This window comes from Anastrepha ludens, chromosome 2, assembly GCF_028408465.1.
Source record: "Anastrepha ludens isolate Willacy chromosome 2, idAnaLude1.1, whole genome shotgun sequence".
Lineage (NCBI taxonomy): Eukaryota > Metazoa > Arthropoda > Insecta > Diptera > Tephritidae > Anastrepha > Anastrepha ludens.
In genome coordinates, this window is record NC_071498.1 from 119,161,859 (window position 1) to 119,222,806 (window position 60,948).

General features: G+C 37.0%; 1 protein-coding gene across 1 annotated transcript; it reads left to right on the forward strand.

Moving 5' to 3' along the window:
• Positions 1-8,833: 8,833 nt before the first annotated feature.
• On the forward strand, positions 8,834-59,670 carry LOC128855213 (vesicular acetylcholine transporter). Its single transcript, XM_054089931.1, has 2 exons — positions 8,834-9,466; positions 56,539-59,670. The coding sequence occupies exon 2, from the start codon at positions 57,220-57,222 to the stop codon at positions 59,017-59,019; it is 1,800 nt and encodes a 599-aa protein (XP_053945906.1). The 5' UTR covers positions 8,834-9,466; positions 56,539-57,219; the 3' UTR covers positions 59,020-59,670.
• The last annotated feature ends 1,278 nt before the right edge of the window (positions 59,671-60,948 follow it).

Sequence of the window (60,948 nt, forward strand, 5' to 3'; positions counted from 1 at the left end):
CACTTGCTATACCACTCGTCACGCTCATACCTCTACGACACGTGAAATGCGCCACCTGCTCAAGCACCACGACGTACATCCCTACTTACAAACTTATAAAAATATTTTCACTATTGTAAGTAGTCTTGTAAAATGCTCGTGAATGGAATGAAAGTCCTTTGGATATCGATCCAATTTTTGGTTGCGATAAGCAAATGGACATTCTCGCCTTGCGCATGTGAATACGTGTATACTATCTACATGTATACATATGCACATACATACATACATGCCATATATGATTTGAGACAAATATGCATATACTTACTCGTTTTATATACTTGTAGAATCATCCGAGCATGTGAAACCTTCCCATAGTCTATTGCCCCTTACACACTCACCAAAATATGTGTTTGTATGCGTAAGGTCAAATGTGCTGTTATGCATTTCACAATGTTTATCACTAAAACTTGACTTGTATGAACTACCTCGCAAATAGTAATTGCTTTTAATATTAGAGGTAATAGAAAAACTCATATTTCTTGGGAAAATACGAATTGCTTTAGGTTTGAAAGTTGGGAAAAACATAACAAGTCGAATGATATACAATAATACAGGAATTCAAAACAGACATTTTTTTTAATATGAAGCTAGTTTCCGATGGTTAGGGTTTGTTTGACTACTGTCAAACTAAATACATACATAATTTTTTTCAGGATTTTTCTGGCGCACACAATAGGAGGAGGAGCTGGGCCAAACACCTAGCAGAAGTGTGACATTTCACCATGAAGAGACTTTCGCCTCAACAACATTTACAAATCGTACAATGGTATTACGAAAATCGACGCTCTGTTAAAGGTGTTCATCGCGCGCTCAGGCCAACTTATGGTGTTCAACGATGAGGCACATTTTTGTCTTAATGACTACATCAAAATTACCGTATTTGGGCTGAAGAGCAACCCGAAACTATTCAAGAGCAACCTTTATATCCATCGACAGCAACCGTTTGGAGGAGGAATCTTATGGGTTGGAGGAATCATCGACCAATATTTTTCCAAAGACGTGGCTGGTGCCAATGTAACAGTGAATAGCGAACGGCGAACGTTATCGCACCATGATAAACGACTTTTCGATGCCAGAAATTGAAGCCCGTGCTCTCCAAAACATTTGGTTCCAACAAGTCGGCGCTATTTGCCATGCAGCCGATGAAACAATGGATTTACTGCGTCGTTGTTTCGTCTCTCGCCTTGGGTCTGCGGATTGGCCAACAAATTGTATGGTATCACACCTTTGTAGGGGTGAGTAGAATCTTAATACTATGTGGATAAACCAGTTTCGATTGAGGCATTGGAAGCCAACAGTACTAAAGTTATTCATGAGATACTGACCGAAGTCCTGCAGCGAGTCGCGAGCCATTCGAAACTGGTGTTTACGAATGGCCGAATTACGGCGCCGTTGAAACCAACATTTGAAAGAGATTATTTTTAAAAAATAAATGTTACGAATGGTTTTACACAAAAATAACGAATTTTCGTTCTTTTATTTCAATTTCAAATCCAGTATACCTAAATTGATCACCCTAGAGGTATCGGACGTAGATCATAATATTACTGAAAGCTATTCCGACGATATGATTCAAAATTATAAAATCTCTTGGATTTTGAAGGCCATACAAATTTAGACTGCTCTCTATGTAACTTAAACGAATTAAAAAATAAAGCACACTTCTTAGGAAGTTGCTCTATTTTAGACCAATATGAAGTTAATAATAGATTGAATTGAATTGATTCAGATGGATGGAATAGTCTAGTTGGTTTTGTCACTAGTGCTTCAATATACAGACAGCTAAGTGTTAACGAATATAATTAAGTTTGCGCAATTTATTTGACACAATTTGGTTGTCAATGCAATTTAAGTATACTTTTCTGGCAGGCGACTGATTGGATTGTTCTCGTGTATTCTCTAATAAATACAATCGTTTTTAAGATATTTATGTATACAAGGTGAAGTCCAAAATAAATAAGACTGATCTGAGATAGAAAAGACAGGAGCTTTGTTCTAATAACTTCAAATTTATTTATTTAAAATAGTCTCCTCTGGTCTCGATTCACTGTTTTGCGCGATCTAAAGAGTGTTTCAGGTCATTGGCTGGAATGTCCTTGAGGATATCAATACAAGCCTTTTGGATGGCCTCTACGGGCGCAAAACGTTTTCCTTTTATGGTCCAATGCAATTTTCCGAATAGGTTTCGAATTGATTTTTGACTTCTCCAAACGCGAATTTTTGGGTGGGGGCTCGTCTAGGGGCTTGTCTAGGGGCTCGTTTCGGCACTTTGACGCGGTTCTTCTCGGCTCTTTAATGAGGTCTTTTGAATGTTTAATTCTGAGCAATTTTTGGTCCTCAGTTAACTTGTGCGGAATGAAACGTGCACAGACCTTCCGTAAGCCCAAATGATCAGTTCAAATGCGATAAATCGTTGTTTTGAGGTTATTCAACTCCGATTCCACGAATTTCAAGGATGATATCGGTTCATTTTGTGTGAATCACTCATAAACTCTGGCACGAGATAGACAATCATCGCCATCAACTTTTTTCGTCAATTCAAACGTTTCGGTAAACGTTTTATCGATTTTAAAACAAAATTTGATATTAGCTCTTTATTCGAAACTCATTTTTGTAGCGATGACACAAACATCCTGACACCTTAGACGCAATAACTTCGCTTCCACTGAACCGAATGTCACCAAGCTTTCACTGGAAGCCAGCTAGGGCTGTAACTTCCAACGCACTAACTCATTAAAGAGATGGCGCCATCAAACACATTTTAATGACGCCCGTCTTGTTTATTTTGTACTTCACCTTCTATTTCCATAATAAAAAAAATCTTTCTATCTAAGCCTACCAACCTCAATGAAAAATCTGAGTTTTTGTTTAAAAAATACCCAACTAATGTTTTGTTTCCGTTGTGGCATTACTGCCGAAATAATGCACATTTTAACAGCGCTCTCCCGACGTTGTATCTTGAGAATAAAAGAATACAATTAAAAATTGTATTCTAAGAAAAATCTACACATTTTAAAATTACCAAAAATTTAACAAAACTTTACTCCGTAATTAAAATATTAACAAAAATCGTACGACTCCTCATATTTTAAAGGACAAAATTATTCACACAATGTATGAATTTTGAACTTTAACTGATTTCTTTTTCTAATAAAGCAGTCTATGATTTCGAATAAGTCCCGTTATGAATATGATACATCGAAATTCAACGTATGCGGTAATTTCAAGTCTTGCTTTCGCGTTATTGATAAATCATGGTTCGGGAACAAGCAGACACAACTGAAGCTGAATCAAAAGTAATTTTGCATATATATAATGAGGGCAAGTCATGTGCAGAAATCTGTCAAATGGTGAATCGACGTCGTTTACTATTTATAGCACAATAAAGCGTTTTCAAGAGGAAACAACTCTTAAAAGCCGACCCCATACTGGAAGACCACGCAAATTGACCGCCATTGATGAGCGCCATATAATAAGGAAAATAAAAATCAATCGAAAAATTTCATCAATACAAATGGAAGTAGAAGCTCGAGAAGAGATTAGTAAAGAAATCCCTCCACAGACAGTGAGCAGGGCCTTGAAACGTGCCGAGTATACCTCGCGAATTGCGCGATGTCAATAAAAACAAGAGGTTGGAGTGCGCAAAGGAATATAAAAATAAGCTACTTGATTTCTGGAGCGATTTTATTTTTAACGAAGGAAGTAAATTCAACATTTTGCAATCGTATGGAAGATTTCGAGTCTGGAGAAAACCCAACGCTGAATTCGAAAGAAGCAATGCATCAAAAACAGGGTAGTGGGGCTGTGATGGTGTGGGGATGTATGTCAACGAGATGCGTGGGTAATCTTGTATTTATTGATGGATTTACTGATAAATCACTTTACATTAATATTTTAAAAGAAAACTTGTATGAAAGTGCGCAAAAGTTGTGTGTTGGAAATAATTTTTGGATCATTCATCGCGTGCCACACATTCTCCTAACACCACCACAGTCTCCAGACTTGAATTACATTTAGCATTTATGGGATGAACTGGGTAGGCGAATCGCTAAAATTAAGATAACAAGCAAAGCCTAACTAAAGGTGGTACTCCAACAAGAATGGCGAAATTTGGGCCAAAATGTGACTAAAAAATTAGTTTACCCTTTGCCAATTAGACTTAATGAAGTCTCAAAGCAAAAAGGAATGCCTAGTAAAGATTAAAATTTATTTTGACTTAATATTTTATTTGTGTGAGTAATTTTGTCCCTTAAAAATATGAGAAATACAAAGTTCTGTTAATTTTACATTAGTTTTAAATATACAATAAATTGGATTTTTCTTAGAATAATATTTTTAATTACATTAATATTCTCTCAATATACAGCTTCGTGAATCCAAAATTGATTGTTATGCGAATAATTTTGTCTGTGTGTGTACATACGAGTATATTGTATAGGCGTACATAAAAGCTGAAAGCCTCGGTGCTTTGACGTAAAATAATAATTAATTATTGCTTTTCCATTGCAAATCTATGTATGTATGTAAGACCATAAATATATGTGTGTACATATATATATATATAATTGGCGCATACACCCTTTTTGGATATTTGGCCGAGCTCCTCCTCCTATTTGAGGTGGGCGTCTTGATGTTGTTCCACAAATAGAGGGACCTACAGTTTCAAGCGGCAGATATTTTTTATGAGGAGCTTTTTCATGGCAGAAATACACTAGGAGGTTTGCCATTGCCTGTCGAGGGGCGACCGCTATTAGAAAAATTAATTTTTTGGTGTTTCACCGAAATTCGAACCTACGTTCGCCCTGTGAATTCCGAATGGTAGTCACGCACCAACCCATTCGGCTACGGCGGCCGCGCTGTGTGTACATACTAAATATTAAATGGGACACGAACGCGCTTTAGTAAACAATTGAGAGTTGATACCTAATTGTTAAGATAAATGCCCAACAATTGAGCGAGCGTTTATCGCAAGGTCCAGAAGGAAATCTAATCATGACAAATGTTGTCACAAACGCTACTAAAGTGACAAATTACACCGGAATTGACATATTATGGAACATTTGTAATGTAATTTGTGCAAAGCTGCAAACACATGCGAGCCATGGTCAACCAAGGCGGTCGAACTCGTTGGTCCTAGAGCAAGTGAAAGCAAAGCCAATACAAAAAAAAAATACAAAAAACAAATGCACATTAACACAAGTTAGATGAAAGAGAGAGAGTTAGAAATAGAAACTGCAATATGGTGTTGTTACTAATGTTTCGGAGAGCATTTGTTGTTTGTGTGGGTGTACGCCTGTTTAACTGCTATGTTATTTCAAACGTCTTAACACGTAACGAAAAGCAAGCAAAAACAAATAAATCTGTTGTTTCACATGATTTGTATGCAGTGCAGTAACCAAGTACGCTCTTTACTTGCGTGCTGTTACGATTTTGTACGCAATTTTGTAGAAATGCATCCAAATGGGAATATAAAGTCGTTTTTGTGTTGTTCGCACTTAAATAAAGAAATTGATTTAATTACATATAAAAATGCGAAAATTGCACAATTGTCAAATAATTGTTGAAACGCTATTGACAATATTAAATTGGAATGTGAAGAAGAGAATCTCAAGAATAATATTGAAATTGTGTAAATAATCATTGAAATGCATTAGTACTTCCTTTGTGATTTGCGCTTCATTGATTCACGAAAGGAGTTTAAATCGCATAAACAGGTATTGCCACCCACATATCGAATTTTGCTTCCATGTACATATGCACGAGGGGCGGCTGCTATGAGCACGGAAAAGCATTTAATGAGGGAAAATATGTGTTCATATTTTTTTTATTTTTTATACTTTTATCATCATATACATATGCACACTTATGTGTAATGTCTCTATGTACTGTCTGGATTTTTTTTTCAAAACGCTTTTCTATTATCGCTTTCATTTCACTTCTTCCTCTTCCTTAGCATGGCAGTCCTGGGTCGACTCCTGCTTCCGCAACATTGTTTTTTATGTTCCATGCTGAAAGTCTGTAATCATTGGCCTTTAACTTTTGCGTGGGTCTGCATCGTTGGACTTGCTTTATTTGATTCCTTACTCTCCACTGGGATTTTCCATGTGACGATGGCATACACAGTCTCAAGTAAAGGTTAACGGCACCACCAAAGTCAAGGAAGAGCAAGGACATTGATAGTGAAAGGTGAGAAGCATCATTTCGAAGGGTCAGCTATCAAGCTGCACATCACTACTCTTTCGAGGTGCCTATTTAATCTCACTATGGTCCGAAAATGTTCCATTTCCGTAATTTAGAAAAGCCATGTATGAACTATAGGCTGACTGACCGATTCCTGTAAGTTCCGTAGCTTTGAAGTCAACCCGAGCGCACCGAGTAACCAACCAAGCAATCCTAGTGCGCTTGATGTCAACAGAAAGCTTACCAGAATGGCAATGGCATCCTTAACGGAAACAAAAGCAAACGCCGCAATTCCGCAGGAATGTAGCGAAATATTTAGCATTAGCACCGGAGCACTGAGTAATCTGCACCATGCAATTAAAAAATTCATCAAAGCGCCAATGCGAAGGTGGGTTGGACATGCTCTAAGAATTGAAGAAACGCGGGCTCAAATGCTAATAATGCAGCACAAAGCTATGATAACGAGAAGTAAAGATCGCCCGCGTAGGCGATTAATGGACTGCACAGAAGAAGACCTACGAACGCTCGAGGTCACCAACTGGAAATATGTACCAGAAGCCAGAGAGGCCTAGAGAAATATCGGAAAGAAGGTTAAAACCCACATCGGGTTGTAACGCTAAATGATGATGACGAAATGAATTATAGCACAAAGAAAGTTGCAGAGTCTTTAGGAACCGATGACAATTTTTCAAAACTTCTCTCGGCCTATATCTGCTTTTAATAAGGATGTTAATCAGAGCGCGGTGCTTCCATTTCCAGACTTCCCGATATGAAACTCTGTTCGGATGATGTTCTTGCTTGTTCCAGGAATAACTGTCTTATACACAAATAAATAAATGAATAATTGACGCGTACACTTCTATTAAGTGCTTGGCCGAGCTCCTCCTCCTATTGTTGTTCCACAAATGGAGGAGCCTACAGTTTTAAGTCGACTTCGAACGGCAGATGGTTTTTTATGAGGAGTTTTTTCATAGCAGAAATACACTTAGAGGTTTGCCATTACCTGCCGAAGGGCGACCGATATTAGGAAAAAAAAACTGTTGATGTGATGTTCATGCATGTATTATATACAAAAACATATAATTGGCGCTAACACTCTTTATTGGGTGTTTAGTCGAGCTTCTTCTTCTACTTGTGGTATTCGTTTTCATAGGTATTGTTCCACAAATGGAGGGTGTTACAGTTTTATGCAGTTTTATAGACCTACAGTTTTTCATGACAGAAATACTCTCGGAGATTTGCCATTACCTGCTTATGAGGCACGGATATTAGAACAAACTTTTTCTACCATTTGGTAACTGGTTTCGAACCTGGGTCCTACCGAATGATAGTTCGGCTACGGTGGAATAATTGCTAATAAACCAGATAAAAAAGGAGGTGTTTTTTTATATTAAAAACGGGCCACGCAATTAGTGATTTCAATAATGAGATGATGAGCTTATCAGACGCCCCTCGCCTGTACGTATGCTTCATAATAAATATGTACATGACAAGTGCGGTGGCGTAAGGCATACAATATTCGCACACTAGTAAATACATCAAATCGAGACGAATTGAATCCAATCGAATGGAATTGTATGAAAGGGAAGCAGGATGATGAGCACATTAACGGCAGCAACAACAAAAGCTGATGATGATAGTGATGATTACGCCAAAGCCAGCGAAAAATATGTACATACATACATACTTAAGTAAATAGATGCGCATGTACTACACCTACACACACAACTATATGGATGTTAAAGGAAGGATGAGTAAAACAAGCAATAAAAAAGCGTTCAGCGTGAGCATTCTATACCATTTCAAATGTGCTCAACCAGGCGAACGTAATGTGTATGGGAAAAACGGCAGTAGACCCGCAATGCCAAGCCAATTGGATGGACGCACGCATGGCTATAAGTTCCCACAATATGCACACTTACAAGCACACACACGGCAGCACTATAAGAAATAAATAGAAAAAGTTAAGGCGCCAGGATGCGCATGCTTCGCATGACAACAGCAGGCAGAGAGAGAGAGAGAGAGAGAGAGAGCGAACGAGCGCGTATAAGCCTTTAAAATTGCAAATGAGCGCCAACGAAATATTTAAGAACTTGAATGCTCTACAATATTGAGCCCACACACACACACATCCAAACATACAATTTGCGCATACACAGCAAGCAGGAAACAACAAAAATATTAATGAAACACCACAAATACCTGAGTGATTGTGAGTGAATAAGGCCGCGCGCTCCTTGGAAAGTTACCTAGCTGACTGGATGTGCGGTGGGTGGCAAATGATTTTAGGTGGCAAGCAACTTTTTGGGGCACTCGCAGGCACTGGCTGACACTGGAATTCCAGGCTGAATAGCGTTACAAGCGCAAAGCTATACATAGGCATGTTGGGTAAGCGATAGGCGAGCGCCGCCAGACAGAAGTTACCTTTGCTCTGGCCTGGACGATGCACGGTGGTCGTCTGGTGTAGCATTTTTTCCAACTTTTCAAGTGTGTGTGTGCAGGATTTTTTCACTAAAAGCATACAATTTAAATGAGAAATATAAAAAAAGTCAAATGATAAATTTTCATTTCATTTTTGACCAAAAAATTTGTGTTTGAAATAATTATTGTATAATAGAAGCGTTAAACAAACGAAGTAACGAAACTTTGGTTTGTTGCAAAATTTTCGTGTTTCTACAAATTTCGTGTACAAGAACTGTAGTGGATTTGGCTAATGAAGAAAATAAAATTTTAAGAAAAACGAGATGTGAAAGTGGTGTAATAATCGCCTGGAAAGCCAACAAAAGCAAATAAAAATCAATTGTAATTGTGTGAAGGAATTTACCCAATAGCGTTTTGGCGTTTGCGTTTATGTGAAAGCGAAACACTTAGAATCCGAATGCAAGAAAAAGTTATCGATACATAAAAATTTACTTTGTAAAAAATTTAGTAAATTTCGAACCAAAGTGTTTCTAAGCAAAAAGTTGAATATCTAAATTAGAAAAACAAAAAATTGCTAATCAAAAGAGTTTGGCCTACTCGCTATTAACTCCCAAGACAGTGGCGTCGCACGAGGGTACCAACAATAGCGCTGCAAGCAGTGCAGCTGATGGTGGTGCTGGCACAAGTGGTGAATCGGCCGCACTGTTCTCCAAACTGCGAAGTTTCTCCATCGGCAGTGGCCCGAATTCGCCACAGCGCGTAGTTTCGAATCTACGCGGTTATCTAACGCATCGCCTCAGTAATATCACACCGAGCGATACAGGTGAGTCCTTGCCCTACCTGCTATCGTTAGAGTACATAGAAAAATATAGGATTTGAATTGGTGTACAAAACATATATGCAAGTACATACATATACACAAAAATACATTCGTACATATTCAGCTAAATGCGTCATAGTCTTGTTTTGGTTGGCGATGAAGTCATGTTTAACGGTGTTCACGAAAGCAATTAATCCCACACTGATCGTTACAAATTGTGTTGATTGCATCGCTAATTGAAAATTATATAGTACATCCCCGCAATACATACGAAGGCATATACATATGTACACATATGTAATGTGGGAAGCCTGATGTGCACGCGCATACATGAGAAAAATTGAAATGCATTTGTGTGTGTTGGGCGAGCAGGTGATGGTTACATAAAATGTATCTACCTGTGCGGTATACATAAAAAATCAACACTGAATTGTTATTTTGTGGATAATACTTGAAAATGTTATGCAAGCGAGAAGATGCGTACTTACCTATATCTTTTTCGGAAAATTATTTAAAAATTTTTTTTTATAAATTAAAGTCAAAATTTTCAAACATAGCATTAATACATAATATTTCGACTTGACTTAAGCTAAATTTCAAAAAACAAAATTAATAATTGCAAAAGTTATCGCGGTTTGTGAGGAGCCCATTTCTCCAGAAATCTCTTGCGGACAAGAGAAATTAGTTTTACTAATAGATAATAATAATAATTGTGCCTGATTGGATTTTTGTTTTTTCAAAATTAATGATATATCGGCATAGAGCAAATATTTTTCAGATTTTCGAGAAAAAAACCAACAATTAATTGTTTAAAAAAATTGAAATTTTTGAAAAAAAATCCTTCGATCAGACACGAGTTTTTTATGTTTTTCAAAAGCAGTATAAATTTTATTGAAATCTACCAAGCGTTTTTTAAGTTACAGTGATCACCAGTTCAAAAAACATAGTTTTGAGAAAAACGCATTTAAAGTTTTGCTATCGATTTATGTAGAGTTATACGAATTATTTAATTACTTACACTGTGTCATCTGTTCCTTCTTTCCTTCATTCTTCAGCCGTCATAGCAGCTTCCAAAATATCGATTTGCTTACGTAGCATTCCAGAGCGCCCGAGTTTTAATTGTTGAATAACTAACATAAAATGAAGCAGCAATAAAAATATGGAAATAAAGGAAAATTTATGAGCTAATATTTTGTGCAGTACCCTTTTGCACTAATTACTGCTTATAGAAATCATTGCTCGGAGTTCACTAGGGTTTTGGTAGCATCACTTGGAATATTTTCCCATATCTCTTCAATGGCTGTGTTTAGGTAATTTGTGCCACTAAGCTGCCGCTTGCGCAATTATCTTTCAATGTGGGCTCACAAAAGCCCAATGAGATGGAGATCTGAGCTCTGACGAGGATGGGGCACTACTTTTTTTGCATTGTAAAGCAACCATTCCCTTACAATCAGCGCAGTACGCTTTGGTTCGTTGTCGTGGATGTGGGTAAATGTTGCTGGTAAATTTAATTCTTCGACAGTATTGAAATGTGGTCCTTCAATATTTCTAAGTAATTTATTTAAGTCATAGCGTCTCAATCAAACAAAATGAGCCCTCTCAATTTGCCGTCATTGTTCCCCAAATCATAACCTGCTCGCCACCATGTACCAGCCACATTAGACGGATTTAGCGCTGTACCTCCCCTTCTGCAGACAAAACTGCGGCCATTCGATTCAAATATGCTGAATTTCGACTCATCGGTGAAAATAACGTTTCTCAAGAATTCATTTGGATTGCTAACGTTTTCTTTAGCATAGTTCAACGTTTTACTTACATTAATCCTTGAAAGAAGCGAACTTTTTCTAGGACTGTACACTCTTTATTTGTTACTGTGCAGAAAAGTTCTGATAGTTTGCCGGTCTATATAAAAAAATTGCATAGATTATTTATTAGTACTTAAACTTTATAAAAAAATGTATTTTAATTTTTCTTTACAAAAAATAGTATATAAAAATCACGTGACCCAAAGTAGAATAGAAAAAAGTTGCTCCACGGTCTGCAACATTTCTCCTTGAAATGTTGATGAAAAAGTAAAAAAATTTTTGTAAAATAAAGTTGTAGTTATAGTCTGTCGAAATTTAGCAATTAACGGCATTTCAAAATTAAAGTATGCGTTTTACGTCATAAATGTAAACTTTAATTAGTTTATAAAATGTTTTAATAAAAATATCAAAACAGTTTCGAATACTAAAAAAAATCACATAAAAAAATATTAAAAACTGTGCCGGAAAAAGTAGTCTCGAGTTTAACCGAGTTTAAACTTTCAAGCGCATTTCGCTCGAGGCCAGCTGCTTCAAACGAAGGACAGCTACCTTTGTGCATCAAACTCTCATCGGGCAGTTACCATAACTTTGTATCTATGGAGAATTTTTACAATCGACTTCCACAGAAATACGCCTAAAACTATAAAGAATAATAATCTATTAAAAAATCGATTTTTTGAAAATTGTAGCCGTATGTAACCCCTTAAGCTGCAATTAGTGGTGCCGTACCTTAGCAATCCGCTGTTCTGATCAAACATTTGCTTACAACTTTACATTTGCTTTGATATTTGCGACAAAAATTTGAATATTAGAAGTGAATGACGAAAAAGTAAATGAATCAGTGGAAAATTATATGTGTTTTTATGACAAAATTCAATCGTTGGCACTAATTTTACTTCAATATCAGATGTTTATGGTTACGGCAGGACTAATCGACAAATGCTGTATGGTTATGGCTTTCATTACGGTGAATGCCGTACACTATCAAGCCAACATTTCCAAATTTCGATAATCAGCTAAACATCAACGACATTTGGTTCTAACAAGACGGCGGAACTTGCCATACAGCGCGCTTAGCTATCGATTTATTGCAATATTCATGCAACCATTTTGGTAATCAAAAATTGGACTAACTTAGTAACCATGTAACTCGTAGCCAGAACTTATATATGCCGGGTATCATACTCGACAAATAAATGCCATGAAATACTAAATAAATGCCAGGTTATAATAAAAAAAAATTCATTCCAAAAATATTTATGTTTTGTATGGTCATTTTAAGTCAGAGGAGCAAAATTTGTTTCTCCATGAAAACAACTATACGATAAAAAAATTATTATTATTAACGAGTTCTGCAAACATAAAGGCGAGGCAGCACTACCAGCTGATAACAAAATAAATGCAGTCTAAATAAGATCCAGCGAAATTTGTAAGCAGTAAAGACATTACTTGTGGATGGTGCTTTAAGAAAATTTAGTGTATGAGGGGATCCGAAGGATTGTTGCCTGGTTAGAGGCGTCTAGAATTTGGGAAGATGGTAGAACGTGATCGAATGTTGCGAGTTCGTCACAAAACGGGCAATTGGCTGGTTATATGCTTTGCCTGGATTTATTATTTACTCCTAGATGGTGAGCAAGACTTAAAGTTGGAGCTTCTAATTTGTAACGGTTAAGCGTTCGACAACAAATGCTTCCTTTCCTCACAGGTTATATATGTAAGTATATCTGAAGACCGGATGTGATCTGCTCATATTCTCTCTTTTCTGTAAATTCCAAACAACAAGCTCTGCTCACCCTCAGTACCTGGAAAAAGTACCTATTTCTGCCTTCTGTTATTTTCGCGCATAAAACAAATTTGGAGATTTTGTTTACTGACATTCTGCCAAAAAAGTACAGGGAAGTGTTCAATAAAACGCAAAATAATTGTTTAATCATCAAGATTTATTTAGTCGCCGTCAAAATAGGCTCCCTTCGAAGCAATATACAAATGCCAACGATTAGTCTAGTCATCAAAGCTCCTTTTAAATGCGTTTGAAGAGATCTTCTTCAGCACCTTCAGCGAATTATCCTTAATGGCCTCTATCGACCCAAAGCGGAGTCCGCGGAGTGGCAATTTAAGTTTTGAGAAAAAGAAAAACGTCCCAGGGGGCTAAATCCGGTATACACGGTGGTTGTTCGATGTTATTTTTCGAGGTTTTGGTCAAAAACGTGTTGACAATACAAGCCTTCTGAGACGATGCGTTATCATAGTGCAAGATCCAAGAGTTTTCTTTCCAAAAATTGGACCATTTCCTACGCACATTCTCTTCTCAAACGTCGCATAACTTCCAAATAATATTCTTTATTTACCGTAGAACCATTTGGAATAAATTCCGAGTGCACGATGCCGTGATAATCAAACAAAAATAGTAGCATGATTTTCACTTTTCACCGTCTTTGACGTGGTTTTTTGGGTTTCGGCTCATGTGGACAGTGTCATTCAGCCGCCTGTTGACTGGTGTGCCTGTCAAACTCATATACCAGCGTCTCATCACCTGTTATGATGCGCTGGATAAACGTTGGGCCGAATTCACTTCAAAACTGATCGTAGAGTCACCGATGATGCACAACGCAGTGAACGTCCAAATGAGGCGGTAACATGAGAAAACATCAAAAAAATCGACGAAATCGTTTTGAATGATCGAAAAGTGAAGTTGCGTGAGTTGGTTGACATCGTAAAGATATAAAAAAAACGGTTTGGCTTTATATTGCATGAGCATTTGACTATGGGAAAACTCTGTTCAAAGTGGGTGCCGCGTTTGCTCACTGTTAACCAAAAACAAGAGAGTCGCAAGTCAATCAACACAATGGCAATACTACATGAATAAACTTCGAATTGCTTCCACATCCACTGTATTCGCCAGATTTGGCTCCCAGCGACAACTGGCTGTTCGCAGACCTAAAAGAAATTCTCGCCGGGAAGAAATTTCGCACGAATGAAGAGGTTATCGCTGAAGCTGAGGCCTATTTAGAGGCAAAAGATCGTTCTACAAAAATGGTATTGAAATGTTAGAGCTTCATTGGAATGATTGGGTTTTGTCAAGCGAGCAGAAAAGTGGCGAATCAAAGGCGTCTAGTACAGCTTAAGTAAAAATATAGATAACGCCGTTCTATTTCTTCTCAAAATATAAACCACAAAAGCCGATTTAGTATTATATATTTTGGCATTTTCGCCAAATTTGAAGAGTGAAATTACGTTTAAAGAAAAGATCTTTGGTTGTTTGGTATTTGGCTTAGCTAGTTTTGTGTTACAGTAAAATAGAGAAAACTCGAAATTGATGGACCCAATATAGTAAAAAATAAATAACAGTTAGGTGTTAGGTGTCTGGCGGATCTCCTCGTCCTATTTGTGGCGTCCGGCCCTAATGTTATTCCAAAAATGCAGGATCCCACTGTTTTAAACCGGTGCCGAACGGCAGATATTTTTTATGAGGAGCTTTTTCATGACAGAAATACACTCGGAAGTTTGCCATTGTCTGCCGAGGAGTCACCGCTATTAGAAAACACTTTTTTCTTCATTTTTGATATTTCATGAACGGAGTCCATCCGCACCAACCTATTCGCCGATGGCGGCCGCCCAATATATTATCAAAAGCAATAACAGAGCGGTGGTTCAAATGATTTTGCTCTAATAATATATAAGGGCACCTTAGATTAGGCTTACTTTCGTTGATTGGCCTCGCTAAAAATCTCGATAAAATCATGGAAATTGTCGAGTCAGACAACTAACATATCTACAATTTGAATGCCTACAAAACGCAACTTTTTCTACAAAAACGTTCTCCAAACTATTGAAAAATTTACTTTTTGGTCACATGAAGGACGCATTAAGTCCCAAATTTCCCATATTTTGACAAAAATTGCAAACATGTTTACCAACAATAATTTACATGAAAAACCTCGAAAATAAGGCTGCTTTTTATGATACGCCCAAAATATATACAATTTTCGAGTGCGCTACGGTTTATGCCTTTAGAATTACGAATAAGCAGTAATTGGCAGTCCCACAGATTCAACCGCCGAATTTATACCGCTGATGGCAGTAAAAAATCGCATGAAATTTGTATTTCTTAGAACACATGCGTGTGTATGTATGTATGCACGTGTGCACTTCTGCAATTAAATGATAAACAGGAAAGGCCTTAGAGTTCTCTAATCTAAGTAATTGAAATTGAATTTGATTGACTTCTTATCGGAATATTACACTCAACGTGTACCGGTTTCATGCACAAAATTTAAAAACGAACAATATCATAAGTGGCGGTGATAAAAAGCAATTAAAAAATTCCATTATCAACAGAAAATAAATCAAATTTGCAAACAACGAAATATTAAAAAAAAAATACGTTAACGGGCACCCAAATTTGGCACCAAGATATGTTAAGTTAATTAATTGCGAGCCAACCTAATTGAAATTATTGATATTTAGATATGGCAGCTTGTTTGTACATACATACATACATGTTAACAATTTGGGCAAGGCAAACCATTTCATGGAAATTTTAATATGGAGTATTTTTTGTTGTTAGTTTATTTAGTAGTTAGAGTTGTTAAATGAAATATTTTAGTGGGTATGGGAATAAGTTTCCGGCCTTTCTTAGCGAAAGTTAATGAAGTGAAGAATGTGCCAGTTTGCGATGCTCTCGTAAGAAGTGAACCGCTCTCCAATAAGGACTGACTGCATTGATCGGAACAGATGGTAATCTGAAGATGCAATGTCTGGGGAATACGGCGGGTGGGGCAATATTTCACAATTCAGTCCCTCTAACTATTTCTGGACCGATTTAGCATCGTGTGGCCTGGCGATTTCATGCAGCAAAATCACTTTGTCATGTCTACCGTCCTATTTCGGCCGCTTTTCTTTCAGAGCTCGATTCAAACGCATTAGCTGTAGTGGGTGACGAACGCCAATGATGGTTTCAGTTGGTTTAAGGAATCCATAATAGATGACATCCCTCTGATACCCCAAGATGCACAATATAACCTTTGAAGCATGAATATTTTTCCCCCTCTCGGTGGACCTGATGTCAACTACTGCGATCGAGACCTCGCATATACACCTTCAAATCACCAGTATATTACTAGAGCGAACACAAAAATAGTATCAGCAGCGACACCTCTTTTACGAGGGCGAAAACTTACTCCCATACCCAATAGAAATTTTTAATACAAAATCATTGAGGTCGAATATTTCTTACTTGAAGGGTTCGGCAAGAGCATCCCGTCATGTCTGTTGTCATAATTTCAAGTAAGCGTCTTTCAACATTCTTCTAAACTGCAACACTCTCATTTCAACCGATACTCATTTAAAAATTAAAAACTGCCTGCAAAATATTTTCATCAAATTCAAAAAGCACATAGTACCTGAAGGCCGAGTGCTGAATTACACCCAACCAGTGTCGCATTGCGACAAAGATTAATATCTTCAAATACTTGGCAACTGTTGCAAATTATTGTTGCAGCAAACTTTCGAAAGTGTTGTAAGATAAATGCGCACTCGTACGAGTATTATGCGACACTATGACTTCTTCGCTATTTATCAACATTTTCTTTTCTTCCTCCGCTGGCGCTGTCCACATCTGAGGTGATGAACGGTCTAAACGTGTAACTTTTTTCACCGTGCAATTCAAAACATCCACTGAAAGTGTTGAACTTGTGGCGTTTCACCTTGATCGATGGGTGAATGAGCTTTTATCTATTTTCCAAATGACATTATGCGGTTCCAGATTTAATTAATTCTCCCCATTTTGGCATCGGACTTATGTAATGTAGAACTCGGTTATTGTTCAACGCGATAATCAGACACTTAATTGTGTGTGTGTGAGTAATTCGATTATTCGTAAGCATTTACGCAGCATAATTTGCCCCGCTTAGTTCTATGTATTGTACATTGTCTAGAAAATTCGAACTTCCGCAGTTTGTTGTCAAGGGGAAAACAATTCAAGGTATGATTCAATTAATTACTTCGAAAAAAAACATGAAATCAGTTGAAAAGTTATTTTCTTGCTATGGTTTTGGCACGCACGTGTCGTTATCTTTAGAATAGTGTAGAAATGCCATACACAAAGTTTATGTTGAGTCCTCTAGATATTTGAAATATGACGAGTATTTTGTTCCTCCAATAAAGTGGAGAATTGCAAGGTTCTGATATTTCAAAATACTCGGCGCTTCTGGTACTGATGAAGCAAGTCGTATTATTATTATTATATTTGCACGCATGCACCCGCATATTTGCTTATTTGTTCATTTATTAGTAAAATCTGTAATCTTCAGTTTACTTTACTTAATAGTAAATATACAAGCGCGGATAAAAACCCGTCTTTAGATCGCAAATTCGGAAGCCTATACAAACTTTTAACTTTTCACACATCTTACCCATTTGCCTTAGAATATAATATATTAGTTTGGGGAAAAAGAAATCCCTCATTTTTGTGTAAAATTTTTGCGCAAATGGTGTGACACTTTTTTATGGTCGAACTTTAGCCACTGGGCGATGTTATGATTATGAATATGCCGGTCAACTTTGCTTATTTCTGTGATTTTAACGACATTTTCGACATAACCGACATTTTCTTTAACATCAAAAATGCCTGAACGGAATCGACGAAACTAAAATTGCACGTAATTAAATGTATCGACACCATAAACACCATTTACAATTTCAACGGCTTGGCTTGCATTTGCGCCTTTATCAAAGAAAAAGTGTTAAAAAACCGAATTTTCTGTTTGTTGACATCCATCATTAACACCCTCTAACTCATAACTGAATGGAACAAACAAAAAACAGAACGAATGTTTCTAGTGTGGAATGCCACCTTGACAACGAGCATAAACTTTAAATTATTATGTAGATCGATACTTTATGAGATGTCGATCACTACAGCCATCTACCAAGAAAATAATGGATTCCTCAAACTACAGCCGTTTTCTCTTATTTTATAAACAAGTCCGTCCCATAAGGGGGGAAGCTCCTCCAGGAAACGAGTTTTTCAATCATTTTTTGTGAAACACTGATAGTATTTATTATCTTAAAATAAATTGTTGATTAATATTCATGCGTAAGTAAAAGGCAACTGCATCTCTCAAACGTGGCTCCTTTAGTTCGCGCCGTGGAATGACTAGCCTCTTGTCATAAACTAAAATTAACCAGGCAAAAATGTTTCATTAAAATAAGTTATTCTGCTTTACACTTACTTATTTTTATTGAAAAAAAAATTAAAACTTAAAGTGAAAAAGAAAAAAATTATACTTTTTTATATAATAAACAAATTTATTAAAAGAATATTTTTAGTAATAATTAATATTTGTTAAATATTGTTAAGAATATCTCTGTAAAATTTTAAATTGATATCTTTATTACTTTTATATTCGACAGTGTAGAAAAAACGTATTTCGAGAAGACGCGATTAACATTTTCGTTCTTACTCATCTTTCGTTCGTCGATTATCTCTTCACTGACTTTATGCGGACTTTTTAGACTTTCTATTAAGCTTAAAACATTGAAATGATAATCTTTAGATTGTAAATGTATTTTTAAAGAAAAAAAATGGAAAATTTGAAAGTATTGGAGCAGCTGGAGGGTCTGCCCCCATAAGTCCAAAACTTTTACGTTGACTGTTTGTTAGCGCTCTTATATAGCATTCTTGATCTCTTCAACCTGCTCCTATGCAACCTGAACCTAAAATTTTACGTCGGTCGCGTAAGTATTCGATGCCACAATCCAGTGGCTCAAAACGTCTACGTGCCCCACTCCTATACCTCGACAATGGATAATCCAATATACAGCTATGATTTTTCTTGCCGATGTCAGTGCTTATGAGTGGCAATCAGCAGCTATTTTATATACTAATTCTTTTTAGTACGCCCCACAGCGTTACAAGGCATTTGGTTATGGTCAGCGTTTCTAGTTCGAAGCTATTGGTGACATGATTTTGAGAAATATTACGGTGGCACAATTGGCAGAAAAACTAACTGCAATTTCATCTGCAACGAAAATTTTCGGCATAAGTCTCGATGCTACATTTGATGTCAATGACAACTTAGGATTTGTTGGCGATGGAGCTGGAGAGGGTAGTGAGTTCATTTGGGTCGTTAGACTTGGTAGCAAAGGCAGCGGCAAGTTCATCTGAGGCTATGGTTTCTTGAGTGGCAACTCCTTCAGCGGCAGTGTGAATTTCGAACGGCTATAGTACCGTATTCAGAATTTATATTACTAGTGGCCAATTTTCTATGTATCTAAGTCGGAATCGGCAAAGCCCTTAGAGCCAGTAGATAGGGAAGTTTCAACACCGGAAAGACCTCAGGCGGCGGCTGGTGTTGGAGTGCTGGCAATTTCTTCTTAGTCTCTACCCTTCTCTTCATCAGTTTTAATTGAGCGGTACTTGCCATCGAGAGTGCGCTAATAAATACACTCGGCCCTCAGTTTTTAACCCCACATCTGAGCTTCCCTTTGTTTGTTACTACTTGGAAAAATCCTGAGTTGATTATCATTCCTCCCGAGTTAGACCCACTTTCTGACTCAGAATAAAGGTGATGGAAATAATGTAGCTGATGATTTCGTTAATATGGTCAAAATTGTGATATCTGCGAAACAAATATTTTGCTCGTGAATGTGTTCCTTTTTCAAGAAATAAAAAAAGTGAGAAAATACACTTGCAATGGTATTTCAGAGGTCTAAATTGGTCTGGTCAAAAATACTTTAAAAAAACTATTCTGATTTTTAAATGTTTTTGTGCATACTTTTTAAACCCCAAATCTTCTATCGTCTGAAATGTTTGTTTGGAAAAAAACTTTTTTAAGAATTACAATTATTTTTCCGAATTATTTTTAACTTTCTTTGATGAGTTACTTTACATACATGCATATATTCTGTGAGCTTATATTTCAATAAAAATAAAATCGGTGGCTTTACAAATGAAGAAAATATATTCACTAAGCTGGTTGTACTTTATAAAGTACAGCTTTGAAATAGCGGTGATAAGAACAAAACAGTATGTTCAATTATTTTTATTATATAGAGGGTAGTATTCATACAAAGCGGTACACGGATTCCATTTCCTGGCGTTAATGGGTTAAGTATGTGGGGTGATTGATTTTGTGCCACCTGGTATCTATAGAAAGAATTTTAGAAAAATTTGCAGAAAACAAGCGACGAGTCGAAATGAAGTTACAAGTTGTTTATTTTCATGCAACTAAGTGCCTTTAGTCGCTATTTCTGTTCATTAAAAGAATGTTTTCTTTTTTCATTATAATTTTGCTTAGAACATTAAGAGTATTTAATAGAAAATTTCGCCTGGCCGAAAAAAATCTGGTATACTGGGTTGCCCATATTGGACGGACTCATATGTTTTTTCGCCCATTCCAATCGACGAGGCTTGTCCGCAGGCAACAATCTTTGCGTCAATTGAATCTTATACGGGAATAAATGCAAATCAATGCGGATAATTCATTGTAAAAGGGTCCGAGCAATGCCCAACTGCTGAGAACGGCGTTTTTGGGATGTCTTGGCGACGTCTCAACACTGGCCCGTACAAGGCAATATTCTCATCCGATCGCCTTGGTCGGTTTTGATTTGGCCTCTTTGGATTAGAAAGGGCATCACCAGCCAAAACCTTTCGTACAAACTTTTAATGGTGTTCTTAGAAAGCGCGCTTTTCACATTATTTAATTTTTTATACGCACGTTGAGTTTTCACAATTGACTTCTTTTGTTGAATGTAAATTTCAACAATTTGGGAGCGCTTGCGTGACGTGTACAGTTCCATGGTAAAAATCTGCTTGGACTGATGCTTCCAACGCGGTATGTCATTAAGCAATCTGACGTCTCTGTCAAAAGATACAGGGTTGCCAGATGGGTCCGTCGAATATGGGCAACCCTGTACATATTTTTATTCATCTTATTCTTTACTTAAGATGGGGCGAATCATGCACCAGCACTGTCGGGCAGATGGTAAGTCATATAACGGTCAGCTTTCTTAGGGGATTTAAACTTTATTTCAATGCAGCTCAGATTGGAGCACAAATTGCTTTACTTTTTTATTGAAAATAATGGGGAGAAGTATTTTTTTGTATTTTGAGGAAATGTATATAAATCTCTTTACTATATTGTCGAAATTCTCTATACTCATACGTTAAAGGGTTTCATTTTGTGATCTAAGAGATATCCTTTCCTCAACAAAATTTAGTATTAAAGTACCGTATTTCAAATAATATTTCTGAATTAACTTTTCCATTTTTTTAACCACATCCAGAAATCAGAAATACAAAAATTTGCATAATATTGCACTCAAAATTAAATGAACGAATTTTTCTTACGTAGCCCCATCACCACCCACCGCCTGCCATCCATACAATATAACATTTACGTATGTGCTCGTGTGCATGTATGCATGTATGTGTACACGAACGACACAAATACCCGCAAAATCATTAGGCTCACAACGCCCCCCATACTTTTGGAACTCAATTTTGTTTGGAATGACAGGGGCAATAAATATAAATTTCACTACCAAACAACAACAACAATAATGGTAACAACACGACAGCAGCAGTGCGAAGAACAGCATCAACATTAGCATTACCAGCACTTCTGCAAGTAGCTGTAGCTCACCCTATAACGCCACTAACAACAAACTCTCCACCAGCTCTCAAACCACGGACATAATCCCACATCTTCATCACCAAACTTGTCGGCTTGTAGCCATTTGGTGTTTGTGTCGCTGTTTGTATCTTGATATGTTCATAGCGGTTTTATGTCAAAACAAAAGGGGCATAATCGCCAATGGGCTATGTATGTATGTAATGGGTGGCATGCGATCGAAAGTGGCTACAAAATACGTACACTTTTCTTGGGAGATGCTGACTGATAATGTTATCCCGAGGAAATTTGTTTCCTTCCTCGTGGCATGACAGGCGTGGCAGCGCGCAGGCAGTCACACACACACAATACAGACCCACGTGCACTCATCACTACTTATACCTACATACATAGATAGAAGCACTGGAGGGTTGATTTCTGATTTCGCTTTGGAAAATTTGTGCAGAACAAGGCACATTTGGACAATATCAGCGTAAGCCCAAAAAGCATTTGCACCATTTCGTGTTAATGGTTCTGATGATTGGTAATGAAACAGAAACAAAAATGTTTATGAGCTCCCATGTCTACATACATACATACGTGCGTACTATTTATTTTATGCTTTCCTGGCACGACCGGATGCTAAACCGGATGCTCGGGAGATATTAGACCAAATTGATCTTTGTACTGCGTACAAAAAATGGAAAAAAATCGCGAGCATAAGCACATTCAAAGCAGATGGAAAGTTTGCAGCATGCGGAAGGTATTTAATTCAGGCATTTACTTTTTATTAGAAAATATGGCTAATGAAAATTGAACCAATCTTTGGGGACAAATATTTTATGCTTGTTTAAAAACAATGCTAACATATCTGCCTACTAATGGAAAATGAGAGAAACAAAGTTAGATAATTCCCTTAGCAATGGCGGGAGGGTTGACCTGAAGGAAAAAATTAACTCACTTCGCTTGAAGAATTTCGCCAATTTGAATTTATAGAGGAAAGCCTGTGTGTTGAATTTTTAAATATTGCTATACTATAACACGGGTTTAAAGTAGATTTTAATAAAAGGAATTGCACATTTCTGTTAAATTTTTAATAAATTTTGACTTTAAATTCTATGCATATTACGCATTCAGTAATATTTTAAAATTCACCAAATATTCCATCTCCGAAGCAGCGAATTTCCCTGCAGAGCGTTAGGGTACTCACATGAGCATTGTTAGCCTAAGACTCTAACAGCGTTATTACATTTAATTTAACATAATTTTGTTCTCATTGCTCTTTCACTTGCGAAATGCCTTGAGTAAAGTAAGTTTTTTCACAAGCGACAAACTCAAAATAGTGAAATCGGACGCAAAAATAGCGAATGTGCGAATGTGAATAAAATGAGGCCGATACGTATAAACACATATGTGAAGTGTGGTATTTCTAGCATCTAGACTTAAAGGTACACTTTTTCTGACTTTTATAGCCGCGCTGTGCCACAATTTTTTTTAATATTTGGCAATTAGAGAATGATTCGCTTTCGCTTAAACCAAGTTGGAAAATATTAAAATACAATAAACAGCTAATTCAGTAATTTATACTGGTCGCCTAGAAGCTACAACGCCATTAGACTATTTTTGATTGGCGCTTATTCCCTTTGTTTAGGCATTTGGCCGAGCTCCTTATCCTATTTGTAGTGTGCGTCCCACACAGTTTTATGCCGCCACCGGACTAAAGATAGTTTTTCATGAGAAGCTTTTGCAGGGCAAAAATCAACCTACTATTTCAATAAATTTTGTGGTTCGATTAGAAAAACAACAATTTTATGGTTTAAAATACACTTTATTATTTTTGAATTCCTTCGCTGAAGTGAGTATCAGAAAGGGCTGCTCAGCTTTTGCTAAAAAACGCTTTCCGCGCATGAATGTTTTTAGGTCTTAAAACAGATGAAAGTCAGTAGGGGTCAAATCTGGTGATTTTGGTGGATACTCTAACAATTCGAACTTTATAGTAATTCATGCATTTTAATCATTGTCAAAATGCTTTGTGACACGGTGCGTTGTCTTGATGAAAATAAATTTTTTTCGTTTTGCAAACTGGGTCGTTTTTAATGAATTGTTTTCTTCAGCTGATTTAATAAAACGTTACAATAATATTCAAAATTTATTGTTTTACCAGTTTGCAAGTAAACCAAAAACAAAATTCCTCTCGCATCCCAAAAAACTGATGCTAACACCTTCTTGACCGACTCATTTCGAAGCTGAGAAATCAAATCCACATCACTCTTTAGCCTCTTGTTTTGATTTAGGATCATGGCGATAGACCCAAATCTCATCCATAGTGATGAGTCGACGCACAACTTCGCATTATCCTTTCAGAAATGCTCCAAAGGTTGCTGAGAAAGTCGCATTCGAATGTGTTTTTGTTCCATTGTTGGCGAATGCGGCACCCATTGTGCACACAGCTTTCTGACACTCCATACTTCAGTCCAAATATTGTTTACACTGCCCAATAAGATGCTTAGCGCTTCAACTAAATCTCTTTTTGAGTTACTCGACGATTTTCCAATACGATATCCTGTATGTTTCCTACCAGCAAACCCATCTTTCCACTGTACTAATTGATGGCGAAAAGCCCTCCTGCACTTTCAACATTCGTTCATAAATTTATTGGGATTTTTATTTTGACCTTTACGTGCTCTATTAACTCCACAAGCAAGCGCATTATATATTTTTGACGTGATAACGTCTTATTATTCGATTTAACAGGCTGCACGCACGAAAAAATGTGTCGTTACCTTGCTCATTAGTGTTACCTTGCTCATTTGTCGTTACCTTGCTCATTGCCTTTACCTTGAATGAACTGCAAGCGAAAGCGTGGAACGAACAAAGCAAACGAACGACAACGTTCGACATCGTGCTCTCTCCTACTTAAGTGAGCGTATATATGTATGTATATGCGCATATGTACATATATAAATTCACGTATTTGTATTTGCATATGCCTTCTTATTGATTATTATTAATTTGATTTACTTGAAGAATTAAAAATAAAACCAAGTTTGTTAATAATACCTGTTGTTTTAAAGTTATTATTATTAATTTTTTTATTATGTATGAAGGAAAAAATGTATGGTAATATTTACCATATACCTTATAAGATATGTTGTATACTAATATATGTATATAAACATGCATATACAATACATATACAATTTCGAGCAATTTTCAAAAAGAACAAATCTATATGTAAAGCTGCATACAAGTCATATGGACATATTAAATATACGAATCTATTCCGTACGCAAGCAAATGTAAGCTAATGTGCTTGAACTGCAAGCGAGAGCGCGGAACGAACGACAAAGAGCACAATCGGCCCCCGCGTTCGGCAACGTTCGACATCTGGCTCTGTCCTACTTGAGTGAGCATATATATGTATGTATATGCGCATATGTAGGTATATAAATTCACATACTTGTATTTGCATATGCCTTCTTCCTGTGTGCATGGTAATGAACCATTTCTCTGTTGAGAATAGGACGATGATAGAAAAAGTAGGAAATGAAAGGGAGTGTTTCGAGTGTAAAGTGTCTTGAAAAAGGCAAATCGATGATGGTGCCTCTTAGTGTTGTTGACTTATTAACGTCTGATGCACAATCGAAATTGAAGATATCTTTCATGAATTTGATAAGTGTTTCGTCATTTTTCACGTTTGTGTAAATGTAACTTGACTTATTCCATTGCAATTCCATTTACCTCCTCCTCTACATCCATACAAAATATCTATCAACCAAATAAAATTAAAATTTTGTTTTGAAAATTGCAACCATTCCATCAATATTTTCTTATGACGTTGTCACGTTAAACTATCGTCAGTAAACCGACTTTACAGACAACCTCTTTTTTTGTTAGGTTCAATGGAGCACTATTTTATCAAAGCAGATTGACTCGAAAGTCAAGTTTATAACTTTTCATTCCACTTCAGTACGAATATTATTTGTGTAAATTCGAAAAACATAAGATTTTCCTTTAACTGAAAATTCAATAATTAATTTCTAAATTTATGTTTTTTTTTTATTACACAAAAAGTATTTTTCCGCTCCTGATCTTACACTGCCTTTAATTCTTGCATGTTTAGTTTATTTCTATTTGATGCTGGTAGATTTTATTGATTTGTGCGCGCGAAACACACGTCTATCCTTGAAATCTGATGCACTGTATCGCTTATCATATCAGATTTCAAAATCGGCACGTACGACATTGCACATAACAAATACATACATACATACGAGTTTATACATACGCAAACGTACATGTGTAGCTGTGTTACGTGCATGCGTGCGTGAATATAAGTACGAGTGTATACGTGCAAGTAAGTTCACTTGAAATTCTCAAGCTTTAGCCAAAGAAACCTTGGTAGAACACAACAAAAGTTATTGCAGGAGAACTCAACGTAAAAATAACAACCCACCCAGCCATTCAAGCACACTTTATGCCCTTGGGGGATTGCGAAGAAGAATCCATTACCCCCTACCCACTGAACGCCACAATGAAAGCTAACTTATTTAAGTTTCAAATAATCTACAAGACGTATTATGCCGCTTGTTATTTTTTTCAAAATTGTCACAAAATTGAAACGTACAGGAAAATACGACAAAGTAATTCCCAATGGGCGCAAAGTCAAGAAATCGCTTGTTGGGAGATTCACGGAAAAATTAATGGGGCTAATAGGGACGGATGTGGAAAAGACTCACATAAATTGCGCTTCTAACTGATTAACGTGACACAAATCTTTAAATGTTGGCGAAAATGAAGTTAAAATCAAAGTAAAATTTTTTGATTGTATAAATTCGTGTAAAATTTCCGAGCACCCACTGCTTTGCTCAGCCAGACTGCAACCGGTTGTGTATGGAAAGGAGGTGTTTGAAATACATAATTGCGAGTTTGAGAGAGATGAAATTTACTGTTTCCCTGATATTTATAAAATTGTATATATTTGGCATTCAACATTGATTATTCACTCGCAATAATACATATTTATCCATATTTATGTCAATTTATCTATAATATAAAAATGAATCGCAAAATGTGTTGGTAAGCGCATAACTCAACAACGCATGAGCCAATCTTAACAATTTTTTTTTTAATGCTCCTTGAAGTCCAAGGATAGTTTTTACAGCGAGAGAAATTCGAATAATTTCCGGGAAAACCCTAAAACAGCCCTTTACTTTTTCCCATACAAATATTGCGCGTTCGTCTGTGTGTGCGCGTTCGTGTTTTTTTTTATGGAGGTGGCACAAAGCATTGAAAGCCGAAAAGTGTGAGACTTGCCTTTCGGCTCACCCACTAAAAACCCACCCCAGCTCCCCAATACTTCACGGGAGGGGGAGCGGCCTATTGCCTCTTCATGAAGATCTGCGATGTTGTTCAGCGCAACGCAGTTTGGAAATTACTATTTTTGCCATATTACATACAGCGGACCAATGTTCTTCTGACTCTAACATAATATCCAATAGGTTATCAGCCGAAATTGGCTTCCCCACCCTAGTGCTTAATTCCTCCCTTTCGAACACAAATCGCGGACAGACAAAGAAAACATGTTCTGCGTCTTCTACAGCTGGTGCACAATGAGAACAGTACGGGTCGTCTTCGTGCTTAAACCTATATAAGTAGGATTTAAAGCACCCATGTCCCGTCAGTATTTGGGTCAGATAGTAATCTAACTGTCCATGTTCACGGTTAACCCATTTGGAAATTGTGGGAATCAAACGGTACGTCCAGCGTCCGTTGGGGGCTAGCTCCATTTTTCCTGCCATGAACGCAGGCTACGCTCTCTTGCTATCTTGCGTATTGTCACCCGTTCTGAAGTAGCTTTTTTTGTATGTTTCATCATACTCTGTTGCCATTAGGTTGATTGGGCGTAGTCCTGCTATAACCATAATGCCGTCTTCCGATACCGTGCGAAATGCGCAGCACACTCTGAGGGCACTTAATCGGTACACTGATTTCATGCACTTCACATATGAGGTGCAATTTGTGGCTTCCGCCCATGCGATGAGACAACAGAGTTGAATATTCGCATACGCAATTTTTGTCCGATTATTGAAAGTAATACATTAATTTCTTCGTTAATAAATGCACTCAAAGAATATTAACAAACATCTTTAATTTTGTTGTAAAATTATGCAATAAAAAATTGTTAAAGTTAAAAAAATGATAAAAAAAAGCACTTTCTCCAGGTTTAATCAAATAAAAATCACAACTAACTAGTTTGAATAATTACTTGTTGTACATCATTTGAAAGGTCTGACAATATCCTTTTCAAAACATATAAAATATTGAAAATCGGTGAAAAATGACTGAGATATCCGTAGATTACCGCGCAAAGTCTGAAAAAACGGTTTTTTATAAATAAATAAAAATTGGAGGGTACAAAAAATATAACAAAAATATTTCGTTTTTTTTTTTGTAGCACAGTGTTATGATTCACTTGATTCACAATAAAGCGATTACTGTAAATACTTATGTATATACGTTTTTTTTTCATTATTCTTTATTATATCGGTTATTAACCCTATGTTAATAATAATAATAATAATAATAATAAATAAATAATTATCTCTATGTTTTGTCATTGAAGCACCCACTTTATAAGTATTTGTCAGCTTTAGGTTCCCACTATCCCTTTGGATTATTTTTCAATCAGGTTTGAACCTTAAGTTCCCCTCTTAGTTTGAAGCCCTCTGGCAAACATCCCAGTCGAGGTTTTTAGTGGGTCCCAAAAGGGGGGCCAAAGTTGACTCTTTTCTTTAATTCTCCTGAACAGAGCCGTTTCCATGATGATAAAGCGGTGTGTGAGGGTCAGCAGAGTAAAAACATCTTAAGATCAAAATATAAACTGCCACATTCAAAATCTATTTGACAGAACGAAGCCTGTCGGGTCCGCTAGTACATACATAAAAGGTAGTACAAAATTAATTACCCTATGGTAAAGCACATGGATATAGATAAGGCCCGCTGTAGCGAGGCAGAGGTGTTCATATGATTAATTAATAGTCGGCAAAGGTGAACAAGAAAAAAAATATTTCTTTGTCAAAAATGTTTCTAAAGAATTTTTTACTAAAAAAATTGGTGCAATTTTAGTATTAAAATACAGATAAATTTCATTTAGTTCTATTAATAGACTGATTATGTGGATCGTCCACACCAGCTATTTAACTCTATAGGGCCACAATTCAAAAACTGCATGACGGTTCAATATACACAAGATGTCATTTGTGCATCGGCCATTTATATGTCAAATATTCCTATTATAGGGATTAGAATAAATCGCATTAATAGGACAATTACAAGTTAGTGATTATCTATTGTTAAGAGTTGTGACCTATAAATGCGTTTTTATAAAATAAACTATAAAGTCATAGCTTCCAGTAATCGTTAAAATCCGGAGAGCAGATGAATTTATTGCCTGTTTCAAACGACTACAGGGTAGTTAATTATTTATATATTATTTTGGCAATATCGACTCTTTCCCGGTGGAAATCTTCATATGAAATCAGTGTCAATATCTTTGCGGAATAAAATGAACCGCTTTGCCCTTAAAAAACATTGAGAAATGTTGCAAACTTTTTCTGATGTTGAAAAGGAGTCAAAATCAATTTTTCTGACGAAGCGGTGGCAATGTTAGCGAGCAAAACTGTCACCTCAGGTCTCAAAACAGACCTCAGGTTAAACCCACACGTGATCGACGAGGAGCCAATACAGAGTCAGAGAGTGACAGCTGGGGTGTATTTTTAAGCGGTGACATCAATGACTTTTGACGTATGGACGATGATAAAATCCGATGAATCGACACTTGGAGTGTTTGAGAGAAAGATTCTGCGAAAGATTTTTGGACCTTTGCACGTTGGCAAGGTGGAGAAGGACTTGGCTTCCATTTGCGTGTCCAACTGGCGCGCTTTGTTAAACTCGGCCAAAATCACGTAAGCGGTTATTGCGCCAATTAAGAAGAAGAGGCATCACTGGCTAATTTTTCTTTCAAAATACTGAAGGATAGTCAATTTCGGTCAACACTGAGCGCTACAGAGGCACGCTACACGATTTTTTATAGCCGGAAATTGAAGATATGGACTTGGATGATTTTTAGTAGTAGTAGAATAGCGTACCATGCCACACAGTCCATGCCGAAATCGATCTTTTGCGCTCCAATTTGATAATCGTTCGTTAGCTGCGGGTCGATTTTTTCACTTTCTTACCTGTTTTAAGCCTCTACTTTTTTACTATTTATTATTATTTACTATTTTTGCTTTCAGTTTGTGATCGCATCCTTTAATTTGGTGATCGATATGTGAATAATTGGCCTAATTGACCTCAGTCCATTTTTTACTTTTTATTGAAAGCAACAACAATTCTTAATTTAGCCTGTTTCCGACTCGGTATATAAATCTGTCTAAAAAATGCATCCATTGTGGTATCAAATGATCCGGAACAAATCGAACATCCATCGTATGGGAGTGTAATGAGCTGTGTGTGGTGTTAGTGAGATTATCATAATTGCAGAAAGAAATTTCATAGTTGCAAGTGTTGCCGGCATTGAATGCTTAACAAATCCTTTTAACATTTTTCTGGTTTGGTTTCCATATGAAGTTGTGGTTGTAATGAACGAGCATCCCCTCTCAAAATTCTTTCCAATTTACTATATCCAATTGTGCATTCAGGCGTGCTGAATACCACCAACCCAACGAGCGCACGAGTGTTGCCCGCCTCATGGCAGCTCATTAGCGTAGGCGTGCATAATTCCCCCTTAACCTTGAATTTTTTCTTTCGGTTTATTTGTCCACATGCTCGTGCATATAGGTATATATATATATAGTGTACATATGTATTGTTGTTCACAAACCACTTAACAATATTCTTTGGTATGTTTCTTTCGAGTGCATCCCCCTTAACGAGCACAGTTATTGCAGTCACATCCCTGTTACTTCAGCGTCCGCTCGTCGACTCTTGGCTTGTACAGGAGTATTTTTTCTTTTGCTTCATTTCGCTTTGCTTTGTAGTTGTTGCTATTTTTATTTGTTTTGTATTGCTTTCTTTTTTCGCGCTTAATTTTTCAATGCCTTTCCGTAGCCTCTGCAAGCACTTGACAATGTCGCGCCTATTCACTGCGGCACAAATTTCCGTTCATTCCGCATTGTGTGTGTGTGTGTTTTTGCTTTGTATTTTACAATTGGGAGCATAGGTTAAGCTTTATTTATAGCCGGAGTGCTTCAACAAGTTGCGACCCAAGTGCAATTTTACGTACTGCTCTTAGTTATCCGCCTTCTATACATCCATTCACGTATTTATTCGGTATTCTACAATAGATACTTATATACCATAAGTGTGTATGTAGGAGCTTAAATGTGTACATATGTATGTATGTAGTCTCATGGAAGAGAACTTAGTGAACTACCCCCAAACATGGATCAAGCTTTTTTTGTCTTTGACTTAACGAGCGTTTTTTATTATACAGCGTAATCTCAAAGTCGAATAGTAGAAACATTTGTATACAGGCAGGTATGCGTATACAAGGTGTGGCAAATAAATTCCGGAAATTTGCCAATGAAACACAATCAAAATAAATTGGACAGGAACATATTTATGATAAATGATGCCTCTGATGTGCACAGCGTTAAAAATTATAATACTAGGACTTATTGAGAGCTTTTTGCTCCTTATTTAATTTTAATAATTTTTCTTCGAAAATATAGTTCAATCACCTGCAAAAACTAAGATTTACCCTTTGGGCAAAAAAAAACCAAAATAACAAATTTTCATCAATATTTGTTTATATTGCTATATTAGGACTAGTCCTTTTAGGACTACTCTCGTATTACTTTTTTATTAATTTAAACTGAAGTCTTTAAATTAATGATATTTATGATTTTTTTCTCAACCGAAAAATTAAACACTGTTCACTGCTAAACTATTGAAAAACGTTCCTGAATGTCATTCGGTTTGAAACCCTCTCTAGGCATGAAACTTCAAAAGAAGAATTTTTCTAAAATAGGTCACGTTACGCTCATTTGGGTTCCCGGTCACAGCGATATGGAAGGAAACTTCTAGGCTGATGAGCTGGCTACACAAAGGACCCTGGAGACGATTTCATCGCAAAACGAGAGGATCGGGGTTCCCTTGAGAACCTGTGGTCTGCTCCTGGAAAGATGGGCCTCACTTCAACACAGTCAGAGCTCAGCTAGTGTGCAAATGTGCAAAGTCGCGAAATCCTTCTGAAAATTGGTTGTTCGGGAGTGTTCAAGGGATCTTCTAAGTCTAGCAAAGCCGCAGCTCTCGAATTTAATTATTAATTTATCGTTACCGGACATTGTCCGTTAGGTGTTCTAGCGGTAAGACTTGGGATTGTTTCAGGTCATTTCTGCAGAAACTGTCTGGAGGACGAAGTGGAATCCTCTCAGCACCTTTTTTTCAGCTATTCTACATATCACGGCACTTGGTGAAATTCATCAGTAGCTTGAAGCGGCTTATACTATCGTAAATAGCCACTTTTTCCTTTTTCCATATGTCTAGTTCTTTTCCTTCTCCATTCCCCACCCTGTGTGGTATCACAACGGCGGAGTTTGAATATTTGTTCAAGTTGGTCCCTCGCACGGGCAGCCATTTATACTAACAGCGATCGCTCCTCGGCAGACAATGGCCAGTTTACGAATGATTTTCTGGCATGAAAAAGTTTCTCATAGAAACCGTCTACCATTCGGCAATAAACCAAAGGCGCCTTTTTGTTACAAACGGGCATCGCTCTAAATTTGATTATGGGACCATAAGTGGAGCATACCACCTTGGTCAAAAAGTTCCTGGAACAACCGCCAGGTCGTCAACTCTAAGTCAACCGATTGCAGTTTTTTTTGTTTGTTCGATTGCCACATCTGTGATGAACATTCCTACTAAAATTCAATCGCCTTCACTTAATATTTGTAAAAGTTACGCCGTCTTGAGTAAATCTATCTCTACTCGTATTTTCAGTTCACAGTTCTAAAAATGATTTTGAATTTCCAACAACGAGTTTGTATCAAATTTTGCGTTAAAAATGGTTTCAATGGCGCGAAAACTTTAGAGTTGTTGGGAGAATGTTTCGGTAATAATACTCTAAAGGAAACAACCGTTGACGAGTTTCATGACCGTTTCAAAAGAAATTGTGAGCACATCGAGGATGACCAACGTTCTGGCAGGCCGTCGACATCTAAAAATTATGAAAACATCAATAAGTGAAACAAAAGTTGATCAATAACCGGAAATTAACTATCAGAAAACAGACAGAGGTCGTGAACTTTGTTTATGGATCCGTCCTGAATGGACTGAATTGTAATTAGTATTTGGTATCAAAAAACGTGAATTTCATACAAAAAAGGCACCGCGCTGGTATCGCCAGAGACATGATTTGCAAAGCTGAATCCGACCCAACATTCTCAAACGCATGGCTACGGGAAATGTGACGTAGGACATCGCAATCCGGACATCAGGCGAGTAAGTGGAGAGCTTTGAATGAACAAAGACCAAAAAAAAAAAACGCCGAAAAGCCACTTTAGTAAAAATAAGCGAGGTTTGTAGTTTTTATGGATTACAACGATATTGCACATGACGTCTTTTTTGTGAATTTTGTCGCACAGTGCCATCATTACCCGTAAATGTTTGACCAAGAACGAAATAAATACCATCGAATTCATCTCATATGGATATGGCTCCCTGCTATTTTTTTCTCTTGTTCGGTGAATGCGTTTCTGTTTCTACTACGGGGAACGCGTTTTAAAAGCCAAACGAAAGTAATGAAATAAAAAATTTGTTTAAAAAAACTAAAAAACACGCTTTTATTGCTAATCGAACTAAAAAGTAGAAAATAAATTTTAATGACAAGGAGACCTGTAATGAAGTAATAGCAAATCGAACGATCAGTCATAGTCAACTACCTCAGAACAGAATTATAACAAAAATTAAGATTCAAATAGAATAATTCAAATTAGAGTTAAAAGCGTGGGATGCTTGATATAGTAAATATTACAATCATTCTATTGGCAACTACCTATGTACAGAGGGTTATGAAAGTGAAGCAAAATGCATCCCACGCTTTTAACTCTAATTTGAATTATTCTATTTGAATCTTAATTTTTGTTATAATTCTGTTCTGAGGTAGTTGACTATGACTGATCGTTCGATTTGCTCTTACTTCATTACAGGTCTCCTTGTCATTAAAATGTATTTTCTACTTTTTAGTTCGATTAGCAATAAAAGCGTGATTTTTAGTTTTTTTAAACTATTTTTTATTTTCTACTTTTTAGTTCGATTAGCAATTAAAGCGTGTTTTTTAGTTTTTTTTAACTATTTTTTATTTTTAGTATATGTAGGTGTTTACGAGTAATATACTATTACACAACCGCACACTAAATACTAACCTCAATGGTGGTGTGGAAACTAAAAATTCTCAATTTTTGTTTAAAAAAATACCCAATTCATGTTTCTACCGGTGTGGCAATATTGGCAAATGTTATAAAAAATGCACATTTTTCAGCGCTCTCACGAGAAAAAGAGTTTCCCATCTAGTCATCTATGTTGTGTGTTCCGAGTCGATCAGATTTTTAGAAGCCAGTGAAAATTAAGCTCAAAGACTCCGTTACAGTCATTCATACATACAACCCGAGCTAATAAAAGTGTGTTAAAAAAATAAAATATTAATCCTGGCAATCCTAATAAGGATAATGAAAAATTTATCTCACATGTTTCACACTACACTCGTTCTTCGTGACTATTTCGCCAAAAATTCCACGCATATCGTTCCGCAACCACCGTATTCGCCTGATTTGGCTCCGTGTGACTTCTAGCTATTCCCAAAACTCAAGAGGCCACTACCGGAAATGGACGATTTGGCATGTTTCGGGGATAGGAAAAATCGTTGGCATAAGTGTATTTCATCGAGAGGGCATTATTTTGAAGGGGATGAAATTGATTTACAAGAATAAATAAAGATTTTTCATTTTACAACCAAATTCACCTTACTTTTTGCCCACAGGTAAAAAAAGAAAATATTAATCCTGGCAATCCCAAAAAGGATAATGGAAAACTTTTATCAAATTATTGCATTGTCATCGGTCCTTGATAGGTGTGCAAAATTTCAAGTCGATCAGATGTTTAGAAGTCAGTGAAAATTAAGCTCAAAGATTCCGTTACATACATACATACATACATACATACATACATACATACATACATACATACATACATACATACATACATACATACAACCCGACCTAATAAAAGTGTGTTAAAAATCGAAGACAACTCTGATAACCATACCGAAAATAGAGTTCTAAAAATGTTTCGAGAGCTGGATGAAACGCTGGCATAAGTGAAAGTGGGAAGTACTTTGAAGGCGATAATATCACTTTTAAGAAATGAACTTTATGTTTTAATTTTCTATATATATTCCGGGAACTTTCTGATCACGGAGGCATACGAATATTTTTGCGCATTTAATGTGCATGTGTCCATTACCTGGTTACTTCGTGGATTTTTTTTGCGGTTTGTCTTTGTTCTCGAATTTCATGTGTGGCTCAATGCGGCTGATTACACGCGCCAACAGGTCAAAGGTGGGTTAGCTTAATTGTCAATTTAGTGCTTAGTGGGAGCTTAGTCAGGTGTGATGACTTTTAGCAAAGCATTTGCAATACTTATTCCTCTTATTGCACTATTTTATCGATTTTCTTATTCAATCGTAGATACGTGTATTAATGGAATGTTAGTGCAGTATCTGTTTTAGGTCAGAAGCGTGTGACTTAATGTCAAACTATGAATTACTTTGGTTCTTTGAGTTCGAGATGTAAGAAATATAGGAATGAAAAACCACATTGGGAAATTTAGTCTATTGAATATACAACCTGAAGCTAATAAATAGTGAGGTGGACGTTGTGAGATATTTTACATTGATTTCCTGCATTCACACTACTTATATTATAATGAGATTTTTCTATTAGGTAAGTCAGTTTACTCGTTTTTCTGTACCTAGAAAGGCATGGCAACTTTCCAAGAGCCTGTCTGACCTGCTTCTTATGAAAACCAATTATCATTAAGAGACACTCCCACCATTGTCTACGGCACATACAACAATAAGGCGTGGCTCACAAATTCGAAGAAAAGCTTGCGCTAAAGCTTTCAAGGTTGTATGCTCCACATTTTCTTACTATTATTCGCATTTTCTATACTGACAATGTCAGTAAATATTCAGGAATGCCACTGAATAATTCTAATGTCGAAAGATGAGAATAAAGCAAGCAATTCCAGACAAATTACGAGAGTTCTTCAACCGAACGAGCATCGAGTTTCTTCACGGAATGCTCAGACCGCACCTCCCCTTCGCTTTATGATACAGGAGAAACTATTCGTGCTTGACTGGTCCTAAATTCAGCTTTGCAATATTCTTTCTATTGAAAATTCTAGCAAAAATTTTAAATAAATTCTAAACAAGTTAAATTCCCATTTTCAAAATATACATATTTATAAAATTATAACTACGCTTTTTTAAAACTTTTTTTGGTAGAAACAAAAATTATATTGTATTTTCAGTGAAAATTTTTTTTATTAAAAGCTCTAAAAGAATTGAAAGCAATTGGCAATTCATCAATAATATATCGGCATTGAAATGTGTACATATTTCCACATTTAACTGCAGAAGGTAAAATATAGGTATTCTTATGAATGGTTACATATTCACCTCCGTGAACAAAAAGTTTCCGGAATATATGCAGAAAAATTCAATACAAAATTGTATTCCTTAAAAGTGATATTTTCGTTTTCAAGTACTCCCCATCAATTGCAATGTTTTTTGTCAGCGTTTGATCCAGGTCTAGAATCATTTCTGGAACGCTACCTTAAGTATAGCCTTCAGAGCCATCTGCGATTTTTCCATTACTTCCTTTCTGCTGTTTAGGTAGTTAAAACGCGTTCCCGACAGTGTCGTTTTTGTTTTTTTTTTACTCGGTCAAACAAGAAACAATCTCAGGCAGCCATATCAGCTGAATTTGATGGCTGCTGGATGGTATTCCTTTCCTTATTAGCGAAAAATTTAAGGATAATGATGGCGCTGTGCGACGGTGCGTTATCATGGTGCAAAATGTACATCCATGAGTTGCTTTCCTACAAATTCTTTCGTTTTTGGCGAATCGCTTCACATAAACGTCTCCTAATGTCCAAAAATGGTCCCTATTAACTCTCTGACCTTCTGCCAAAAATTCGTGGTGTACAATAACGTTGTAATCTATAAAAGCCGAAGGAATCTTTTTTTCTTTTTTCTCTGAAAACGTCGTTTTTCTTTTTTATCTTGGCTCATTCGGAGCTCTTCACTCACTCGCCTGATGTCCGGATTAAATCCACGTCTCGTCTCTAGTAATGTTGCGTTTGATGAATGTGCGTTGGATTCATTGTTGGAAACTATGTCTTGGGCGATATCAATGCGGTCCCTTTTTTGTGTGAAATTCAGGTCCATTGGGACCAACTATACCAACAAAATCCAAATTATTAACTGCAATGTCCTGAACGGATACATATCAATTGTCAAGTCCTCTGCCAGCTCACCGATGGTTAGCTCTCTTGCGTTTATTGATCAACTTTTCTTTCAGTTTATTAAAATGTTCATAATTTTTCGATATTGACGTCCTATCACTACGCGTCGATATTCTCGATGGGCTCACGATCTCTTCTGAAACGTTCATGTCACTCGTCACCGGTTGTTTTTTCAGAGTATCATTACCGGAACAGTTTCCCAACATTTCTAAGGTCTTCGCACCTTTGAATCCATTTTTAACGCAAAATTTGATACAATCTCATTGTTGGAAATTTAAATCTATTTTTAAAACTGTAAAAAATTAAAAACACGTGCAGAGGAAAATTTATTCAAGACGGGGCAACTTTTCAAATAACAAGCAATGGCGATTGAATTTTAGTAGGTTAGTAGTTTAATCGTAGGTATGGCAACCAGGCAGAAAACAAACAAAACAAAAAACAGAACTCAAATCAGCCACCTGGCGGTTATTCCCATCTCATGGGCCTGATAAACCACAAATAATATTTTAGTGGTTTTCAGCTACTCCGCACAAACTCAATTTGAACCCTTCGCACATCATCACTACTTATTTTGATAAAATCGCCTTAATAAAACTTTCTGTATTGTTTGAACTTTGCGGTACAGAATTTTTAATTACATAACTTCGCAATACAGATATTTAACATGCAGCATTTTAAAATACAGAATTTTAGTACCCACAATTTTGAATACAGAATATTTTACGATAAAAATTTCGTACCCAACCCGAAATAGACAACAATCGACTCTTTTGTTTCTTTAACGGAATTTGGTTAGAAACATCGCTGCTAAGGCGGACTCGCATTGATAGCTGGCGTAGTCTCCTTTCCACTTCCATACTCACCGCAATAAAAGAAAAAGGACTGGTGATTCCCTTTTTAACGAAGACAAAACGAATAATGCATAATTCAGATTCCAAAAACAAAAGCCTCCGGAATAATTTATTCTTTCAGACCGTTCTAGTTGATGCCTCTTACAGGTATGCTCCGATACATACAACATTTCAAGAATTTAATACAATTTCAAGTTCTTTGGCTTTTCACTTTCCATCTTCTAAACAAACTTTCAAGTTGTCACTGAATGAATTACATAGATACATAAGTATGAATTAAATGCCTAGCTGTGCCTGTAGCTTGAATGAAGTGATAGTCGCCACTATTCAGGTTCAAACGGACCTATTGAAACACCCTGTATTATAATAATATTATTTATAAACGAAAACATTACATAATCACTCAAAATTGCAACAAAGAAATACCCAAAAGCTGTGACCTTTGAAAGGCCTGCTCCAAATTGAATTTCGTAATAATGACGAGAAAAAACCAAAACTAGCGCGAAATAAGTGCTTGTTAAAGTGATTACGAAATCATAAACCCATTTTATGTTCAATCTGCAAAATAATGTTACGGTAAAGCAAATTCAATTGTAAAATTTCTTTCATGTATCAAATATACAAATATCGCAGCTGTAAATATTTCAAGTACCAAACACTTGACCAGCCCTCAGCACTTCACTTCATTGAATGAAATTTTTGCAAAAAGATACTCAACAAAACAGAAAACGCTTGAATGCGAAAACATTGCGTACTCGAATTCGTATCGAATAGATAAAAGTTGAAAATAGAAGACACCTGAGCAAGTGAAGTTGATCCAAATTTCAAGTCAAACTTACGCAGCTGAGTTCAATGCTTCAGATACGAGAAATGCGTTCAAGTAAAACAAAATTAAAATCCCTCAATAACTTTGTTGTTGTACACTACTCATACAAGTATATTTACGAAAGCCAAGTGAGGGGAAAGCAGCGGGGAAACACGAATGAAAGTAAGGTTTTCGAATTCAGCACATAAAAATGAAGGACACGAATGTCAATGTTGACGTTTATACTAACGAACAAATAATAAATAAACAAAGATGCAAACAAGCGGAATAATAAAACAATTGCCAAAAGACAAGTGCAGCAGCTTGCCTATTACATACAAACATACATACATACATGCATCAATATTTGCACAATATTTGAGTGGGGTAAGAGATTCAAGTGGCAGGCTTATTCGTGTATTCATGGATGTGTGTACGAGTATATTTACGTGTATGTGCGTGTATGATACCTGTTTTATAGGCACTGTGTGTTTATCTATGTTAGTTATACTTGCTCATTCTATTGCATAAGCATTTTTGCTCAACAGTACCGTAAAGAAACAAGGCAAACTTTCTTTTGTGGCGCACTGAGATCCTTTGCAAATTGATTGCTTCTTGAAGTGACTCACGTTAAAAACTTCCAGAAGCATATAAGTATGTGCATAAGTATATATAGGACTTAAAATTTTACCAACATTAGAGCCCAAAAGCAGTTTGTTGAATATTGGCTGGAAGTGTCACATCATCAGCTTTAAAAAACTACTGTACTAAATAACAATTTCCTTAAAAATTAAAGAAAAATCGTAATTATCAGCAACCTACATAATTCTCTTTTCGATAAATTTCCCTGCCTAATTTTTTGACAGTCATTATTGTGAATCCTATTTTATTCTCTTTATCCATCGCGATTTTATAAATTCACTAAAATTAATTTGGGTTGAAATTTTCATTTCTTAAAAAGACCAATGCAGTGCATCACAAAAATTAAAAAAACTATTTCTTGTTGTTTTTATCAGGTTTTACTTAAAATCTGTATGCCCCAATAACTTAAAAAGCAAACTCACTCAATGAATGCGATGAGAAAAATTTATAAATAAAGGGTTTTCCAATAACAGGTGTTATTTTGAATAGGCCGTTATTTCGGTAGATGTCACTTTTGAAGCTGTCAAATGGAACGATACAAGCTTAAACAACGCATTGAAATTATTAAAATTCACTATAAAAATGATGAAAATTTTGCAGAAATGGTTCGTAAAACTCTAACATTTTTGGGTAATCGTGAAGCACCTTGTCGGACGGCAATACAGAAATTGGTGAAAAAATTCGAGCTGTTGGGACAAGTTAGTGATGGGAAGAATAAAACTCGTGCACGTCGCTCAAGAACAGCCCAAAATATTGCTGTTGTAGCCGAAAGTGTTGAAGAAAACACAGGTTTGTCCATTCCTCGTCGTTTTTTGGAATTAGGCATTCCACAAACGTCATTACACCGTATTTTGCATAAAGATTTGGGTCTTAAGGCTTACTAAGTCCAGGACTATGAATAAGTTCGTGCGGTTTTACAACAGATGGCGTAACTTGATTATTATTCCATCGATCCACATTTCCAAACATTCATTGGAGAGCTACTGTCGTAAGGCACAACCGTCAGTATAAGTTTTTTATTTGAAGCGTAAACAACAATATTTTTACCACACTTGAAAATGTCGAATTTCGTGCCAAATAATGTGTTTTTGCGGGGAATTCTTCTTCATTATTTTAATATGAAGAAAAAAGCAGCCGAAAGTCATCGTATCTTGGTGGAAGTTTATGGTGAGCATGCTCTATCTGAGCGAACGTGCCAGAAGTGGTTTGCACGCTTTAAAAGTGGTGATTTTGGCTTGGAAGACGAAGAACGCGAGGGTGCGCCGCCAAAGTTCATGGATACCGAATTGGAGGAATTGCTCGATCAAGATCCGGCTCAAACGCAAGAAGAGGTTGCAAAAACTTTGGGAGTTGATCAATCAACCATTTCCAAACGTTTAAAAGCCATGGGAATGATCCGAAAGGTAGGCCATTGGGTGCCGTATGAATTGAAGCCAAGAGACGTTGAACGCCGTTTTATGGCATGCGAACAACTGCTTCAACGGCACAAAAGAAAGGGTTTTTTGCATCGAATTGTGACTGGCGATGAAAAGTGGGTCCATTACGACAATCCAAAACGTCGGGCAACGTATGGATACCCTGGCCATGCTTCAACATCGACGTCGGCGCAGAATATTCATGGCCTGAAGGTTATGCTGTGTATCTGGTGGGACCAGCTGGGTGTTGTGTATTATGAGCTACTGAAACCGAATGAAACGATTACGGGGGATGTCTACCGACGACAATTGATGCGTTTGAGCCGAGCACTGCGAGAAAAACGGCCGCAATACGCCGATAGACACGACAAAGTTATTTTGCAACATGACAATGCTCGGCCACATGTTGCACAAGTGGTCAAAACATACTTAGAAACGCTCAAATGGGATGTCCTACCCCACCCGCCGTATAGTCCAGACCTTGCGCCATCCGATTACTATCTCTTCCGATCGATGCAACATGGCCTGGCTGACCAGCACTTCCGTAATTACGATGAAGTCAAAAAATGGATCGATTCGTGGATTGCGGCAAAACCGACCGAATTTTTCACAAAGGGAATCCGTGAATTGCCAGAAAGATGGGAAAAAGTAGTAGTAAGCGATGGACAATATTTTGAATATTAAATTTGTAACCATTTTACGTCAATAAAGTTTCAAATTTCGAAAAAAAACCGCACGAACTTATTCATAGTCCTATTAACACAAGAACTCAAGTCGGCCGATCATCAACAACGTCGTGTCTTTGCTGATTGTGTCGTTGAAATGCACGAAAATGATCCGGAGTTCCTTCAAAAAATCATATTGAGTGATGAGGCCCATTTCTACATCGGTGATTTCGTCAACAAGCAAAATTGTCGGATCCGGGGCTCAGAAAATCCAAGAGTTATTGTTGAAAAGCCTCTCTATCCTCGACGTGTGACTGTTTGGTGCGCTTTATGGTCCGGCGGAGTCATCGGACCTTACTTTTTCGAAAATGAAGCTGGAACAACAGTTAGGGTGAATGAATTGCGCTATCGAGTGATGATTAACGATTTTTTATGACCGGAATTGGATGGTATTGATCTGGACGACGTGTATTTTCAACAAGACGGCGCTGTGTGCTGCTTGTATGATCTCTTACGGGAATAACACCTCTTATTGGAAACCCCTTTAGTTATGATTTAATCTAATTTGGAAATTTGCCTCAGCACTTTTCAGCCCGGTGCAACAAGAAATGGCTTTTCCTCGAAACTACATTTTTTGGGTCAGCCGTACTAATATTATTATTCTGAGGGGATTTAATAATGTAACTTGGAATATCTATTGTGCCACTTCACGGTTTCACAGTATTTGTCTGAGCCCAAAGTCCTCAATAAATTTTAGTATTTGTCCTAATTTATCTGAAAAAATGTGTTTATCCAGGTGTTTCTCTCCAGTGTTGGGCACGCCTCCAGCACATGTTTGGCGATTTCATCTTCCTCCCCACACAACCCGCAAGTTCCACTGGAATATTTTGCTAACTTCTTAAGAATGCATCTGATTCCCAAATTATTCTTATTTAATTCCATACAAGCTTTAAATCGGTTTAGGTTAAAGCAAACTATCATTGACCGCTATTGCGATAAATCGGGTAGATTACCCTAGTATGATGTCCTTTGCATTTTCTCTTCTTCTTATTCTTCTTGATCGGCGCGATTACTACTAATGCGATTTTGGCCGAGTTTAACAATTGGAGATATTAAGTGAAGCCAAGTCCTTCTCTACCTGATCTTTAAAACGCCGAAAAGCTTCGCTCTTCCTACTGGTACCACCAGCTGGTATCGCATCGACTACTTTCAGCGCCGGAGCGTTTGTATCTACTTTCTGAATAACAGAGGAGAAGTTACTCTTTCCCAGACCTCAAAATGCCACTGGGCCTATAAGTGGCGAGGCCGCCAATTTCCTGACTAATTTCAATGTAATTTCGTTCCCAGTAATACTAACGTATAATATAAGCCCTGGAACCCATAGAATACTTACCTGATTGTTCAGGCCAAAGATATTGAGCTTACCAAGACATTCCAAAAACAGTTTTGATGTAACCTTTGAACTGTCAGAATTGAGAAACTTGATTGCTGACTATTCATCGGAAAGCATAATATCCCCGATACGCAAACACCTGCACCTGCACTTTTCCGGGTTAATAACTCGAACCAATTTTGATCGCTTTTCTTGAAATTTTAACTGAATATTCCATTTCCATTTTCATGCCAAGATTTGAACTCTCATTTCAGAAATTTCGATATATCAGATCCGCTTCTCATCATCAAGGACACGATACTATCCCCCCTCAACAAATTATTTTCTATGGTTTTTCTCTATTTTTTATTCAGCAGCAGCATTTTTTCAGTATCTGAATAGTCCTAGACGTCTAAAAGACTCTTGACTTTCTTCACCCAACGCCTAAGCAAAAACTACATACACCTCATCAGTACGATTATTATTATTCACAATTACGTTACGCAAGGAAGTATGAATGGAGCTTTTCCTTGTGCACTTGTGTCCAAGATTGTTAAAGGTTTGCTGACGCAACTGGGTATATATATAATAGCATAAAGGGAGCGAGGTAGATACAGGCGTATGTACAAATAGGAGGGATCGATTTAGCCATGGCTGTCCGTAAGTACGATAACTCGACCAACAATTAATATTTCAATATTTCAGTAAAACTTGGTACACTCACTACTATTTGCCCAACGTAGTTGTTAATATATATAATTTGTTTTTTTAGCTGCATAGGAACTACCGAAATCGATAACTAGGTTTGGCAGCTGATAATAGTAAATTGGTGTCAGTTCAGTAGGGTTTAGCAAGCCTTCATGAATTGTTTAACGACAAAACAACATTTCCAAATTCTGGACATTTACAATACTTAAAAAAAAATGGTCGCGAAGTTCATAGAGCACTGGCGGCATCATCGGCCATTATTTTTTTCGAAATGAGGAAGGAGCTGCCGTCACAATGGCGAACGTTATCGAGCTATGCTGTTGAACTTTTTTATTTCTAAAAATTTAGCAGCTAAGCATGGACGACATTTCGTTGAAAAACAATCGATTTATTGTCAAAACTTGGATTAATCGAATTAATCACGTAACTTGTAGCCGCGGCAGACATATTCTGCGTATCATATTCAAAAACTAAATGTCACGAAGTTATCTGTCTGATTATAATAGAAAAACATTCTATTTCTGTTTTGGATTATAATTCTCTCATGCTCTTAAACAAACACCGATGTATGAGCATATATATTTGGCGCTAACTCCAATGATTTTTTTTTAGCGCTCGAGCTCCTCCTCCCATTTCGTGATGTGCGTCTTGATGTTTTTTTATGTTCTTCTGATGTGGGACCTACAGTTTTTATGGATGGCAAATGTGCCGTAATGTCCCGTAAAGAAAATAATTTATACAGTTTATGACATACTAGCGAATGCTCGACACGCACTGCTCTGCTTTTCAAGCAAAGACTAGTTGGCAACACCATATCAAAGCAGATGCTGTTGAAATCGAATGGCATATATTTTTCATATTTACCTTGCCTGCTTATTTCCGCTTAGCGGAGTTTTTCACACAGCGCACATTTAATCAAGGATAGATTCTTTGAAAACGTGTTTCTTTTGTTTTCGATATTTTAGTGATAATAGAAAAGAATTGGGACATTTTATTAATGTAGAGTTATAGTAAACATTTCAAAGTGGTATCGCAAAAACTAGTACTTCAATCGATTGGGACATTTTTCATATGTTGCAGTTTGGCAATACTTTTTTTGATTTTTTAGCCCATTTTGGTTTATACTGACACTTTTTTTTAAAGCTTCTGCAATTTATGTCGAAAAAAGCCTTAGAGAAGAGGTTAGATACAGAATACAAAACAAATCGAAACATTCTGTACATACATACATAAGTATTCGCGCACAAATGTAAGTATGTATGTACATATTTTTGGACCTTATATGGTAAGATGTTGTAAAAAAAACCTTTTTCAGAATTTGAATTTATTTTATGTCTCACTAATTATATTCTTTATATATACCCATTATTCCTACAAGGAACATAGGACCGTTACAAAAATATTCCAATTCCTGTATCTAAAGGTAGAGATTTTATCTCTCTCCAGTTCTTGTTTTGGGCTTCAATTTCGAGCTCGGTCTGCCTTCTCCAGGTATATGCTGGGCGTCTTCACCTACGGTTGCCCTGCTCATTCCATTCGATGGCCATTTTCGTTATGTCACGCGTTGGTCTACGCAGGACGTGGCCAATCCATCGTCATTTCTTTCGTCTATGTTCAACGTTACATAATAACAACAACTGTTATTCGTAACGACTTCTGGCCAGAAAATTCAAAATGTACTTCGTAAACACTTGTTAATAAAAACTTTCACTTTTTTATATCGCTGGTAGCCATGTTCCACGATTCACAGCCGTACAGGAGTACTGACTTTACATTGAAGTTGAAAATTTTTATTTTGACGGATATTGACAAAAAAGAGGACTTCCAAACTAGTTGTAGTCGCCCAAAGGCTTAGTATAATGCTCCAAATATGCTTATTCGCCTTATCCAGTGCCTTTACCACAATGCTACAGTGCAGTTGACTTATTAAATTAAAAAACAAAAATAGTTGAGTTTAAAATGATTTTGAAATGGAAAAAATATTAGTACAATTTTTTCTTGAACTATTATAGAGCTGTCCTGCAAAAATGTGATTTCGAATTTACAATAAAAACTTTAATTAAAGACGAACTTAGTTTCCAATGCGTTTATTCTAGGCCTGACTTATTTTTGTTGTTGTTGTTGTTGTTGTTGTTGTTGTTGTTTTGTAAAACTTGTTGTCTGTGTAACATAACACTTGAATAATATTTCACTATTGCATAGGTATATATCAGCAGGCACACTGACGCGTTTGGTAATACAATATTTTCACAAACGTTAATACTCGTCCAGCCATAAACATTATACATTAGGCTTACATGCTTACTACATGCCTATACTTATATATATGTATGTACACTTTACATACAATATGCACACACACATTCAACACAACTGCTCACCTTTCAGTGCTAAAATTATAGTCGCTGACTTCACTTGGGGAGGAAGGAGGTTGCACGGCAAATTTTGTTGTGAGAATTTTTGCAGCAGACATTTTCCCCGCCTTGGGCTGTGTGCTTTCTTCTCCACACGCAATCAACTGACACAGGATTTCTATGCCAGCCGACAGTTTTTGATGTTTTTTTTGTTCGCACTACTTTTTGTCGAAGGAAGGAAGCGAAAAATTTCGTTGAACGCCACTCCTTTGCAGCAAATGGAAATAAAATGTTATTTTCGTTACGCAGCAAAGTTTATTTGATTGCAAAGTTCTACGGCAGTACTCGTATTTCCAACACTCAATTGTACTTGTATGTGTGTATATGTGTGCATCTTTACGAGTTTACAGATACCTATTTGTAGGTATATTTATTGTTCCCCTGCACGCAAAGAAAGTTTGTTTGTTTTGTTGTTTGCCGAGTATTTTTAATGCTGTTGGCTTCCTGTAGTTTTAGCGGCAAACGGGTGATGCGTTTGTTTAATTTTTGTTTTGTAAAAGTTGAAATTTATGGCGGACAAGAGTAATGGAAATGCATACATACGTATCCGTATGTACGTATGTACATATTTCATCAAGAAGGCAACTAGCCCATAATACGATGCGCGGCAAATAAGTTGGCGCTCGATATTGATGAAACGCATCAAAGAAGATAGGAGAGTTTGACGGTTTCAGGCTACTCCGGCATGAGTTATGCGGTTTTCTAAATTTAATATTTTTAAATTTTGAATTACCTAAAAGCTGACAAATCCAAGAGCTGTCTGAGAATCAAAAAACTATCCAAATCCATGAAGAAAATTGAAAAAAAATTTAATATTCAAAATATTTATATTTTATGGAGTAAGAAAACTTAGTTTCTACATGCTTTAAACTGTTTTAGTGACCTCTAGATATTTATTTTCCGTATTTTTATGTTGTGAGGTCAAGGCCGGATTAAAAATGAGACAATAAATTAAATTATTGCTTCAGTGTATTTTGGAAAATAATCGTATTAATGGAAAGAATCGAATGACCTTGTTTTCGAAATTCTACCAACAACAGAAATTCATAAACAAGTAGGTGAAAGCATTAAAGGAATCTGTCATTTATTTTCTACTGCGCATCGAAGGGTTTTACAGTTTAAAGTGGTTGAACAAGTTTTTGAGCATACCCAAATTCGACTAATCATAAAATTGCTGATACAATAAGTCCTCGTATATCAGATAAACGAGTACTTCATATTCTGCATGAAGAATTGCACGGAAAGTAGTATCGTATTTTTTAGCAATTCAATAAAAAGCTGTGGAACTGTGTTTGCATATAACACATGGGTTGAAAAGGCCCGTGCTTAAAAAACACTTTTTTTTACTTTATTCATTAACGTAACTTCCAACAAGAGCAACACAATCATTCCAGCGCCGCTCGAACATTTCAATACCACTTTTGCAGAACGATTTATCTTCTGCCTTAAAATAGGGGTCAGTTTCAGCGATACCTCTTCATTCGAGCGAAATTTCTTACCAATGAGTATTTTTTTAGGTCTGAGAACAGCCAATAGTCACTAGGATCCAAATCTGGTGAATACAATGGATAAGGGAGCAATTCGATGTTCAACTCATGTAGTTTTGTCACTGTTTTGATTGATTTGCTACGCTCTTGTTTTTGGCCAACAATGAGCAAACGCGGCACCTACTTTGAAAGGAGCTTTCTCATAGTCAAATTCTCATGCAACATAAAGTCAACACGTTCTTCTTTACGATGTCAGCTAACTAAAACAACTTCACTTTTCGATCATTCAAAACGATTTTGTGGATTATTTATGTTTTCTGGCGTTACCGTCTTATTTGAACGTCCACTGTATTGCGCATCATTGGTATCTCTACGACCACCGAACATGTTTGAAGTCAGCAAACTATCGTTTTATTGTGGTTTCTGATGGAGCGGAGATACCCATAACACTTTTCAAGCAATAGCTTCGCTTGAACGATATTTTTCCCCATCAAAAAGCAGTGTAAAATTAAAACACGAAATTCTTTTTGATCCAATGTTTTGAAAATAACAAACGGAGAGTCACTCTTAACACAATAACTCACGAACTAATGAATAGAATATCAAGAAATTTTAACAGCGGTCTTTTTAAGGTTTGTACGAACTGAAAAATATGCATTCACTACCATAAAACTAGTGACATCTATGTGTTGGGCCCGGGACTTTTCCGGCCATGTGTTACTTTTCTTTATGTCGCTAAATTCTTATTGCGAAAAAGTAAGGAAAGGAAAATAAAGTATCTCATTCTGAAAACTAGCAAAAATGCTATTCGCACTGTTTTCATTCTTCCATTGAAATTAAAAGAAATATAACAAAATATTAAATCTGCGTTACGTAATGTACATACATATACATATACGTATATTCTCAGATCAAATATTTCCCTCTTAACACCTTTTTATTTCCATCCTAAGTGTACCACAAATCGATTTAATCACCTCCGGCCGCCGAACAGGAAGTTGCCAATGCTGTTACAACTTTGTGTGTGGGGTAGTACTGCTTTTGTTGTCTTCGAGGACATTTGCGCAATTATTTATTCCAGTTTCAATTATTTTGCCACACAAATATATAAACATACAGACATAGAATATTTTTATACGAAAACCTTATTATAATTTCAAACAATTTACACAATTCTCGTGCACGTGATGTGAAGCGTACTTGAATGGCGTATGGCGTGTCACGAAAAGGTGGTAGCAAAGTGAAAGGCCAAGCAACCACCACAAAATACATACTTCTCGATACAAAAAGTGAAATACTCGCATCCGTGAATATTTTGCATGTGTATGTGTATGTAGGTACAACTATGAGTGGATGTGAATAAGCCGAAGCATATTCGTGAGCACTTCAAAAAGGTGATTTAAGCGTTGCAAGTGTAATTATTATTATTGCTTTTTCCTTCGAATCAACAAAACGCGTGCACACACTTACACACACAAGCACATCGCAATATTTAGAAACATACATACGTACATACAAATACACATACAACAACTTTTCCGCCTACATAGCGACCCTCTAATGATTCGAAATCCTTGGTGGAGCGGAAATGGAGAATGCCATAGAGTGCCCAGAGCGAAAAAATGTTTGAATGTTTGTGTGTACGATAATAGGCACAAAAGTCCACTTCAGCCGCACGCAACACACACATTTGAGTAATTTCAAGCGTTGCATACACGCGCTGACGAACTACCTCCTCAAACCGCATATCCTTTTCAGTGGGTGGCTCATGCCAATCTATGAACGAGTCCTAGCCGTTCTATAGCTACGAATATAGCGATGACGTTAGCAGTGACGCGAACGTTGTTACATCATTAAATTTTCATGACCAAGTCGTACGTTCGCTTTCATAATATTTTCGTTTTTGTTTTTGCTTTTTTGTATTTTAAGCTTTTTTCATATTCACCTTTTTTAGCCAGTGCCTTTGACTGGGTCCATAGGGGTGTTTGGCTGTTGGTTGTTTGTTAATGAGCTTGTCGACCCCAATGCATGCCATGCACTTGAGTCAATTATAAGCGCTTGCAAGGATAGAGGTTTGGGGATATACATATGTAGCAGCGATCGGGGGTGAAAGTGTTGTTGGTGGATTTAGACATGGTGCAAAACAAAAGCAAGTCTATGAATGAAGCGTTCAAACTTCAAATGAGCTAAAATGCAAAGACAGTTGGACACTTTCTGCTGATATTTTCGAGGAACTGAGGTTTGAGCAAGACGTCTTGAGAAAAATGTGTGGTACTACCCATATTCCATTTTTATAAAAGTGCATTCGTGTAATACATTACACTGTACAACAAAATAATAAGGCTCCACCGCCGGAATATTTATTTATTAATCAGCAAACAGGAGGCTTAGATATGTACAAAGCCTTTATGACAAGAGTCTTAGAGTAACTTCTTAAAAGTAAACTTAGAGTAAAAAAAATAAAAGTCTAAGGAAGAAGAATAAACATTAAACTGAACTAACGCCCTCCTAATAGGAGCATTCATTCCACAAACAGTTTTAGAAATGCCCACAAAAAAACTTTTTTTAACAGAAAATGAGTGAGGGAAACTTCAATGAACTTTATTGAGCAGATACGGACAATCTATTGAGCCCCACAAATAACAAAGACAAAACACATCGACAACAGAATACGGCTAGATTCTAAAGACATTTTATTAATAGGACAGATTTATTAATAAGCCACAAGAGCGATATGACGGAATGGGATCAACGAATTTCATCATAATCTATAACATAGACTGCGTGAAATGGTGTCCAAATAAATACGCATATTCTAACCTGGACCAAACTAAGGACAGTTTGAGAGCAAAAGGATCAGAAATGAAGAATATAGGGATCGACAAATAAAGACCAACATTGCGAACGATTTAGAAAGAATATGGTTTAAGTGGATGATGAAGTTGAACTTGGAGTAAAAATAGACACCTAGGTCTTTTAATTCACTAATTGTCTTTAGCGGCGAATTTGAAGTGTAGTAAGACGTTGGAACAATATTGATAACTTTCGAATACGAAGTACATTGTTAAGGAACGCCAACTATACTTTACAAGTTTTTAACTAGCGTTGGAGAATGGATGAATCTTCTGCATATTTAGGTTAGGTTAGGTAGACCTGACTGGCAGAAAGTCATCACATAGACCAATTGGTCCTTAGTGGTACCAGATGGAGCTTACTGGACTCTTACGTTTCCTTGTAGTAGGCTTCTTGTAATAAGCTTGAGACTTTTGCGAATCTAAGTAAGCTCTGAAGCTCTAACCCCTAGAGACATTCTAACCTCACATATTAAAGAGCTCCTAAGCATTTCATTCGGGTTCTAGCTAATGCAGGGCAAGGACAGAGAAGGTGTTCTAGAGTTTCCCTCCTCGCCAGTTCATTGCAAAATCTGAAGCTATCATTGTTTGCAATTCCCATCTTGTGTGCGTGTGCCGCTAACAAATTGTGGCCTGCCAGTATACCTATGATAGTTCTGCTTTCCTTTCTAGACAGGGCTAGCACGAATCTGGCGTATTTGTCTGCATTCTGTGTACACATGATTTTCGCGGTTTTACAAGTGGCTAGATTACGAGTATTCCACTTACTACCTATCCGTGTTTTCATTTCCGCAGCGGGATCATTGTATACCGTATTTAAAGGTTTCAGTATGCCGTTTTCTTGTTCGAATTATTTGTAAACAGGGAACAACACTCATGAATCATGGTGCACAGTTAAATAATGTAATTTTTTCACATATTACTGTTAAGAGCCGTATTTTGAAAAGATAGTGAAACCCGAAAGAATCTAAATTTGTACGTATTTTATTTTAAAACGATTCTAGGCTAGTTTTTTGAAAGACCCTTTATAGGTACATACAAGTAGGCATGTACTCCCAGAAATGTGTAAATAATTTTTTACGCTATAAATTAGAGAACTTCACTCAGATAATTTCTAATCCAGATATTGTCGAAACGACATACTCGTCGCATCACAAACTTATTTGACTACTACCAAATTTTTGCTCAACTAATTTTCGTGTTGCTTTTCCGTCGATTATTTTCCTACGATTTGTATTGATTTGATGCCCCCTCGCTTAAAAGACGGAACACAACATTCTCACAAAAAATACACAAATTGGAACTCCACTAAAAAGAAAAAGAAAAAGTAAAGAAAAAGAAAAAAGAGAAACGTGAATTTACTCGTAGACACACCTGCAAAGTTTCTCAACTTGCTTTTCTTACTTCGCAACGGGCGGTGCGCCACATGTAACTCAACATCAAAGTTTATTATACATACACACATACATAAGTAGAGCAAAATCCCCATATCTGTCTTGCTACCTAGCACATTTATACAGAGAGATATACAAGTATGGAAGTATACATACATATGAATGTATGTATGTATGTATGTATGTGCACACATTGGCATGAGCACGCATTTGTGCGTTTCCACTTTTCGTACCAACTTTTCGCTTCCCCACACTTTTACGAGTGGCAACCACATCAATGCCCCTGGGTATTTCAACTAGCTGCTTTCATGGCTGGGCAATTTCCGACCCGTAGACATCCTCAAGTCCTTCCTCCTGCAACTTTCACTTCTCTGCTGTACTGGCGCACTATAGTCTCATTGCTGTTAGCAGCTCGGCATTCAGCAGCGTGTAAGCGTATTCAAGTGCGTTTAGCCCCGCTTTACTACTTTTCTACTCTACTTTTTCACGTTTCATGGTATTCTATTCATTTTGATGTTTGTATGTGTGTGTGTATATGTCCTCTTCTGATGTTGCTCTTATGCCATTCATTATCCTCGGGCATTTTTTCTACTTTTTTGAGCTAATACGAGTAAATATGTATTTGTGCTACTGTTTTTGAATTTTCTATGGTTTGTTCAGTAGTTGAGCTTTGTTTGAAACGATAGTGAATGTTGCTCACTAGTTTATTTTACCATTATTATTTCCATGTTGTTGTAGTTGTGATTCTCGTTATACATCTAAATACTTAGTCGCTACAACTGCCAGCTCTGTTTTATTAAAATTTCACTGCCTGGATTTTTGTTTGTTTAACGACCAGCAACCCGAGACTATAATGCAGCGTCATTAAAAATGCAAATTAAAGCGCCATTATATTGAGTTATGTAGAAAATATTTACTATTCAAGAAAAAATTACAATACAGTTGAAAAAATTTAATTAGTAAAAAAATCACATAATTATGCGATTCAACTGCATTTTTAAAACAGAAGCGTTTCTATAGAGTATTTTTGTTTGTTGCGGATGATGACACTTAAAATGCCTGATGCATCGCCAAAGTTGCCGTTGCAGCAATTGTATGTCCCTGGAATCGCCTTCGCATTACTTCAGAGTGGCGTTCCATATTCCTTATTACAAGGTATATGCTTATGTGTCTGCGTCCAGGTCCCGCTTTTTCATCCCCAGAATTTTTTCCGTGATACCACTGATGATTTCCTAGGTTTCCTCGCTGCTTAGCATCTTGTCGATTGCAGTTCCAGTGGCTGTGTAACCCGACTGCATTCCTCAGCTTTCAACGTTCCATTGGAAAAAGGTGTGTTCAGCGTCATATTCGGCTACGTTTCCCCATGTGCATGTGGAGTGCTCGCATTGTCCTACTTCGAACAGGTATTTCTAGAAATAACAGTGCCTCGAAATCATTTGTGTTGTATAAAAATTGGCTTCACCGAAGCTTCTGCTGTACCATGTGGTGACGTCTTTGAAATAGAATTGGTTTAGTGATGAGAGTGCAGATGAAAGTGGAGGTTTAATGGAGTTGGCGAAATGTAGAAGAAAATTAAAAGATGCATCTAATCCAATTTCAATTTGATTTCCTGGTGAATCTATGCAAGCTTCACATTTTCAAAATCTTACTACGGCTTCTTTTAGAGACGTTTGAATATGCAAAACGTTTGGCCACCCACCAGCTGCACGAACTTCGGCTCGATTTTGAGGCAGCTTCTTCTTGGTCTTGCTTTTGAAATCTGTCCAAACCTACGTTCAAAATGCCATACTGTTTCATTTATTAAATGTCAATTAAAATATTTTACCTTTAACTACTTTTTCCATGCTCTCACTGGTGGTCCCAAGCTCTGTTTGCCATGGATTCCCACCTTAGTTTTGCTTGCGCCTTGGTACAGCTCATCTGCCGCGAGTTCCGTTTCTTCAGCGATCTCGCATTTTGTCCTTTATTTTGCACGCTGCACGTGGCCTAATTCCTTCTTCCTTCCCCTTGATATTTAATTCCTACAACTTTTTCCTCTTAAAGGCTAGTAAAGCTATTGGTATTGAACCGTTTATCACTTGAACAGCTGGCCCTCATACTGTGCAGTAGGCAGACACATATCTCAGAGCTCCCGTTCGTTGTACCGATGCTAGGAGCTTACACCGGTGATTTGCATTTAGCCCATTTGTCCACAGTTCAGCTCTGTATAAGAGTCCGCTTCCCATTTTCTTTAAGTTGGTTCATCTATGCTTGGCATCAGTCTACTGAGAAGGGATACTATCTTGGCGGCTTCTTCTGTTGCGTATTTTATTTGGGCCCAGAAAGTTAGCCTTGGGTAGAGTCTTATGCCTAGGTCCTTTAGAACCTTTTCTGTGGTTAGCGTATTTGAGCAAGTTTGAATGCTAACTTCTCCGTTTTCTCTGTGGCTGATTTGAGGCTACGTTTGTATCCGCATCATGACTTTATTAAGCATTCTATGAGCTTCTTCAAAGTTTCGTGCTGTGATTACTGCGGCGATATCGTCTGCGTATCCGTTTAGAAAGGTACTATCGGGCATTTTTATATTGAATATCTCGTCATAACTAATGGTCCCCAAGTCGGGATCAAGCATTGATCTTTGTGCCGCTCCGCATGAGACGTCTCTACAACAAGAACTCTCTGAGGTTTAATTCGGATTCAGCAACCCCAAAAACTTATATATCTTGTTTTTCAAAATATTTTTCCCTTCAATTTGACCTCGCAAGGACACACGGACAATAAGTTCGGCCTCATCCACCTCAAAAACGTATATAAGTATTTAGATAATTTTTTTTAATTTTTTGGGTAATAATTCTACGCTTGACCTTGAAAAACATTAGTTTTTAAGTTTTTAATTATTTATGAGATGATTTCACTCTTTAAGGGAGGTTGGAAAATCGTGTACTTGCCCTGATGTACTACCACTGATTAGAACTACGATAAAAATATTGCAGACCGAATTCGAATACATATAATTTTTTATTTTTAAATTTTTTCTGAATTCTTCATAAAAATACACTTATTCAAGGCGCCTAGACAATCTTTTGCAAAATCATTTACGAGCTTTAGAAAGGAAGAGATATTAAATCGGTTAAATTTTGCCTTCTCTAAGACTACTGAACAAAATTTGTCGAAAAATCCCCATTATGCGCCTAATTGTAATGCTATCGAACTCGATCCGAAAACCCCCATACCTATAGCTATTAAATTCTTGTAATCAAAGTGAAGCTCTAATCACAGGATGGGGCAGAATTAATTGACGTAATGTAAATAAAAAGAAATGTTTTTGAGTGGTGGAAATCTTTATACTGACTTTAACGCGCTCCCGTACTTGTATACTTGTTACTGCAGCAGACTAATTCACAAGTGTCAAATGGTTGACGTACGACGCCATTTGCAAAAGTTATAAATTCACCGATAGGATTAATTTTGCGCCGCCTTGCATATTAATCTGTAACTTTAATCATCATTCGCGGGCTTTGGGCCATTGCATATTTCACGGCAATGCAATTTGTATGAATCTTGACAGCCGTTTTACGTGAAACGCGAACTTAGTACTATGCTTTAAACTAAATGTCAAAATCCAGCACAGGAAAACTTACCCTCAGAGAGACAGGGGCACGCGTAAATGTGTCTCTCGCTCCGTTTCTTGGCTCTGTGGATGAAAAACGATAGGTTCCAGGCACGAACAGATTCAAGTGTTATAAAATATTAAAAGTGGTTATGGGTTACTCCCTGCACATACACACACATATATATGTATATATTCATATGCACACATACACTTACACAATTTAATTAATGTTATACAAGTATTTAGATTTTCATACGTGTACTCAAACGTACCGAAAGCATTACGAGTAGTTGGTTATATTTATGTATTTTATGATTGAAATGTGTGTCACTAGTGGAAAGAGAACAAACCCCATTTTACAATATTACAAACAATTGTCGATAACTTTTGTAACAATGTTGTTGTTGTACCAATTATGTACCATTCAACATTGCGTATTTCAGCAGCACTGACGTGTAATTAAAATTTGCCATTTGTAGAGCGCCAAATTACTTAACTATGTAACTTTAACGAATCATATACAAAATTTTGACCAAAGAAAAAATCGATACACAAATATTTCTATTTCATTGCAAATGGATAAAAGCAATTAAACAAAATGGACGTTCTTTCACTTCACAGAAACAACATTTCAATCCTAAAATTCTATGCTAGTCATTGTTTTCGAAACTCAAACATTTTGAACATTACGAAAACTTTTAAGTGAAAGTAATGAAATTGAATGAATTATCTTTTAACTAAGAAAACCACAACAAATAGAACGAATAAGCGAATGCAAAACCAAAATCAAAACCAAAAAACATCTGAATGCAAGCAATGAAAAGTACTTGACATTAAAAACTAATGGAAATCTTGTTTCTGTGTCGTTAAAGGTTGTCCAGACGGTTGCCACCAATCCTACTAAAATGTAAATAGTCCCATACAAGAAGCAAGTATTTGGGCGCAGAAGAGCAAACAAAGTTTAGAGTGGGGTGAGAAAAGTAAATGTACGCCAGCCAGCCACAAGCAGAGATCACAAAAAGAAGTTTAACGGAGAAACAAATACAAACCTCCAAACTCACACACACACAAACACAGCGAAAATATAAAGGAAGCAAACACAATGTGCCTGTTAGTAACACCAACAAAATCAACAAGAACAACTAAAGCAACAAAATCCACTAATATCACAACGAGAAGAGAGAGAATAAGGAAGAGCATTACAAACTGAAGCAAAAGTTTTAGCATTCGAAAGAACTAAAGTTGGAAAGTAAAACCACGAAAGTTACAAAACACAAAAAAAATAAATGGGAATAAAAGTTCCGACAGTAGCTAAAAGAGTTTGGACCAGTTATAGCGCAACAACAAAGGGCGCCGTTGTCTTTAAAAAGGATAGAAGATAGCCAAATAAAGCAGGCATACATACACAAGCAGCTGAATATAGAGCATAAAGAGAACAGCTACAGCAACACCGTTCAAGTACAAGAGAACAAAAACAACAGCAACCGCAACCACAAAGAAATACGAAGAAGAGAATTTGAACGCTCAAAAACTTGTATTATAAGACTTCCAAAATGGCTGGTTCCTTTCAAATACCGCTGCTCAATCTGGAGTTGCGTGAAGTCAAGGAGATCGTGTGGGAGAAAATTCAAGAGCCAGTAAATCAGCGTCGCCTCATATTGGTGATAGTTTCGATTGCGCTGCTGTTGGACAACATGTTGTACATGGTGATTGTGCCCATTATACCAGACTACTTGCGCGAAATCGGCAGTTTTGAGGATGACACACCAATGCCACCGCTACTGCGTGATAATCGCACCGGTGAAATAATACCAGTGCACCACGACCATCACGGTCAAGACTCCGCCACCGGCATACTCTTCGCATCGAAAGCCATTGTCCAGCTGATGGTAAATCCATTCTCTGGTGGTCTTATCGATCGCATCGGCTATGATTTACCGATGATGATCGGCCTAACAATTATGTTCTTCTCAACAGCGATGTTCGCTTGCGGACGCAGTTATAGCCTGCTATTCTTTGCGCGTTCACTGCAAGGTGCCGGTTCTGCATTCGCCGACACATCAGGCTTGGCTATGATAGCCGATCGCTTCACCGAGGAAAATGAACGCTCACAAGCATTGGGTATTGCATTGGCTTTCATCAGTTTCGGTTGTTTGGTGGCGCCACCTTTTGGCGGTGCGCTCTACCAGTTTGCTGGCAAAGAGGTGCCATTTCTCATCTTGGCGCTAATGTGTCTTTTGGATGGCCTTATGCTATTGCTGGTAATGAAGCCGGTTAAAGAACAAATACGGCAAAGCAAAGAAGTGCAACAACAATCCATTCCTATTTGGCGCCTACTCATGGATCCGTACATTGCAGTCTGTGCCGGCGCATTGACTATGGCAAATGTGGCACTAGCCTTCTTAGAGCCCATCATATCGCTATGGATGGAAGATAATCTAACAACGGAGAATTGGAAAATCGGTATGGTGTGGCTGCCAGCCTTCTTTCCACATCTATTAGGTGTCATTATCACAGTTAAAATGGCGAAAAAGTATCCACACCATCAGTGGCTAATGGCTGCCGTAGGCTTAGCGCTCGAAGGTTTCTCCTGCTTCATAATACCATTCTCTAGCTCCTATACAATGCTAATGATACCCATCTGTGTGATCTGCTTCGGCATTGCGCTCATCGATACTGCCCTTCTGCCTACACTTGGCTACTTGGTGGACGTGCGCCATGTATCCGTGTACGGCAGCATTTATGCCATTGCGGACATTTCATACTCGATCGCATACGCAGTCGGACCGATCATAGCGGGTGGTGTAGTAGAAGCGATCGGTTTTACAGCACTCAACTTCATCATTGCCTTCTCCAATCTACTGTATGTACCCGTGTTGCGTAAGCTACGCAACATCTACGACTTTAAACCCTTCGAGAATGAAGCCAACATACTAATGCAAGATCCACCGAACAAAGAGTATCAAACCTATGTAATGCACGATCAGAAACCAATCGATGGCGATTTTAAAAATCATCTCGAATATGGGCAGCAGTATCAGCAAGAGCAGGAATCCAATGTGGATGACACCAACTACGAGTACCAACAACAAGGTGAATACCAGCAGACTGGTGGCGGTGGCGGTGGGGGCTTTCAACAAAATCAGGGTTATCAGCAACAATATCAGCCTGGCTATCAGGAGCAGGGTGGCAATTATCAACAAGAATCGCGACATCTTCCACAACAACGCGTCGCTAATCCATTCCAACATCAACAACAACAACAACAGCAGCATCAGCAACAAATGAATGATGGTGTGGGCGCGAGCAGAGGTCCGGCCGGTCCAGCGAATCCATTTAGACAAGGATTTTAAAATGTTGTCTTACACAAATTTAGCGGTAATCTATGTTTGTTTGTATTACTTATATATAACTCTGAGCGCATTTCGTTGATTTAACTATATAGTGTACTTTATTGTTGTGTCTAATAGGAATATAACTGCATATACTTATATATAAATGATAATGAAATTTAGAGGCAATGCAAAAACGAAGAAAAAATTGGTTTTAGAAGAAAGGAAATTCATGTGGATTGCACACCATAACCGGATAGCAAAATAATACATGCTTACACACACATATACACATACAAGTGTATGCATGTATGATAAAAAGCAAGCATGGCTACATCCATACAGAAACATATACAAGTATGTACGTATATAAAGAAACAAAAACAATTAGATAACCGAATTTCAAAAGTAGGTAAACAATTTTCATTGCAAGCAACACAACTTTTGTATTATACACTGAGAAATTTACAAATATTTATATGCGTAAGTCACATTTAGCGACTAGGAATTCTTAAATGTATGAATATGAAAGTATTTAAGATAGCGAATACATACATATATACATATGTATATACACAATAGGGGCGTATGGTAAAACACTTGTATAAAGCATAAAAAAGAAGCACTTCCGAACGGTTATTGTGTGTAAAGCTTTACGATGGAGTTAAAATTCTTAAGCACAAACTCATTTATTTTTTGTTCTAATTTCGAAAAGAAGCTACATACACATGTGCTTACACCTACTAATATACATAGGTACATACATACAATATATACAAAAAAGTATTATTTTAAAAGAATTATAAAAAGTTTCCGTATTTCCGTGTCATAGGATCTTAGAGAATACTTAAAAAAAAAATTTTACGGCACATGAATTTAAACTACAATAAATTATATTAAGAAATTTATTTTCACACATATATATACCTATATATATATAACTCTTTCTTGAGTTCCGCTTTGTAATATGTGGCTGAAGTTTAGTCATTAAGCATTTTAATGAAAAGTCGGTTGGTTGGTTGAAGTGCTGATTCAGCAAGAATACAATTAGAGCTACCGCATCATTTTGTTACCACATCCCCGCTACCAACAAGTTATACGTTTATTTATTCACGACTATATCCAGTCTGTGCGTTTGAGACACCTTATGAGTTACTTTACGTCTGTACCAAATAGCTCTTCGAAGGTTTCAAAAAACGGTTTGCCAAGCGTTAACATCCTCACCTTTCATAGGGCACGGTATTCATAGAGGAAGTGGAAGATAGTTTTCTTTTACTCTCGTTGATTACAACTACTCTGCAAGAGCAGAGATACCCATTTAGGCGGCTTGCTCTCCTAAGCACCAGAAGCCTGTTATCACTGCCGTGAGTATGCAGACATCGCTTCGTTTCATACTTGTCAATGTTGATGTTTGTTTGTGATTGTAGGTAGGCCGTAACAGTTGGCTAACTTTGCGTGCCGTCTGATCTCTCCACCTACAGTCCGCGATTCGTAGGTATTTTAAGAAGATTGCATTTTTGATTACACCCAGAGGTGTGAATACCAATTCTGCAAAAATGTTATCCATGGCAGATCCCACTCTTGCCAGTTCGTCACTTCAAAGTTCCGATGTTCCGGGAATTAGATTCAGGTAACTTTATGGTTTTCACTCAAGGTGGTAAGGGTATTCCTGCTTTGTTTTACCAGTTTAGAGGTTGCTGTGTCCGAATCCAGTACTTGGGTTACAGCTTGGCTATCCGAAAGAATATCGATATTGTACTTAAAAGCGAAGTCTGCAATTAGTAGCCTACAAGCTTCCCCTATGGCCGGTATTTCCACCTAGAATACACTGCTAGTACTAGGAAGACGCACAGATTTTTTAATTCTAAGTCTCTGAAAATATATACATGCTCCAATCCCGCTTCATTTAACCTAAATGCACTCACGGTTGTCATCTTCTTGATATGCAGG

Coding starts and splice junctions, on each gene's coding strand:
- LOC128855213 (XM_054089931.1), top strand. CDS start 57,220: ATGGCTGGTTCCTTTCAAATACCGCTGCTCAATCTGGAGTTGCGTGAA.